Source organism: Ricinus communis, chromosome 2, assembly GCF_019578655.1.
Source record: "Ricinus communis isolate WT05 ecotype wild-type chromosome 2, ASM1957865v1, whole genome shotgun sequence".
Taxonomy (NCBI): domain Eukaryota; kingdom Viridiplantae; phylum Streptophyta; class Magnoliopsida; order Malpighiales; family Euphorbiaceae; genus Ricinus; species Ricinus communis.
Window position 1 is genome coordinate 13,568,508 of NC_063257.1, and position 72,089 is coordinate 13,640,596.

The window sequence follows — 72,089 nt, forward strand, 5'->3', positions numbered from 1 at the left end:
CATTAGAAAATATTATGAGGATTGTTAGTTAAAATAATAATTGTCAGACCATCTGTCAATAATTGTGATTTGTGATGTGTGGCGGAGTGGAGAAAAATAATGAAGTTTTCGTGACCCGACTCCCGTTAAATAAAATGTTTAGAAATTTGAAGTGTTTTCTGACAGGTCCCTGGACATGTTATATGGGGGGGATAGATGTCCGTGTTTAAGGGAGATTCTGCTAAATTTTTTATAGAATTTACCCGAGTCAAAATTCTTAGACAGTTAATTTTAGGAGTCTAGGCCTAAGGTTATTTATCAAATATTTTACTTTTTCTGATTGAATTGTTTTTGTGATTAGATAAATCTATCAGTTCAGCTCGCTCCACCCGAGGCATCAGAGCAGGGCTAGGAGGTTGTCAGAACTGTAAGTTAAAGTCATATATCTGTTTACATGTGTCATGCTAAGATTTTACGTAATAGTTCTGATTAAATGATTTAATATTTTAATTATTTATTTAATTACTATTCATATATGTATCGTTTTCTGCATCAATACTATTATGAGTGTATGTTGACTCGGGATGAGACGGCAATCGAACATGCCACCTGATGGGTTACATCAGGACCGCGTGCGCACCGGTATAAATATGAGACAGATAGTAGAAGGTAAATTAGGACTTGCCCTGGTCGAGTTTAACTCTCTGGGCTGAATAGAGTGAGTTGGTGGAGTATAGGTTCCTGGTCAAGCATTGCTCTATAGACGCTGGCTTTATTGGAAATTTAAGTGGCCAGACTAGATTTAAGGACCCTAGTCGAGCTTCGCTCTCTGGGTGCCAGTTCTGTTGGAACGAGAGAGCCGAAAGGCTAAGACTGATTAGTAATGGGGATTAGGGTTCTATTGAAGTACTCGTCCCGTAGCGTGTAAAAATTCATTTTATAAAAGGCATGGCATGACACGTGTTTTGCATGATTTAATATTTTATTTTAAATTAAACAAATGTTTTATTGAATTGTTTGTATTTATTTTGGATAATTTGATTTTAACTCACTCTCGAGACTGACAGTCTCAATTTAACTGTTTTTCAAGTGTGGTTGAATTTTCTGCAGTTCTTTTCATCTAGCAGCCTGATTCCTTCATCTTCGGATTCAAAGTAACTGATACTATTGGTATGTTTGATCTTTTAAAAATTCTAGAATCTCCGTAGTAGAAATTTCAAATTTACCATTTTGTAATTTTATGTAAGTTCAGGTCATGCCTAATCATGCTAGCAAACCGAAGTTAATATATAGCACTTGATAATTTAAGGTTAATTGTGGAAAAGTGCCAATAGACAGAGTCCGAATTACATTTGGTTTGAGTTAGAGAATGGTCAGGCTTACTACAGGATTTGGTGGCCTTACGCGCCTACCCATCCCCTAGTGCCGGTCACAGGCTCACAGATCGGGTCGTGACAAAGTTGGTATCAGAGCCCAGGTTTAGATTTCCTTCGACCTAAGTTAAGATTCTTGATACTGTGGAGCTAGGATTAAATCTGTCCTTGTTTGTTTTCATTGACTCTAGTCTCTCGGCTTTCATTGTTAGAGAGTTTATCTTTTCTCTTTCTTGTGAGCTTATCTTTAATGTTGTATTGAGAATGAGCGTTGTAAAGATAGCAAGATCAGAAGCGCGGTAGACTCGTGCCATTTCTCCAAGTGATTAGTGCAGACCAGCTTTGGATGCTTCGATTGTTGTTTCGATGATGGGCACCACAGTTTAGGATTGGTGCAGTCGTGTCATGAACTGCCTCGTTATCGTATCGGGTATCGTCTTAATGGATAAAGATGAAATTAGTACTTAAAATGCCGAGCAGAGGTTATGGTTAAGTTTTGTGGTTGTAAGAAGCATAAGAATGGTGGTTGGTGTATTCTCGGAATCTAGAGAAGCTTAAGCGAATACTATTTATTTTTCTATATAGAACAAAGTGTTTTAAAATATAATATTGCGCCCAGTCCCGCGAGAACTCATTATGGTATTTCATTGTTAGGCATACACAATTTCATAACTCATTTTTCGGGCATGCATCATAAATTGTGCATTGCAACCCTTGGTGATAGGGGGTATCATCACCCTAGTGCGCAATATTGTAGAATTTTATATAAAAAAAATGACTAGAGATTTTACGCTTTTAAAAAGGTGTTTTTCAAGATAATAATATTTTTTATCAATGATGATTATAAAGTAAATAAATAAGTAAATCTTTCAAAGTAAATTGTGTTAGCTTGGGATTCTCTCAATGACAAGTTTAGTTGCTGTGATAATGAATTTGTGGTGCAGTAGGCTCCATGTTGGACTATAGAGGAACAAAGGAGACTTTCTAGTTTCCAGCCGAGTAGATGGCATGGTTTTGTATCGGTTATCACAACCAGATGAATAATGTGATATGGATGATGTAATGTGGATGTTAAGGATATTCTGTACGTGCAAGGAACACGTCATTAAGAAAGTATTTGGCTAATTGGATTTTGGCCGGATCAAAGTTGGTTCAGATCATTCATTTAAGAGAAGATTCCTTTTACTCGCAAGTGGCTGATGACATCTTTCCGAAAGTAGAGGAATTATGCGAACTCGAAGTGGGAGCACGTGAAGATTTGATTTACGAAGGACAGTCAGTCATGATCGTGGATTCTCAAGTTCATCAACTTTGCTCTTGAGTTTTACCGATAGTCAAGGTCTTGAGGTTGAATTATTCTATCGAGGAAAGTACCTGAGAAGCCGAGCTAGAGATGAGAGGCTCTTACTCTCATTAGTTTCGGTCTTTGTGTGAGCCTCTTTTATTTTAAAATTCGAGGAATTTTCTTAAGAGGGGCGGGGGGGGAGTGTAATACTCGACATTTTCCTTTTAATAATAATAATATTAGTAATAATTAATAAAAAATTTTATTAAATTAATATTATTTTATTTTCAATTGATTTAATTGGGATGATTTAAAATAGAATTTCAATGCTAGATAAAAATAAGAAAGTTATTTTTCTATATCTAATTAGTTTCATTTTTAAAAAATTAATTAAATAAATTTCTTGGAAAATAAATTATATTTTTGGTCACTTAGTTTTCTCCCCATATGAGTATATGAATTAAATTCTATATTTGAAAGTTACGAAGGAATTGGTAAATAATATTTTTATAGAAAAGATTTGTTTAGGAATGATGAATTTTAATTAGCAAATGGTGTTGACTTTAATTGAAAAATAGTTAGTAAATTCATTAATTAAGTTAATTAAGTGTTAAGATTAAATTGATAATTAATTTTGGAATAAGGATTAAAAATATAATTATTTTAATTTGGGGCCTTAAATGAAAATTTGTATGGTTGGTACTTTTGTAATTAAATATGTCGGTAATGGCATTTTGGTAATTTTACTTTTAAAAGCAAGGGTAAATAGGTAATTCTCTATTTTCAATTATTTTAATTTGGCCCAAATTAAATAGTAGGAGCTTAATTGAAATGCTAAAGAAACGTTGGAGGGTTAAACAAAAATTTGCATGGCAAAATTGTTAGTAATTAATAAAGCCGAGGAACTAAATGGTAAAGAAGAAAAATTCAGGGACCAAATGTCGATATAGAGAAGAAAGAAAAGAAAAGGAGAAGAAAGAGATCGGGGAAGAAGAAGAGAGGAAGAAGAAGGCGTTGCGTCAATGGCGGAAGAGTGGGGGAGGCTCGGTCGAGCGTGGTAGCGACGACCGAAGGCGCAGCGGAGGCTGGCAAGTGCAGCGGCAGCGGCTCCAGCAGGCAGCGACAACGGGAGAAAGCGAGGAAGAGGTAGTGGCTTTCTTACCGCCGTTCCGGGCTTTTCCAGCTTCCAATGGCGGCGATTTTAGTCTCAAAATGACCGGTGAATAGTGGGCTTTCTTTCGGGAGCAGTAGCGATGCAAATGGTGGTCGGAGTTGGAAATTTGCGGTGGAGAGAGAAAGTAGGGGCAGCCGGGATCTTGGGCATTTTCTGGCAAATTCCGGCGAGCTTTGGTCGATCGGAAGGCATATCCGGACTTCCCTCAACTCAAGCTTTCTAATAGCACCAGTTTTGAGGCAATCAGACTCTATTTGAAAATCGACGGCTGAGATTGTACATAAATTTTTCTGGATGAGAGGGAGTCGGATCAGAGGATCGGAAGCTGGAATTGTCATCAGCGCATTGTTTAGAGTCCATAGGCGCGTTCGGATCGTCGATCGGACTCTGGCGACTGGAGACGAGTCGGCCGAGTGATCAAGCGTCTCGGTAATTCTCTAGACCATAGATTTTAGAGTTTGTTGATAAAAAAAATTATATGTTTAATTATTGTGTTAGACATTAGAAATATTGTGAGGATTGTTAGTTAAAATAATAATTGTCGGACCGTCTGTCAATAATTGTGATTTGTGATGTGTGGCAAAGTCGGGAAAAATAATGAAGTCTTGGTGACCCGACTTCTGTTAAATAAATTGTTAGAAATTTAAAGTGTTTTCTGGCAGGTCCTGGACCCATTATACGGGGGGTAGACGTCGTGTTTAGAGGAGGTTCTGCCAAATTTTCGGTAGAATTTACCTAAGTCGAAATTTTTAGACAGTTAATTCTAGGAGTCTAGGTCTAACGTTATTTATCAAATGTTTTACTTTTTCTGATTGAATTGTTCCCGTGATTAGATAAATCTGTCAATTTGACTCGCTCCATACGAGGCATCGGAGCAGGGCTAGGAGGTCGTCAGAATTGTGAGTTAAAGTCGTATATCTGTTTACATGTGTCATGCTAAGATTTTACGTAATAGTCCTGATTAAATAATTTAATATTTTAATTATTTGTTTAATTGTTATTCATATATGTATCATTTTCTGCATCAATGTTATTGTGAGTGCATGTTGACTCGGGATGAGACGGTAGTAGAACATGCCACCTGATGGATAGCATTAGGACCGCGTGCGCACCGGTATGAATCTGAGACAAATAGTAGAAGGTAAATTTAAAAAGGCAAATTAGGACTTGCCCTGGTCGAGTTTAACTCTCTGGGCTGAGTAAAGTGAGTTGTCGTAGTAAAGTTCCCTAGTCGAGCATTGCTCTCTACGCGCCGGCTTTATTAGAAATTTAAGTGGCCAGACTGGATTTAAGGACCCTGGTCGAGCTTCGCTTTCTGGGCGCCAGTTCTGTTGGAACGAGAGAGCCGAAAGGCTAAGACTGATTAGTAATGGGGATTAGGCTTCTACTGAAGTACTCTATTATGTAGCATGCAAAAATTCAAAAGAGGCATGGCATGATACGTGTTTTGCATGATTTAATATTTTATTTTAAATTTAAAAAATATTTTATTGAAGTGTTTGTATTTATTTTGGATATATGATTTTAACTCACTTTCGAGACTGAAAGTCTCAATTTAACTGTTTTTCAGGTGTGGTTAATTTTTCCGCAGTTCTTTTCGTCTAGCAGTCTGATTCCTTCATTTTCGGGTTCAAAGTAACTGATTTTATTGGTATGTTTGATCTTTTAAAAATTCTAGAATCTCCGCAGTAGAAATTTCAGATTTACTATTTTGTAATTTTATATAAATTCAGGTCATGACTAATTATGCTAGCAGACCGAAGTCAATATACAGTACCTGATAATTTAAGGTTAATTGTGGAAAAGTGCCAATGGACAGAGTCTGGATTGCATTTGGTTTGAGTTAGAGAATGGTGAGACTTACTACAGGATTTAGTGGCCTTACGCATATCCATTCCCTAGTGCTGGTCACGGACCCACAAATCGGATCGTGACAGAATCAATTTAGTCTTGATTCTGCATAAATTTATTGTTAGAAATATATGAGCGGAGAGGAAAGGGAAAGAGCGATGGTTCATATATATATTAATTAATAAACTTGAGTTTGCAAGTCACGCAGTAGTTTAGAGCTAATTAATAGATAAATTAATCACTTTTTACAAGTTGATAAGTAAAATGATCAAAAAATTAAAATATAGGTGAATTGCTTATTGACTCTAAGTTCAAGGGGTAAATTGCCCTTTAAGCCGTACTACCTTTTTTAACATTCACGTTGAACTGACATAATAAGCTTTTGGTTTCAAATATTATGAATAATAAAGGATCTATAATTGGTTATTTTGGAAATGTTCTCTCTTTATAGCACTATTTCTGTTTCTTTTCCTTCTGGAGAGCTAAATGACTGACTGCAATTTTTTCTATACTTTATTTAATGTCAGAAATATATAAAGAGAAAAAAACACAAACAATTTAATATTTTTATGTAACGAAAATTTAATATTTTAATAATATTTATTAAAAAATTATATTTCTAAGAATCAATTAGATTAATATACATAATCAAAGCATGCACTAAATAAATAAAAAACTAATTAAATAGGAGTATCAAACCTCAAAAGTTACATTGAATAAATAATTTATTTTAACAAATCTTAGTTCTATATTAGGCATCACATATTTTATTTTTGGAAAAGAAATAAAAAATAGATTGAATAGGAAAGTGAAACAAATAATGAAATCGGGTGAGAAAAAGTTAATAATTAAAAAGTGATCATAAAAAATTAAATTGAATTAAATAATAAAATGTGTAAGAGATGAGAAAATTGGAAAGGAGCCATTTTCACTCCTACTCAAGCTGCTATTCCTCGATGGTATCTTCCTATTAGAATACATCATGTCAAGCTTAATGTTGATGTTGCTTTTCTCGGGCTTCAAAGCCATAGCTGTGGTGAAGTTTTGGATAAATTATCCATTGCTACTAATTCTATGGTCCATATTTCAAATTAATACTAATATTTTAATTTGAATTTAATTGGTATCCAAACTACACGAAAGTATATCAATTTAAGATAGCTTTCCAATTTCCGGCCAATTGATGCTGATTTGACAATCTCAAAAGACATATCTTGTTTGATTCTCTATCTCAACATGAGTCATGTCATTAGGGAAAATTAAGGAGTGAGACTTGCTGGCTGATTGAACTGATTTTTATGACATCACACATGCTCAGGTGGAGAATCAAACAGAATATGTCTCTTCAGATTGCAAAATCTGCATCAATTGATCAGAAATTGAAGAGTTATCCTAAATTGATATATTATAATGTAATTTAAATATCAATTAGATTCAGATTAAAATATTAGTATCATTTTAAAATATGATCCAAAGGATTGATACCAACTGGGCAAATTTATTTGGAAACTTTGAGAGAGAAGTTCTTACTACTCCTGAACTGGCAGAAGCATGGGCTATTCACTATGGTCAGTTGGTTAATTGTGCTAATGTCATACAGTTGCTTAATGGTCAGGATTCTAGATCCCAACTGGGTATGGCGATTCAAGATATTTTAGCTGCTTTAGGTTTCTTCAAATTTGTTTCTTTTTCTTTTGTTCCTAGATTAGCTAATGTTCTAGCTCATAATAAATTATAGTAAAGTTTGTCTTTTCTTCAAACTTAGACTCTATTATTTGGATATGTTGCCTGATGATCAAAACCTAATAATTACAATCCATTACAGAAACAGAAAGAAAATGAAAATGAAAAAAGAAATAAATACTTTAAACCATGATTGCAGGATTGAAAGCCAAGAAGCCAAGGTCAACATCAACGCCATTAAAGTTAACAGTCTTATTTGCATGACCACCCTAGCAATCTTCTTTCTCATATACAACAACTTTAACGACAGCTTCTGCAAGAACATAAGCTGAAGCAAGACCAGTAATCCCACCACCAATCACTGCTACTCTCATTTTAGACATTATTATTATTTTTACTATTATTATTATTTCTGTATCAAATTCTTCACTCCTTATTCTTTTATAGCTCATTCTGCTATTAATTTCCCATTGATCCATTTTCAATTTTCTCATAATCTTTCCCTCTGCGTTAATGTGGTGGCCTTTACTACCGCTGCTATTGCATTCTGCCGACTTTTTGCAACATCCATAATTGCCTCTTGTATAACTAATCCTATATGAAACCACAACCTAACTCTACTGACGTCGACACCATTCCTACTGCTTCTTAGTTTATGAGTGATGCTACAGGGATCAACTTGATCCACAATAACATGGATCAAAATTGGATTTCAAAGTAAAAATTAGTAATTATATTTTTTATCCACCATAAATTATTTCTGTTACATTTGATATATATGTTAACACAAAAAAATCAATGAATTTACTAAGAAACAAATTCTTTATCACAGATAAAACAATAGAAATAAAATATTTTTTAAAATTTTCATTTCTAATTATCTTTTGTTATTTTCTTCAATAGAAAAATATTAGTAATTAAGAAATAATACTATGAATGATATTTTGAGTAGACCGAGTTAACGCTTTAAATTTTCTATAAAAAAAATGAACATAAATAAATGAGTGGAAATTACTTACCTTATGAAAATAGAATAAGTATTAATTAGAAAAAATGAAAGTTAAATTTTAATTAGAAATAAAAAGTAATTGTGTCAAATAGTAAAGAAAAAATAAAAATACTATATTATCTCTATTGATCCATATTTATTGTGATCAATTGAATCCCTTAAACATTTCGCTTAGTTTATATCTTTCCATATTCAACTACATGAGTACCTACCTTCTGGGCGGGATAACATACTATTAAAATAATATTAATAATTTATTTATATAGATATTAATAAAATATAATAAAATATTAAAATATTAGATAATTATATATTATAAATTATGAGTTACTAAGTTTTATTATAATTAGTGTTCCATGGATTATTGAAAATTTCAGTATTTGATAATTCATGCTTCAATACTATTTTTTAAAAATAAAATATTCAAAAGAAATCAAGAAAAATTTAAAAACTTAAACTTACATTGTTAAAAATGAAGGAGATAATAATATAGATAAACCGATGAAGGCTTTAATTAAATCATTAAGAGAAAAAAATAATATATTAAAAATATTCCCAAGGAATAGAAAAAGTGTTATATAAGAAAAAAAATTATATTAAAATATGTGATAAAAAACTTCAAAAAATATATCAACATGTAAAAAAATGACTTTAGAAAATAAAAAAATATTTAAAAAAGAAAAAACATCTCTTAAAATACTCTTTTTATATAGAGACTATTGATTTGAATTTAACTAACCTAGCATAGAAAAAGTAAAAAAAAAAAGATAAAGATAAATTTATCCATTCATAAAAAGTCCATGACAAAATAAGAATAATAAAAGAGTTGATTTGAAGTAGATGGCGATAGCTTGTAAATAATAAAAAATAAAATAATGGCAAAAAGAGAAAATTAATAAATGAAATATGAAAATTAAGAGTTTTTATTTTTCTTTAGAAATAGAAAAATGAGAGTTAAAAGAATAAAATCTAAAAGATATATATAAAAAATGCTAAATTTTCTCATGAGTTTCTATGTAGCAAATTTTTTATGAAGCTATGTTATTATTGTTTTCCAATGAGAAAATGACAATGGCATATTCATAAAAATATTCACTTATAAATATTTATAAAAGAATTAATGTGATTTTGAATAATGCTAATAATGAATATGGTATTTTTAATTTATTTAAATATAAGATTATTATATTCTTAAAATAATTATAACAACTATAATAATTAGTAAAGATACTCTGTATTAATAATAAATTTTGCTATCTCTCTAATAAAATATATGTTTATATTCATATGTATATATATATATATATATATATATATATAGATAAAAAATTAATAAAATAATAAAAGAATAAAAATTTACATTTGGATACAAAAATAGTTAAAAGAAATTTGTGAGATATTAAAAATTTATTAATCCAATATAATAAAAAATTAATCTCTATATATGTGATATCAAAAAAAAATAGCAAAAGTTCTGACAATCTTATTTATTAAAAATAAGTATTATATAAATATATGAGAACTTATTAGTGCAATAAAATAGATAAAGAGTTAAAATTGATAAGTATGTACATTTCTCATGTTTATTTACCTTAGCATATAAAAATAAAAAACTTTCATAAGAATGCATTATGATTTTCATAAAATACTAATATATATATATAAACAAAAGTATCATAAAATAAAATCTATTTTATATTAATATAATTATAAATGAATTATATAATATATAAAATAATTTTTATAAATATAAAATAAATAAAACAATTATACAATAATATGAGTAAAGTGTTAGTAGTTATATATAAAAGAAAAAATAATAATAAAAGAAAGAAAATTAAGAAATTTAGATGCAAGATCAATGAAAGAAAGAAACTAAAAAGTTTAGGTGAAATAAAGTCTCTTAAATACTTCATTTTCAAAGAAGAAAAAAGAAACCTAAGAGAAAAAAAAATAATTTATAAAAATAATTCATATAAATCAAGAAAAATACTATAAACAATAGAAGAAAAAAAAAAAGCCATATAGAAAATATAAAGTATATTTAAAACTTTAATTTCATATAGATTATTCTTACTGTATTGTTGCCTGTTATAAAAAAAAAAGGCATTTTTGTCAAAAATATCTAATCTCCATCGAGGAAGGAGAGCAGCTCCTTTTATCTTTATTGTTTATTCTTTCTTTTGGCAAAAACTTTACAACATAATTTAAAAGGAGGTAGAAAGCACCCCGAAATATCAAGAATTATGTTTCCAAGACCAAATAATGGGTGTATTGTTAAAAACAAAGTTAGGTGTGTGTTTTGATAAATTATAGAACTATGGCTTATTTGGTTAGACATTAATTGACACTTTATATCATTAAATGGCTAATAGACTAAAAAATAAAAATAAATTAACATTACAAAATTTAAATTTATTACAGAATAGATGAATTAACTTTTAGTATATTTTTTTATCATATTTCATCACTTAATTTTATATTATATTATTATTAAAAAATTATTATATTTTTATTTCAATTTTTATAATTTACTATATTTTATATTTCTTTTTTACTACAACAGTAAATTTATTTTTTAAGAAGATGTTAACAATTTTATAAGAGGAATACTATAATCTTAAGAGAATAGAAATTTTAATTAATATAATTAAGAGTAAACATAAGAAAAAATAATTTTACGTTCCAAAAGAATTAAAATAATTTTAACGTTTTTCTTTCCAAACATCATCATTATGATTTAAATTTATAAGATGTTTTGTATGTTCATATGTGGTAAATTGTAAATTTATCACATGTATACCCAAGGTTCATAAGTTATAGTCTAAAAAATCATAAATTAAAAAATAGATTTATATGTTAAGAACAAGTTCATCAGTAAAATTAATGAATATACACTTCATATTTAATGAATCTTATACTAATAATAGATGAATATACAATTTATAAGTAATGAATTTAAAATTTATGTTTAATAGATCTGACACTAATAATATATAAACATAAAATTTGTAAATAATGAACCTAAAATTTATGTTTAATGAACTTGATACTAATAATAAATAAATATACACTTTATAACTAATAAATAATAGATTCATATATTAAGCATAGGTTCATAAGTAAAAGTTAATAAATATACACTTTATATATAATGAACCTTATATTAATAACATATGAATATACAATTTATAAGTAATTAACATAAAATTTATGTTTAATAAATCTTACACTAATAACAAATGAATGTATACTTTATAAATGATGAATCTAATAACAAATGAATGTATACTTTATAAATGATGAATCTAAAGTTCTTGTTTAATGAATTTGACCACTAATAATAAATAAATATACACTTTATGTGCATAAAATAAATCAGTATTCATAGGTTAAAAAATAACACGTTCATTATCTATAAACTATAAGTTCATCAAATGTACACTTGAAGTTTATTTAATATAGTATACATATTAATATCTATAGAAGAGTCATTTAGTCTCAATTAGCTATTTGTTTCCTATAATTAGACTTATTAAATGCTTTCTTAATCTAAACAAAATACTAAAAAAATATTAATTAGTATGAATATAAACTTTATAAATGATGAATCTAAAGTCCATGTTTAATGAACTTGACACTAAAAATAAATGAATATATACTTTATAAGTAATTAATATACCATCTGTGCACTAAACAAATCAGTATTTATGGGTTAAAAAATAACATGTTCATTATCTATACAGTACAAGTTCATCAAATATATACTTGATGTTCATTTAATATAGTACACACAGTAATATCTATAGAAAGGTAATTTAGTCTCAACTAGCTATTTGTTCTCTATAATTAAGCTTATTAGATATTTTCTTAATCTAAATAAAATACTAAAAAAACGTTAATTAGTATGAATATACACTTTTATAAGTGATGAATCTAAAGTCCATATTTAATGAACTTGACACTAATAACAAATAAATATATACTTTATAAATAATGAATATACCATCTATACATAAAATAAATCAGTATTCATATGTTAAAAAATAACACGTTCATTATCTATAAACTACCAGTTCATCAAATGTACACTTGAAGTTCATTTAATATATAGTATAAAGGGCTGCCAGAATTGTTGAATGAATCACACTATCTTTCATTTAGACTGATAGAATATATATACAACTAGAGTGCTGCAGCAACAACTAACTAACAACTGCCAAGTTTGAACAATTCAAAATGATTTAAATGAAACTTAAAGAGTAGTTACAACAGAAATTAAAGATAAGGAATCAAGTTTGAAATATACAACAAAATCTTCATAGTCTGTATTATTTCCCCTCAAGATGGAGGTCTGTCCAAGAATCCAATCTTGTATCGTAGAAGAAGAAATCTGGTTCTTGTCAACGGTTTGGTTAGAGCATCAGCTAGTTGATAAATTATGGAGACATGCGAAACACGAAGTGTACCATTCTGAACTTGATCTCGTACAAAATGAAAGTCAATGGCCAAATGCTTCATTCTTGAATGAAAAACTGAATTAGAACATAATTGATTGGCACCTAAGTTGTCATAATATATAACTAGAGCAGAATTGATTTGCTGGCCAAGATCACGTAAAAGAGAAGTGATCCAATTGATTTCTACAGCAGTGTTTGTAATTGATCTGTACTCAGCTTCCGTGGAGGATCTTGTTACTGTACGTTGTTTCTTGGAGCTCCATGAAATAGGATTTCTGCCAAAATAAATCACATAAGCACCAGTTGAATAATAGCTATCTTTATCTCCACCCAATCTGCATCTGAGAAGGCATGTAAGGTGGCATCTGAACTCCGATGAAGTTGTAAGGATTTGTTTTGAATGCCAACAAGATAGCGCAATATTCTTTTTACAAGAAGCCAATGTTCATTTGTCGGTTTATGCATAAATTGGGACAATTTATTGACTGGGAAAGCAATATCAGGTATGGTCATTAATAGATATTGAAGACTGATAATGACAGCTCTATATTTTGAGGGATCCTGAAGAAGTTCACTTGAGTGCATCATTGATGATAATAAAGGACTCATTGGTGTCTGCACGGGCTTTGCATCTATCATTTTGGTGCGAGTTAATAAATCTCTCAAGTATTTTTGTTGAGATAGCAATAAACCTTTCTGATTTGGAACAACTTCGACACCAAGAAAATATGACAATGGTCCCAAATCTTTTATTGAGAACTTTGCAGCAAGAGTGGTTATAAATTGTTCTATGTTGTCGACATTATTACCTGTAATAATAATATCGTCAACATAGACCAAAATATAAATTAGATCACCTTTAGACTGATGTACAAAGAGAGATGTATCTGCACATGAATTTTTGAATCCCAGTTGAAGAAGAAAAATTTTCAATTCATGGTACCATGCCTTTGGGGCTTGCTTCAAGCCATAAATTACTTTCCTTAGTTTGCAAACATTTGAAGGATTTTCTGGATTAATGAAGCCCGGTGGTTGACACATGTACACTGTCTCATAAAGATGTCCTTGTAAGAATGCATTGTTTACATCTAGTTGCTGTAGCAACCAGCCTTTAGACACTGCAATGCTCAAGACAAGACGTATTGTTGTTGGTTTAATCATCAGGCTAAAGGTATCATGATAATCTATACCTGGCCTTTGATGAAATCCTTTAGTAACTAAACGAGCTTTAAACCTGTCAATAGTACCATCAGGGGAAAATTTAGTATGAAAAATCTATTTACTGCCAACCACATTCTTAGAAGGATCTGATGGAACTAATTCCCAGGTTCCATTTTCCACTAAAGCATCATACTCCTCAAACATGGCTTTACGCCATTTGGGATCCTTTAAAGCTTGACTAGTTGATGTGGGTTCAAGAGAGTTGGATTGTTGGAGTTGAGTGTTTAGGTTGAGTTTCTGAATAGGTTTATGAATGTTATTGTGTGATCTTGTTTTCATATGGTGGGGTTGGGTGGTGTTTGAAGGTTGTGGATTTGATGAGGAGAGATTTTGTTGCGATTGAGCTGATTGTTGATTCTTAGATACTAATAGAGTGTTACCTACAGTTGAAGATATGAGTGACCTTGATGATGAATCAGCAATTGGGACTTTGATAATTTGTGGAATCCAAGTAGATAATGATAGATCACGTATTTCAGATTTTGATGAGTTAAGAGTTTTAAAGGGAAAGATAGACTCAACAAACCTGACGTGTCTAGAAGTGTAAATTTTAGAGGAGGATGTATCAAAATATAAATAAGCACTTTGAGTTAAGGAATAACCCAGAAAAACACATGGCTTTGACCGAGATTCTAATTTATATGATGTATATGGTCTTAGCCAAGGGTAGCACAAGCATCCAAAAATCCGTTATTTTGAATAATTAGGTGTTGTTTGAAAAAAAATTCATATGGGAAGAGAAAATTAAGGGTTTGGGTAGGCATTCTGTTTATCAGATACACTGCAGTTGAAAAGGCATAATTCCAATAGGATAAAGGAATAGATACATGAGACAAAAGGGTTAGCCCAGTTTCAACAATATGGAGATATCTCCTTTCAGCTAGGCCATTGTGTTCAGGTGTGTGAGGAGGAGTAGTGAGATGTGTAACACCATGTTCTGCTAAAAATTGTTTAAAGCCATATATTCACCACCATTATCGGAGTATAAAATTTTGAGGTGATTTTCAATAATGGCTTTGAATCTAATAAACGCTTCCTTAACTTCAGATTTACGTTTCAAAGGATAAAACCAAATGTATTTGGTATGGTGATCAATAAAAATCATATAGTATTTAAATCCTTCAGATGATATTACCGGTGAGGTCCAGACATCAGAGAATATGATATCTAAAGGATTCTTTAACACAAGAGAAGAAAAGGAAGAAAAAGGTTGTTTGTGACTTTTATTGCACTGACAAGAATTACAAAAATCAGAAGGCATAGAAGATATTTGAAGATTATTTTTGGAGACAATATGCCTCATTATTGGAAGAGCTGGGTGTCTTAAACGACTGTGCCACTCAGAGGACGTTGCTTTTAGACTAAAGAAGGCAAGAATGGGTTGAGAAGTAGGCCACTCATAAACTCCACCTGTAGCTTTACCCTTCATCAGCATTGCACCTGTTTGGAGATCCTTCACAACAAAAGAATTTGGTAACGATTCAATGGAGGTATTATTTATAGTATAAAATTTAGAAATAGAAATTAGATTATGTTTCATGCTGGGAACACAAAGAATATTATCTAACTGAAATTTAGAATTTGGAGTGCATAGAGGTAGAGCCAGTATGAGTAATTGATAATCCAGTACCATCTCCTATCAATATATCATCAGAATCAGTATATAGAGCATGAAGAGCAAGATTATTTAAATCTGTGGTGACATGGTGTGTTGCTCCACTGTCAAGTAGCCATTGATTTTGAGAAGATTGAGCTGCAATGTTTGCTTGCGGTGGCTTGAGGTTATTTTATGGGCCTGAGTTGGTGTTTTGGGTAATGGGAATGATGCAATAATTTGGAAATTTTTTTGCTGAGTGTCCTTGAGTTCTGCAGATTTGGCAGAAGCCAAGATATGCTCGTGGTGTTTTGTTAGAGGTTCGAGGTTGATTGCGATTGATTGGAGTAGCTGATTGGTTATTATTAAAAGTGGGTGTTGTGTTTCTTTTGGCAAAATTGTTATGATGTGCAATGTTGGCTGAGGCAGGAAAGTATGACTGCAGCACTCTAGTTGTATATATATTCTATCAGTCTAAATGAAAGATAGTGTGTATCATTCAACAATTTTGGCAGCCTTTTATGGTATCAGAGCAAAATTTATTTTCCTCTAATTCACCTCTAAAACAATGACCACCACTAATGATACTCCCACCATTCAAAACACCAATGATTCACACAAAACACTAATAACCATCAATATAGCTGCTCAAACACCTTTGAAACTCACTACTTCAAACTACCTCTCCTGGAAGTTGCAATTCAATACACTCTTTGTAGGGTATATGATCTTCTGGGTTACATTGATGGTTCAAAACCATGTCCTCCTAAAACCTCAACTGATGGTTCTCTCAATTCAGATTATATAATCTGGACACGCCAAGATCAAATCATTCTCAATGCTTTAATAGGTCTCTATCTCCATCTATCATTCCTTTCATTGCAAGAGCCAAAACTTCAAAAGAAGCATGGAAAATTCTTACAAACACATATACCAAACCATCACGAGGTAGGATCAAACATATCAAAAACCATATCAAAGACCTCACCCAAGGAACCCAAACCATTACAGAATTGTTGAATGAATCACACTATCTTTCATTTAGACTGATAGAATATACAGAATGCTGCAGCAACAACTAACTAACAGCTGCCAAGTTTGAACAATTCAAAATGATTTGAATGAAACTTAAGGAGTAGTTACAACAGAAAATTAAGGATAAGGAATCAAATTTGAAATATACAACAGAATATTCACATCCTGTATTATAGTATACATTAATATCTACAGAAGAGTCATTTAGTCTCAATTAGCTATTTGTTTCCTATAATTAAGCTTATTAAATGCTTCCTTAATCTAAATAAAATACTAAAAAGAATGTCAATTAACATGAATATACACTTTATAACTGATGAATCTAAAGTTCATGTCTAATAATAAATAAATATACACTTTATAAATAATTAATATACCGTCTGTGTATAAAAAATCCAGTATTCATATGTTAAAAAATAATAGATTAGTTATCTATAAACTACAAGTTCATCAAATATACATTTGAGGTTCATTGAATATAGTATACACATTAATATCTATAAAAGAGTCATTTACTCTCAGTTAGCTATTTATTCCCTATAATTAAGCTTATTAATATTGTATTAATCTAAATAAAATACTAAAAACAATTAATATGGGATGAAGAGAGTAACTATTAATATAATTTTAAATAAAAAACAATTAATATTTAACAAAAATAAAATTATGTTTAATATTTAATACTTAATAAAATTATTAATTTACTAAATATCAAATATAAATATCATATTATGAATTTTATAATTAATTAATTTGTAATATGACTATTTTATTATCCAAAAAACTATGAAAAAAAATTATATACGATTAAAAAAATAACTAAATAAAATACTGAAAAATAAAAGTTATATACGTGTAAGATAACTTAGATTCACAAGGGTCCATGGTTGAATCCATGATATAATTTACACTGTTAGTATCTGTAGAAAAAGGAAGAGGAGGCCGATAATTTTTCAGTGATTTAGGATATATGGATTGACTGCTTCCATTATGTTGTTGCTAGCAAATACCACTATTTTTTTATTTTGAATCTTCAAAATCATTCCCGCAGGAGATCCGGACCCATTTTTTCTGATCCTTCGATAAAAAGATTCATTCTCTTCATAAAAAATAGGAGGTAGAACCAATAAAGATTTCTTTTTCGATTCATCCCTGGAGTTGAATACCTCATTTAAGAATTGGTTTTGATCCAATATGTAGGAATCAATAAAAAAGGTAAATCCCTTATGATACACCAGATCCGGCTCAGTTATTGATAGAGTGAATAGATCCGCCATTTCTTGAAATCTCTCTTCTGATTCAAAATCGGGATGTAATGTGTATATCCCTCCCCTTGTTCCGATCATGAAATAGATTAAATAAATCAAAAACTGAATTTTAGTTCAAGAAATAAATCTTATTGGAACTGTCCATATCCAGTTCATCTTTCAGAACCATATCACATCCTGGATCTAGTAAAATAGGATGAATTGAGATGGTATTTTGTAAATACGTGTTTATCTTGAATATATTAACTATTTCTTTATTTTCCGATCGCTTGGAAGGGACAAAAGAAACATCTTGTTCTTTCTTCAATAAGATCTGATCTCTAGTGAACCTCTCAGTAGGATTCGAACCCAGATGAAGTTCTGACGATCTGTCAAAGAAAAAAGAATGAATGGATCTTGTAGGATTTCCAAGAAATTCTTCGATTTCTTCCGGAAGCAAAAAAATAAAGAAAGAATTCTTAGTGATTGAAACTTTCAAACATCAACGCTTTCTTCTCCGGCTGACAATAACAATTGGCTTTGGGCTTGTCTTATGTTGGCCTTCGATTGAAGGGCAACAATAACCTCTAGTTCGACCAAAAATGATGGTCCACGTGGTAGGGAGAGACCAATTCCGGCCAACTCCAATGTGTTAAGGACAATCCAACCACACCAGTAGACTTTCCTCATCATTACCGAGTTTGCAACAATTGGGTATTGTTGAAAAATTTTGGAACTGTTTTAGTATTCTGTAATTGTTCAGTGATTTGAACAAACAATTGCACACCAAAATCATGATCTACATATGAAGATCAACCATAGAAATCTTCGGATTGTCAATCAGACTCTGACGACCGATAGCACGTTGATCGAATCTACGTGTGTCTAGATAAATTTTTAACTTGTTTAATCTTATATTGTTAATTAAAATCTCAATAGAGTAAGCATAATATTAATTGAAGATTATGATTATATATAGAGTTTTGCGTGGTAGTGTGACAATTTAGCCTAGAGAAGCGGTCCGACGAGGGCGGAAAGTGAACGCCGGGCAAAGATAAAATGCCTGGACAAGGAGCGGCTTCTGGCAGGCTTTTAGGATGGCATCACTCTAAGGTACGGGGGTACATGAATGAATCGAATTGCACATTGAAATGGGGCAGGAAATGGTTGATAACATATATGTAAAGAGTTGGAACTAATCACATGAGATGTCTCTTGGTTGTTTGGCTTTGAAGTTATAGAAACTCCAAAGTTAAACGTGCTTGGTTCATAAAAACTTCAAGATGGAGGACCTCCTGGGAAGTTGTCGAACTCGCTAAAGAGATAAAATCGTGAGGCCAATGAGGGTCAAAGCGGACAATATCTCATGTGATCGGTTCTGGGTCGTTACAGCTGGACTTTATGGTATAAGAAAAGGATAAAAAAATTAAATAGTTGGACCTAATTTGGGTAAGCCATGTATATTGATATTTAAATAAAACACAGTAAAAAAGGCCTAATTACCAATTAAATCTTGAGCTTTACACTTTTTAACAACTTTATTCAATTGTTTTAAGATTTTAAAAATAAATATTCATACTTCCGGTTTATTTTCAAAAATATTTTTTAGCAATAATTTTTGAAATTTACAATGAGAAGAACGATGTGACAAGTTAATTATGCTTACTAAAATTAGTGAGTTGGTAAAACTTTATTTGCATTTAAATGTAAGATATGTAAAAAGATGCATATGTGTAAAACTTGTAATGACCATATTATTAAGTTTAAAATAAACTATCATATCGGATTTACAATTATTAATTTTTTAATAAGCACAATCAATTTACCACACTATCTTTTTTAACAGTAAATTTTTAAAAATTGACATCAAAAAATATTTTTGAAAAAAATTCAAAATATGAGTATTTATTTTAAAATTTTAATGCAATAGGATAAAATTGTTAACAAATATAAAGTTCATGATTTAATTAGTAATTAAGTTATAAAAAAATAAATATCATTACAGTGTTCTTACTGTTTTTTCTTAATAATGATAGTGAATGAGATAGTTACAGTGGTGGTAGTGCCGAAAGCGGTGAAAGTGAGAGCGGTTTCATCAAGTATAATGGTGGTAATAATGACTTATTGCTTAATTATATTAATTGTATTAAAATTATTATATAATTTTAAATAATATTAATTTTTAAAAAAAATTATTTAAAAAATTTATTTTTAAAAGAGAGTGACTCTCACTTTCTCATTTTTATTCAAAATATAACTAATTTAAATTAAATATATAAAAATTTAGATTAAAAAATCTATAAATATAAAAAATTAATCAAATTAAATTTATATGATAAAATTAATAGCCAAATTGAAATTTATTCCACTTAAAATTTGGTGCGAAGCGTGGATGCATCTGTCCTTGTCTATTTTTAGACGCAATTAAATATGAAATTGTCAAACATCTAATTTAAGCTTCTCGCTAGACTTGTATATTAAAGGGTGTCCGTTGGTAGCTTATGTGGCAAGAAAAGTGAGTCCTTTGCCTCTTCTTCACAACTGACCATAGACAACAAATTATTGAAAAATAATATTTACATAGATATCTTTATTTTTTAATAATAATTATATTCTTACCTCAAGAAATTAGTTTACAAAAATACACTTTATTAGAAAAAAATATTTGTAAAAATACATTAAAGTCAAATATCCTAAAAATCAACTGAACATTAACTATACTAAAAATCTTTTAAAAAAAATCATACATCGACTAAAATTAATCAAAAATCAATAAAATTAACGAGTTATAAAAAATTATTAAATAAATAAAAACTAACAAATAAAATTAAAATCTAAAAATATATGAGTTAGACAATAAATAAAAAATCAACAAAACATAAACCATACCTCTTTTAATATTAACTAAATGTCAACTAAACTATAACACTCGTACCTAAGGAACCATAATAATAATAATAATATAATAATAAAAATAATAATAAAAATTTGTGATGATGATAATAATAAAACTAAACATTTTAAAAATTTCAACATGTATGATTAAAGTAAAGAATCTTTATTTTACATTGAATGATTTATAATGAAATTATTATTGAGTCCTTAATTTAAAAAAAAGATTTTAATATTAGATAAAAATAAAATGATTATTTAAACTATATTAAATTAGTCTAATTAAACAACAATTAGGTGTCGCACTTAATATTTTCTCAATTCGAATATATAGATTAAATTTTATATTGAAGGCTATAAAAATACTTTTCTTGAAGAATTTAGTTGGGGAATGATAAAAAAATTAATTAGCAAAATAATATTGGATTTAATTAAAAATAGTAAATAAATTGATTAATTGAAATAATTAAGTGCTATAATTAATTTGATATTTATTTATTGGAAAGGGGCTAAAACTAAAGTTGATTAAGTGGAAAATATAATTGTTGGTATTTTTATAAATAGTTGTGTCAATAAGGGTATTCTAGTAATTTCTTTACTAAAAGCAAGATTAAATGAGTAATTGATATTTTTAATAATTCTTATTTGGGCCAAAAGTAACAATTAGGGGTTGATTGAGACAATCATTATAAGCTTAAGGGTCTAGTGGGAATTTCAGGGGATATGGGAAGGAAAAAGAAAAAGAAGAAAAAGAAAGAAAGAGAATGAAAAAAGGAAGAGGAGCTGCTGCTATTGATAGCAGAAGGAGGAGGGTTCGATTGGGAGACGGTGAAGCTAGCATGAGGTGCAGCTGTCGACGACGAGCTCGATGGTGGCAGAGGCAGCAACTATCAACGACGGTGAGTGGCAAAAAAGGTGAAGAAGGCAGCAATTTCTTGACGCCGTTCAGGCTAATTCCGGCGACTGAGAAGGATATTGAAATCTTTAACCCAGTTGATATTTTGCAAAGAACTAGCTACAGATGAAGAAAACACAAGAATAAGAAAGAAAACACAAAGCGTAAAAATATTATAAAATTAAAATGAAAGTATTTTTGTAATTTTTTATAAAACGGGAGTATTTTATAATTACCCACATGCACTTAACTTCCCCATCACACCCACCAATATCCTTTCTCCCCTTCTCCACATGTCACGTGCCCGCCTCGCAACCAGGCAAGGAAGGCTACCGATGCGCCAAAAAACTGCCCAACGAATGCCCGTATGGACGGACACGGCCGTGTTGGTCACAACACTGCCCGTGTTGACCAACATGCCCAAGGACACGCCCGTGTTCATTTCAACCATGCCCGTGTTTACCAACACGCCCAAGGACACGCCCGTGTTGGTTGAATACAAATGCGAAAGGCCTAGAAGCTTCGGGAAACACGGCCACAGTAGGTAACACGGCTAATTACCCCAGACCGTGTTCCCAACACGGCCTTGAGCACGGCCATGTTCCCAACCGTGTTTCCAACACAGCCTGGAACACGGCCATGTTGGCGGACAGGGGGAAAAATGCTATAAATACCCCTTCCTTGTACCATTTCGAAAAAGGGAAGAGAGGGTGTGAAAAAGAGAGGAAGAAGGGAGAGAAAGAGAGCTAGAGAGTGAGTCCATAAAAGGGAACAAGGGCAGAAATAAAAGAAGAGTGTGTGGGCACAAGGTGTGCCAAAATGTAGCCATATAGAGGGAAAGAGTGTTGCTCTACATAGAGCAAAGAGAGATGCTCTATGTAGAGATAGTTGTAGGAATAGTTATGTAAATTAATACAAGGTGTGTGTGATATATGAAGGAAGAGAGTTTGTAGAGAGAGAAGGTGTGCTCATTGTAAGTAGCTTTAGTGTGAATTACTCAATACAAGTATACACTTCCACAACTCTTGCGTCTATTTGTGCCACTTTCGTGAAATTACTTCCGCTAGCGTATTTGCTATCATTCTGCCGGGTTTGGCAATCAAGGGTAGGCTGACTAGCTAACTTGACTTTCGGGGAAATCAAGCAAGCTAGGCCGCACGTGGGCAAAGTTTTGGAGATAAAACAAAACTCAAGTGACAGTTGGTATCTGAGCAGGTTCGAGACAAAGCCAAGTTCGAGACAGAGCAGAATTGGTATCACGCCACAGTTGGAAGTATAGCGCGGGTAAGTTCTTTGGGAGAATTCTTGCACGAAGTAATGGCCAAAAGTGGTGAGCAATCTGCTTCTACCGCTCCTCTAAGGGAAGGAGGAAAGGGTAGCGGAAAGGGCTGAAGGGATAAGTCCCGAGTTGGTGAGCAATCCACTTCTACCGCTCCTCTAAGGGAAGGAGGAAAGGATAGCGGAAAAGGGCCGTAGGGAGAAGTCCCGAGACGTGGTTGGCGTGATGGAGGAAAGGCTAGTCAAGGGGAGACTGCCATGTCCGATTGGGTTAGGATCGAAGACATGGACCTTCGCATCCAGAAGCCAAAGTCCAAGGGGGACGTTAGAGAGCTTCGCGAGGAGATGGAAGGTGCCTTAAATGATTCTCGCCGACAGTTTATCGAGGGACTATGAGGCTCCTAAGAAGTGGACCTTCGCATCGAGAAGCCAAAGTCCAGGGGGGACGATAGAGAGCTTCGCGGGAAGATGCAAGGTGGACCTTCGCATCCAGAAGCTAAAGTCCAAGGGGGACGACGGAGAGCTTCGCGAGGAGATGGAAGGTGCCGTAAATGTGCTCGAGGGACAATGAGGGACAAGAAGTGGACCTTTGCATCAAGAAGCTAGAGTCCAAGGGGGACGATGTAGAGCTTCGCGGGGAGATGCAAGGTGCCTGCAATGTGGCTCTTAACAAGTTACTTGGCCAATACGTGGAGAAGGTTGATAAGCTCGAGGGAGCTTAACTTGTGCAAGACCACGTTGGCAAATAGTGGGGGAGCGCAAGGAGTGACGGTTCACAGAGTCGATGCTCCTAAACCAAAGGCCTACGGTGGGGCTAGGAGTGCTAGGGAGATCGATGAATTCTTGTGACAGTTGGAAGGATATTTTGATACTTTGAGCATAGTGGACGACGCCATCAAGGTAAAGTCTGTATCTCTCTCTACTTAAGTAATATTGTTACCAAGATGGAAGTACGAAGGAAGTGACGAAGGTGGTGGAGATAGAGGGAAAATCTTCCGCCAAGGATGGTAAGGCTTCATGCAGGGATAAGGGCAAGTGGAAGAAGGAAGACAGGTGTAGTTCTTCCCCGAGAAAGCTTGCCTGCTTCATCTGCGATGGACATCATCGTGCATATGAGTGTCCAAAGCGTGGGAGGCTTGGAGCATTAGTAATCACCGAGGAAGAGAGGCAAGAAGAAGAACGAAGACTTGCTTCCCTTCGACTCCTCAATGCTATCCAAGCTAAAGTGGAGCAAAAGTCTCGTGGTCGGATGTACGTGGAGACGAATATCGGAGGCAGGAGAATTCAAGCCATGGTGGATACCGAAGCAGATACAGGTACATGGCGAAGGAGGTTGCTGACTTTATGAAGTTGCCTTATGAAAAGGAAAAGGGCTTCATTAAAGGGAGAAAATGCAGAGAGGCTACCTATCATTGGCATGGCGAGGAGGACTAACATCTGAATAGGCCAATGGCAAGGTAAGGTCGATATCACCATTGCTCTTATTAATCAACGGTTTTATCTTAGTATGGACTTCCTCGACATGGTGAAGGCATTCTTGGTTTCTTACGCCAACACCATGTGCATAATTGGGAATGGCCGACCTTGTGTTGTGCCGATAAAGAGGGAGTTAAGTCAAGAAAAGATGGTATCGGCCCTACAGCTCTCTAAACAGGATTAAAAAGGAAGGAGCCAACCTTCCCAGCAACCCTCAAGATGGAAGGAGGTCCTCTTGTTTAGGGTGCTATACTTTCAAGCCCTATCCGAGGCATACTTGACGAGTTCGAAGATGTTATACCGCCTAAGCTGCCGAAGAAGTTTCCTCCGCGACGAGAGGTGAACCACGAGATCGAGCCAGAATTGGGAGCCAAACCACCCGCCTTTGCATCCTATCGTACGGCGCCTCCGAAGTTAGGGGAACTAAGGAGGCAATTCAAGGAGCACATAGAGCTTCAAAGGCTAGGGTTGAAAGCCTTGAGGGGTAAAGAGCTCTATGTCAGAGAAAAAATGCTCATTTGCTCAACGGGAAGTGGTATTCCTAAGGCGTATTGTTGGCGATGGAAAAGATGGATGGATTAAGGGTGAAGGCCATCCAAGAATTGGGAGCTGCCGACCAAGGTGACCGAGGTGAGTTTTTTCCTTGGTTTGGTGAACCATTAGCGGGAGGTTCATCAAGGGCTATTCTTCCATTGCCACTCCGGGTGTATGAAGGAAGGGTCGAACTTGGGAGTAGGCTACGAAGTGCCAACAAGCCTATGAGAGGCTAAAAGAAGGCCATTATGGAGGAGCCTGTCTTAGCACTTTCGGACCCTACGAAGGCATGCGATACCCAAACCGATTGGGCAAACCGAGAGGATCAGTGTACTCTCGGAAGTTAGTGGAGGCACTACGTGAGGAGATTGGGCGAAGCTGCTTAATGTTGCCCAATTCCTGTACAATTTGCGAAGAAGTGAGTCTGCGGGCAAGAGTCCATTCGAGGATAGTTATGGGTCGGCAACCCTACACACCAGGTACTCTTGCCTTGATCTGGACAAGCCGCAGTCTACCCGCCTTCAAACTTGCGAAGGAATGGAAGAAGCAAGACGACGTTGCTCGAGCCTATTTTGGAGAAGGCATTCAAGCAAGTGAAGGAGCGGGCAGACAATAAGAGGAGACCAATGGAGTTCAAGGACGGGGATAAAGTGCTTGTCAAGTTATACTGGCATGGCAAAGACGACGGACTTCATTGGAGACTCAGGGGAAAGGTAGAGTAGCAAGGTAGATCTTCCACAAAGGCATCAAGATCCATCCCGAGCATGTTGAAGCTTTATAAGGAGGATCACGATGACCCAAGCCGGGGTAAGTCTATAAGAGCTCTTTGGAAGGTGCGGGCTCAGTAGGACAAAGAGGTGGACTACATCATCTCCCATCGTAAGGCGCCACAATCCAAACAACCTCCCATGACGGAGTTTCTTGAGGAAGGGACTCCCCGGAAGTGAGACAAGTTGGGAGCTGATTCGCGAATTGTGGCAACTCGAGGAGGAAACCAAGAGCTTACGAGGAGAAGGCAACGAGAGCGTTGCCAGATTGAGTGGGGGAGAATGTCACGTGCCCGCCTCGCAACCAGGCAAGGAAGGCTACCGATGCGCCAAAAAACTGCCCAACGAATGCCCGTATGGACGGACACGGCCGTGTTGGTCACAACACTGCCCGTGTTGACCAACATGCCCAAGGACACGCCCGTGTTCATTTCAACCATGCCCGTGTTTACCAACACGCCCAAGGACACGCCCGTGTTGGTTGAATACAAATGCGAAAGGCCTAGAAGCTTCGGGAAACACGGCCACAGTAGGTAACATGGCTAATTACCCCAGACCGTGTTCCCAACACGGCCTTGAGCACGGCCATGTTCCCAACCGTGTTTCCAACACGGCCTGGAACACGGCCATGTTGGCGGATATGGGGAAAAATGCTATAAATACCCCTTCCTTGTACCATTTCGAAAAAGGGAAGAGAGGGTGTGAAAAAGAGAGGAAGAAGGGAGAGAAAGAGGGCTAGAGAGTGAGTCCATAAAAGGAAACAAGGGCAGAAATAAAAGAAGAGTGTGTGGGCACAAGGTGTGCCAAAATGTAGCCATATAGAGGGAAAGAGTGTTGCTCTACATAGAGCAAAGAGAGATGCTCTATGTAGAGATAGTTGTAGGAATAGTTATGTAAATTAATACAAGGTGTGTGTGATATATGAAGGAAGAGAGTTTGTAGAGAGAGAAGGTGTGCTCATTGTAAGTAGCTTTAGTGTGAATTACTCAATACAAGTATACACTTCCACAACTCTTGCGTCTATTTGTGCCACTTTCGTGAAATTACTTCCGCTAGCGTATTTGCTATCATTCTGCCGGGTTTGGCAATCAAGGGTAGGCTGACTAGCTAACTTGACTTTCGGGGAAATCAAGCAAGCTAGGCCGCACGTGGGCAAAGTTTTGGAGATAAAACAAAACTCACGTGACACACAGGACCACAGCTCGTCACAAAGCACTCTTTTAATCCATTTCCCCTCTTATTCTCCTTCTCCTTAAATTATCCCTTCACTAGCCCTCTCTAGTTTTTATTTGCTCGAACTACATTTTTCTTTTAATTTCTATATTTAGCTTTGCTTTTGCTGTCGTTTATATGTTTGGTGGCTAGTTTTTTTGGGCATTTTAGATGCTAGGTGTCCCTTTATATTTTTCTTCATTAGTCTTGACATTCTCATACGTTACTTGATCAACGGCCATGAATGTTCCTTGGCCACCACAATGTGCTTGATCATACGATTACTTTGTCCCTAGGCCATTATCTTTATTTGTTTTCTTACTAATAAGCAAATGAAATTGAAATATTGTATTTTTTTGGTATGTGGTATTGTTGTAAATTGATTTTGGTATTGCAGAGAAAGGTGAGAAAGAATGCTCTCCATTAGTAAACTATAACAAACTATAAAGAAAATCTAGTATGATACTAAAAAGTGAGGACTATTTAGAGTAATATGGCAAATCTCAAGAAAAAAAATAGTATTTACTTCTTAATGTTTAATTTAGTTAACTGAATGGTAATTTTATCTTTTTTACTTTAATGTAAAGCAATATTAACAAGAAAATTAATAGAAGGGGAATAAATGTAATATTACAAACTACAAAGGTAATTAAGAAATAAATGTGTTTACTTCTCAAAAATGCTTTTCGAAGAATTTTAGAAAAAGAAATCTAAGAAAAATAAACAAGGGTAATTTAGTAATTTTACTTATAATAGTAGCAAAATATTTTACCAGAAGGGTTTTCTTTAGTTAATAAACTAAGATATAAAGGATGTAATGATGTATTATTGAAAACCAAAGGGTTAACTTGTGCATTCCATTAAGCTCTGAGGGGCTTTAGTAGTTTAGCTAATTAAGAATGTAAATCTTCTAATTTATTTCTAGCCTATTTAAATTTCTGAAAGTATTTAACTTAATAAAACTTTATATTATATCAGGCTTGCAAGTCTTTTATGTTATATCAGGATTGCATCATAAAAGAAAAACGATTTAATTGGTTTCAGATTAAATTATTTAACAGGTTTAGCTACAAAGCATTAAAAAAGACAAAAGTTATTATGCAAGAATATAAAACCATGACATATAACTTTTTTGTTATTTTTCTTAATTTATAGTTCAGTTCAATTTATAAAAAATATTCTCATTTAGATATTAATGATTAAAAAATAAAAAAGAATTATCTTTTTTATAATTTATAGTTTTAGATAGAGTCGGTCCTCTTATATTTATTTTTAATAAATTAATAATTCTATTAATTAATAAAATTTTGAAAAATATCTCTTCGGATAATTAATAATTCTATAAATTAATAATTAATAAAATCTGAAAATTTATTTTATTATTATTAATTATTACAGAGAATATTTAGAGTAGCAGTGATTGGTGGTGGGGTTAGTGGTCTTGTTTCAAGTTATGTTCTTGCAAAAGCTGGCATTGAAGTTGTTGTATATGAGAAAGAAGATTGCTTGGGTGGCCATGCAAATAAGACTGTTAACTTTAATGATATTGATATAGACCTTGGCTTCTTGGCTTTCAATCCTGCAAGTCATGATTTAAAGTGCTTCTTTTCTTTCATTTGCATTTTCTTTCTGTTTCTGTTTCTGTAATGGATTATAATTGCTGGGTTTTGATCATCAGGCAGTATATCCAAAAATATGGAGTTCCTTGAGAGCATTGGACTAGAAATGGAGTTATCAGATATGTCATTCTCAGTAAGTTTAGACTATGGCAACGACTATGAATGGGGTAGCAGGAAAGGCTTGTCAAGTTTGTTTGCTCAAAGAAAGAGTATTTCCAATTCTTATTTTTGGCAAATATTTAGAGATATCAATAAATTCAAGCATGATATCCTCATGTGATTTCCAACACATTATATATGTATATATAAAAACATATAATAAGCTAGTTGATTATTAAAAATATTATTTAAATTTATGACAAATTAAGTTTGAAAATAAATTTACATTCAATTTAAAACTTGATTAAAGTTAAAAGTTTGATTGTAAAACAATTTTATCTTTTCTTCTCTTTTTTCAGAAGAAAGAAAATATATTAATTAGGATGCCCAACATTGGAAGAAACCAAATCTTAGAAGGGAATACGAACCTCTTCCACAGTTCAAATTTGAAGAAAAGCCAAACTTTGCTAATTTATAAGCTAAAATATTATAGCTAATCTAGCAACAAAAGAGAAAGAAACAAATCTGAAAATACCTTAAACAACTAAAACATTTTGAATCACCATCCCAAGCTGTAATCTATAATCATGATCATTAAGCAGCTGTATGACATCAAGATCGTAAATTACTTTGTTGGTACCAAATATTTTGATTTTATATTCAATTGGTATTTATATTTTAATTTTTTTAATTTTTACATTTTTATTTCTATTTCAATTTAAGATAGCTTTAATTTGTTCAGCTTATTTTCACTGATATATAATTAAAAATAAAATATTTTTAATTGATTTATCATATTTATATAACAATTTATTAATGACTTATCTTACTAACCACACGAGGCCCATTTCTATATATGTATAGTTCGAAAAAAAATTTAAAGATGAATTTCTCATGTTTAGTAGGATAGGCTACTAGTGAATTAATATTGTTGATGTGATGAATTGAATAAGAATTTTATATTTTTAATAACTATATTAAAATAAAAATAAAAATACTGATACCAAAAAATAAAATATTAATAATTATTATATATAAAAATAAAAAATATCAAATATCTGCCTATCGAATGCTAGCTTAAAACCAAAATGAAGACCCCGTGCTTTGGCCAATTCAGCAGAGCATCAAGAACCGCTCCTTCAAGAACCCTTTTACTAGATTTCCAATTTTCTTATCTTTTACACATTTGCTTATTCAATTTACTTTGGGGTGATTTTGTTAGTACTAACTTTTTTGCACCCAATTTCAGATACTTTAGTTATTTGTTTCACTTTCCTATTCAATCTAGTAATATTTTTTATTTTTTTTCCAAAAATAAAATATGTGATGACTAAATATATTAATATAGAACTAAATTTTATCAAAATAAATTATTTTTTGAATATTTATATATAGATATTTTAAATTCTGAGATATAAATTTTTTTACATGTAATGTTATATTTTGACACATAGAATTTTAATTTTAACTTATATTTATTTTTTATGCATGAGATTTAAGTTTATGTATAATATTAATGATTTTTTCCATTAATTTATTGACTAATAAGTTATATTCCCAATTAAAAAAATTATTCTAATTCTAAAAAGTAATATTTGAATTATTTTTTAATATTATGATAATTAATAAATTAGTTCCTAATTAGATAAAGATTATATAAATCTTTAAAATAATTTTATATTATTGCAATAAAAAATCTTAGAATATTAAAAAATTGGAAAAGATATTTAAAATATTTAAATTCTTATTATTTTATAAAATATTATAAGTAATTATCATGTATTAAAAATTTAATTTATTTTTTATAAACTTAATTTTACAATATTATTTATAATAAAAATAAATAGACGGTAGTGCAATACTCGAATAAACGACTAGTTTAATTAGTTTTTAATTCAAATGCTTCATATGTGGCATGTTTTAATTATATATATATATATATATATATATATATATATATATAATTAATTAATCATTTTTGAAAATATATTTTTTGAATAAAATATTATCAAAAAAATGTTTGTTTTCTTTCTTATTTTTATATCTCTGATATGAATTAAGGTTTTAAATATTTTCTGTCGGTTATTTAGTTCTTCAGAATGTAAATAAATAGAAATAGTGCTATAAAGTGAGAACATTTCTAAAATAAATAAAAAAAATAACAATTTAAAATCTTTTATCATTCACAACGATTCATATCAAAATCTTATTACTTCAGTTCAACATGAATGTTAAAGAGGGTACCCAATACCCAAATTAAACTTCTGTTTTTTTTGGTGAAGCAGAAATTAAACATTTCTCTAGATAAAGAAAACAGAAAAGAGAAGAGAAGAATAATTTAATAAAAATTAATAAACAATACAAGAATGTGATAATAAATCAGTGACCATTCATTAGAGATTTGATTTTATTTTTTTAACGGCAGCTGTGGTGAATATAATTATGAATTATGGTTGTACTTGATTGCTAAACCTTCTTGACAACTATCAACTATGTAGAATTAAATATTTTTGCCTACTTGGGCTTCAACATGGTTTAGCACTACTCTCAGGATTATCAACACCAAGCAAATTGTATAACATAGAATTCTTAATAAATTTAGGGAATATAATAGTGATAATTTAACATGGAATCATTAATAAATTTGTTCGTTTTCATCTATACTTTTAGGATTAATTTAGAACAACTTTAGAATTTATAGATTTTTTTATTAAATTAATGAGCGTAAAGTTTTTAACTCCTGAATTATTTCCGCTGTCTTTTTCAATATGCATACTGAATCAATAGATTTTAAAAATATTTATACAACTCATAAATTCTAAATAATTCCTCATTAAAAATCCTCAAATAATTTATATTCATCAATAATTTTTACTAATCAATAATTTATATTCATCTTAATTTATATATTGCAGTTATCTTGAGCAGCTTGAGAATAACTCAGACATCGATCAAACTTAAAGATTAGGGTAGTTTATTGATTTAAGGGATTACTTAGAAATATTTCAAAATGCTTATTTTGTAAGACATTTCAGTCCATCTGTTTTTTTTTTTCAAGAAATTTTTTTAGCCTTTGAAGAGTAGATCATTTTAAGTTTTTGAATCACCTCAATTGGACCTCTGTAGCTCTACATAAGGCCTAAACATTAAGGTTGACCTAAATAGAAATGGACTGCACAACATCAGATTTCGATCCAAGTTTTCGTATCCTTAGAAATCTAATATGGATTTACATCCTCTATGAGAATTATTGATTAAAAAGTCCTCAATAAAGTTGATGAAGATCACTTTTAGGTACTAGACCTTTACGATCATGAAAAACCTCACTAAAGCTAATGCGGCTAATGCTGAAATTCGTTATTTTCTACATAAACTCCTATTCTCGATATGAACCAGTTCTCCAACCAGTCCTAATCCTTTTTAAGCACCTGAACCGGTTGTAGAACCGGTTCACAATAAAAATTTATCTTTTTTTTTCAAGGTTCAACCGGTCCTTCGATCGGTTCTAGCCCAATTGCTTTCTCTGAACCGGTTGGTGAACTAATTTAACTTAAAACTTCAATTTTTATAACTCAAGTCACTCCTCTAACATTTCACACTCTCTTAAATCGATCCAAGAGTCGACTTATATTAAGAAATGCTTCATATTTTCTCGACATTGCCAAAATACCTTGAAAATATATAAATAACAATTAAGTAACTAAATCATATTAAAACTCTATAAGCATATTGTCTAATAAACACATAATAAAACTATAATTTTATACTTATAAAATAGAGTTATCACTTGTATCATGCTTATATGGGTCACAAGAAATATATAATGGGTGCATAATAGTTATTGATGCATCAGATGCTCTAAAATTATTAAGAAAGTAAGTGAAATTTGATGAAAGGAGAATACTTTGATCTTTCCATTATAAGTATAGGTATTGGCAGTATTCATGCGTTTCTTCCTTCTTTTAAATGATTTTATAAGTATAATTGTAGGCAAATATTTCTTACTTGGAATTATAATCATTGTTTCACTTTCTATTGGTAGTGATATTGTCTTTCATCATGACAAATTATTTATGTCACAGAATCCAGCGGCTTGGTGTGCATGGGATTTCTTAGACAGTATTTATACTAAAGTATGCCTGTCTTATTGGTTGAATGTGCTTTAGGTTTGACTAAAATATACATTTGTAAGATAAAGTCAAATTTTAAATTAAATTGTATTTATGAATAATATTTAAAATTTTGCACTTACACTAGTACTTAAAATTTTGCACTTACACTAATTTAAATATTTCAATCTCTAAATTCTTGCTGAATATTGGTGAAATAAGTTTATCTCTCTTTCTTACAATAAATCTAAACTAGGAACCATGTAATACCTTGCTTAAGTGGCCAATTGGCCATCTAATTCCATCAATAGCTACATCAAAAGCTTTTTTTGAGCTTGACAATATTCAAGGCAGCAAGGGTATTTGGTTTTGTGGACCATAACAAGGTAAGCCCTTTATTTGTAAATTTGATGGAATGGTTTAATTTCTTTTAAATTTTCGTATATTTCAAATTTTGATTACCTAAACACTACATATTACATTTCTTTCAGGTTTTGGATATTATGCAGATAGACAAAAGGCATAGTTAATTGTTTTAAGTGTTCACTGAGTTGAAATGTTCTAAAACCATTATAGGAATGATTAAATATTTTATTTAATAAAAATGATTAGTTTCTTTAAAAACAAAATCAAATAGTGTATGTTGCTTTTGGGGTTTTCTTTTCATGGATCAAAATTGACGTTCTACACCTTACAATATATTCTTGGCAGTTTGGCATGGTTGCTACACATTGTTTGCTTAGAGATTGTGTTGTCATTCAAAGCAATCTGAAAGACATGCTACCTTCTTTATTAGAATTTGTAGCGCGACATTTCATTACTAGATACCTTAGACGCTTAATTTCCACAAATTCTTCAGTGTAAGTTCATTCAACAAATTCTTATTTGATTTAATAGTTGCTTCTTTGTGAGTTGTGATATGTATAAACAAAACCACATAATTCGGGTATTCTTTCATAATCATAAGATCTATATGCTTGTCCAAGACTAAAACTATCATACATTTGGTAAGTGTTAGGATTTAATGTGAGAAGATTTATTAATATTCTTTATTCAATATTTCTTGGCCCACTATTGGCCAAACCACTTGGGCACTAGGTCCAATGTGAGTAGGATCACTTAGCCATGCTTCATAATTGGAAAAACGAGCACTGTGGAAATACATGATGGCATCATAGATTATTAGAAGAGGAATGAACTATTTCTACTTTTGAAGGGGCTGGTAGAAGTTGCTCTCTAAGAACTATTATGAAAGTTCATAGTTTTCAGTTTTACTATAAGGTATATCCTTTTGTTTTCTTTTGCAAGAGTTATTTTTCTATGTTTAAATTTATAAATAAAAATCTTGAAGCTTAAGAAATATTCCTAATGTAGAAAGTTTTGAATAACACTTACAAAGACAAGGGTAGAAATAGGTCTGGCAGATGCATATATAGATAGAGATTTTTCTTTCATCAACAAAGATGAAGGTCTCCTAAAAATCTTTTCATGGTGAGATAATCGGTCTAACAAGTATTAGATACATATTTTTCTTTTACTAATAAAGATAAAGTATGATAATATTCTGTAAATTTTTTAATTGCTAATTTCAATTATAGATATTTATTGCCAATACAGATGAAAGAAATCCTGTCTCAAAATTGTGTGAGAAAAGATATATGCTTTGAATGATTATAAAATCTGATTTTACTATCAATTGCTTCGATCTTTTTGCTAAATGTTTGAATTCTATTCGTTATAGAGGTCGATAGAGACCATTTTTACTCACATCTTGTGTTCTGTCAATATTTTATTTCTTTCAACATATTTTAAGACAAAATACTCTTGTACAAGCTCGGAGAGATATCTATTATTATTACAATATGATATGAATCATGATACATTAGTCTGACAGAAAAATGAATGCAAGTCACATTAGAAAGCTTGCATCCTATTTTTTTCTTATTTGTGTTTCAAGACTAGTGAATTTTTTTCACTATTCATAGATGAAACAATGCAATACTCCTATGCAATATTTAAGGTCAAACACTCAACTTTTGATGATTTTTATTTTATAAATTTTGAGAAACCCATTATTTAGGCTATTTCATTGTTAATTTTTAATTTGTTATCTTTTATTTGTATTTGAGCCTACTTTATAGATAAAACACAAAGATTTAAAAGTAGCACAACTGTAAAAAATCTCACTTCTAATTAAAAAAAAGTAAGTCCATTCAGTAACTATTTTGTATAATTTTAAATAAAATATTTCATATTATTTATGCGTTTTATATTTTAATTGAATCAAATCAAACAAGAATTGATAAGAAACATGAAGTTCTTAAAATTGGTTGCAGTTAGGGAGGCTTTGCTATTGAAGTTGTTAAACAAACTAGATATAAATACATTGGCATCACTCTATCTTAAGAACAATTAAGATTTGCAGAATAAAAGTGAAACAAGCTGGCCTCCAAGTACAATTGGCAAGGAATATTTGTGTAAGGAATTATATAATATAATATTTTCTTTTCTTTTTCTCTTTAAAACTTGCATTCAAATTCTATGTTCCCAAATCTTTCACACTATTTAACCGTTGTGTGTATATGTGTGAGGTAACAAGTTTAAATATTTTAATTATTTAGCTATACTCTTAAATAAAATATTTATCAGGATAACATTAAGTTTCTCCTCTATGACTACTGTGAATTGCCTAAATCTTATAAATACGACAGAATCATTACTTGGCAAGTTCTATGATTTTTATTCCAATTATATCTAATGAACATTATGCCAAATAGATATGAATTAGTTATCATTTTTCAGTGAAATGATAGAACATATTGGCCATGAATATATGGAGGAATTCTTTAGTTGCTGTAAATCGGATTAGCAGATGATGGTCTCTTTGTTTTATAGGTAATGATCAAATGGAAAGATAAAAAAAATATATGGCCTAAGTGAATATTATGTTTGTTTGAATTGTATCTTTTCACTAACTGTTTGTTATTACTTTTTTAGTTCATATCAGTTTTAGATAAATGGAATTATGAGTTTAGGAAAAGCATAGGTTTTATGCTAGAATATATATTACATGGTGGATGCTTGCCTTTATTATGTATGATAATATCAACCATGAGAGCTGCGTCAAGACTATGATATAAGCAATTAATTTGAAAATTAATGTTATTGGTTGATTTAGGCCTAATAGCTCAAAAAATTTAAACATTTGCGAAAGTTTGCTATTTTGGTCAGTTCTTTAAAAAGTGTAAATTTAGCTATAATTTGGCCAATTGTATGCGATTTCGACCAAATTGAGTTGCTGGTCAAAATTAAGCAGCATGGATGGTAACCTGAATACAATTTAGGAAACAAGAATTCATGTCACTGTTCATGTTACTTAATTTTGACAAACAACTCAATTGAGCCAAAATTGCATTCAATTGGCTAAATCGTGGCTAAATAAACAATTTTTAAAGAATTGACCAAAACAGAAATTTTTTGTAAAGGTTTGAATTGTTTAGGCTATTAGGCCCTTGACCTTATTTTTCTCTATCATTATTGTAAAAAAAGTTATATTATTACCGAGTGAAGCATGTTGAAAACATAGGAAGTAATTATTACCTTACCTTGAGATGCTGGAGGAAAATTTTCTTGAAAAACAAGCGGTAAGTGCAATGCTATCCGTAGATTATATTGTAAATATTGGCAGAGCATGGATCTATTATGCAACATTTTAGATTGTGTTAAATTATAGAACCTTTTGATTTTATGGTTTTGACTGTATGTTCTTCATTTTCACGTTGTATTTTTTTAACTCTTAGAAAAATTCTTGGTATGAGATTTGATGAGAAGTTCATTAGGACATGGGAATATTATTTCAATAATTGTGCTACTGGCTTCAAATCATATACACTTTTAGATTATTAGATAACATGAATGCTTTGTCATATTTACTTGGTGAAAAATTGCTAATTTTCTCTATCATTTCATTTATTCCTTAAACTTATAAGTATATTATTTCAACACTTGCCTAATGTTGCAGATTGTATTTTCATGTTCTAGTAACATTGTGACATTATCATACTGACTCTTTTTTACAAAAAGAGTGAATAAACTTGCTGTGAGCGATGATTTCGAGCGCGCACTCAAGTATTTTTAGCGACTACAGCACTGTAAGACTTTTCAATCTAAACAGGAACATGCTAACTAATCACTGAGACTAGCGCAGAGATGGGAGTTGCCACCAAAGTAATCACCAGGAAACTTTTGCTAATGACTGAATTTTCTTAGATTCTATAAGGAAGCTTAAGCCACAGAGTCCAGAGATGGATCCGGAAGCCAACTTCCTTATTTGTGTGTATTTGTCTTTAAATTTATTATTTAACAAAATATTCCTTATAAATGCAAGTATTTTTATACACAGACATGCTAAAACATCATACAATACACTTAAATCTAGCCATTTTATTTAAGCCCAACCCATATTTAAGTTGTTAATCTAATTTTATTAACCAATTATGTATAAGGTCTACCTATTCTAGCCCAATTACCTATTATGCTCTTTTGATTCCAACCTTTAAGCCTATTGGACTACTTATTATGAGAATGCCCATTTAATGTGATCTCAGTCCTAACTAAGTTCAAACTCTAACCAAACATATCAAAATCCACTAGTCTAATTGAATTTTAGGGTTTAGGCCCGATTAAGATGGAATAGCCTATTAGACTACCAAATTCATATTGGATCAGTTTAGCCCTAAGTCTATGAAGCCTGCTTTAATTAATAAATCGTGAAATAATGTATCGGGTTAACATGCAAAAAGCAACAAAATAATGATAAAGGAAATAAAGCAAAAAATGAAACCCTAGCTACTACAACCCGCCTATAATTACGAATACAAAACCGGAAAGGCCTAAAACTGAACATGGGCCAAGAATACATTACAAACTGCCAAAAAGCAAAAAATATGTGGGCCAACATGGTTAGCCAATGAAGAGGGTTAGCCAATCAGCTGAATATAGAGCTAATTGGCTCTATACTCAGTCGATCAGCTCTGGAGTTCACGGATGCATTCCAGTTAGTTTTCCTTCGATCCTTCCTCATTTGTCAATCCAATCCCACACTCTATAGGCTATATTCACATGCATAGATGTTTAAACAAAATCAAAACAAGACAAAGTAGCTAAAATATTAACAAAATAAAAGTATAGGAGCTAAAAAAACCTAGATTGCTAAAATCCTAAAATCCTATAAACTGACAGTACGTTATTAAAACAAAGAATCATATTTTAGCTTAGACTTAATTACCAAATTATATTGACAAAAAAGAAATATTAATCTTATGATAATATTTTTAAGTAAATTTAAAACCCTAATCAGCAAAATATCATATCTAATAAAAAAATCATAATTCTTATTATCAGATTCAAAATCCAGTTAACATACATATTTTTAAAATTCTAATCTAATCATACTGACCAAAGATAGAAACCTTAATAATATTTCTAAGAGAAAATAATACTAAAACAAATAAAAAGATAAAAAAAGAACAAAAGGACCAAGTTTTTATGATTGATGTAGATATATGGTGGTAGAAACCCTCAGATTATCACCGTGTATGTTGGATCTGCATGTCTCGGGCGATGAGGAAGAAGTTGAATCAAAAACTAGGTAGGAATACAGAGCTGGATCTGATGAGAACCCATGTAGCACAAGGAGTCCTACTTCAACAAAGAAACCAAATTCCACTAAAGATCCTAATCCAACAAGGAATCCTGATGATGAGAACCTATGTAGCATAAGGAATCCTACTTCAACAAAGAATCCTAATTCCACTAAAGATCCTAATCCAGCAAGGAGTCCTGATGACATCTATTTAGGAGTTATTTATTTCCTTGTTTATTTATGAATCTTGACCATATCTTATTCCCTCTCTTTAAGGAGTTATTTGTTTCCTTGTTGATTTAGGAATCTTGGCCGTATATCCTAGTCATTCTAGGATTAGGATTATTTTATTTTAAAACTCTACAAATAGAGCTATGTAATTCAACAAAAATATATAAAAATCTTTGATTGAATAGAAAACCTTATTTTTGCTTAAAGAGTTTCTTTGAGTGTTCTTGAGATTAAAGCTTATTGTTTAGGTTTTGATTTCACTTCTACCTTAATTTAATTCTATTAACTTGTTAGTTTCTAGGATTAATTAAGTTCGTCTCATTATAGCTATTGATCTTATTTCTTTATGAATAAGGGTGATAGTTCCGTAAATAACTTTTGGCAAACCTTATAAGTATTGATCTTGGCGTGTAATATTTTCTTCCATAGAAGGTTTACATCAATGATGAGAACCCATGTAGCACAAGGAATCCTACTTCAACAAAGAATCCAAATTCCACTAATCTAGCAAGGAGTCCTGATGATGAGAACCCATGTAGCACAAGGAATCCTACTTCAACAAGGAATCCTAATTCCACTAAAGATCCTAATCCAGCAAGGAGTCCTGATGACATCTATTTAGGAGTTATTTGTTTCCTTGTTTATTTAGGAATCTTGACCATATCTTATTCCCTCTCTTTAAGGAGTTATTTGTTTCCTTGTTGATTTAGGAATCTTGGCCGCATATCTTAGTCATTCTAGGATTAGGATTATTTTATTTTAAAACTCTATAAATAGAGCTATGTAATTCAACAAAAATATATAAAAATCTTTGATTAAATAGAAAACCTTGTTTTTGCTTAAAGAGTTTCTTTGAGTGTTCTTGAGATTAAAGCTTATTGTTTAGGTTTTGGTTTCACTTCTACCTTAATTTAATTCTATTAACTTGTTAGTTTCTAGAATTAATTAAGTTCATCTCATTATAGCTATTGATCTTATTTTTTTATAAATAAAGGTGATAATTCCGCAAATAACTTTTGGCAAACCTTATAAGTATTGATCTTGGCGTTTAATCTTCTCTTCTATAGAAGGTTTACATTATTTGGTATCAGAGCTAGCTTACAAGGTTTGGTTATGTATCGTATTTGTTATCTTCGTTGTTCTTCTACTTACATACTCTTTTATTTTCAGATTTCTCTTCATCTTATTCTCTTCGTCAATTTGTTTGGTTAAAGTCTTCGGGATGTACTAGATAAATTGGTCTGTGATATCTTTATTTTGTTATTTTGTTTCTTTTAGTTTGCTTGATCAAAGTCTTCGAGACGTTTCAATCAAATTAAGCTCTATGTGTTTTGTTCTTGTTTTGTTATAAAAAAAAATATCAATCCATTAGTTTCTTCTTCTTTGTAATTCATTTTCTTGTCTAGAGTATTTTATTTTATTCAATTCGTCTTCTTTGCTATTCTTAGAGTCCAATTCATTCATTCCTTTTGCTTCTTAAGTGTTAAATACATTCTTTATTCTATGTAAATCAAATCTGTCCTTTTCGTTTAATTTGTTTATCAAAATTAGTTTGTCATTTATTCTTATTCTTATGTGTTTTATTATGTTTAGAGTTAATATTGGCCATTAAGTCTAGTTTCGTTTACCTAGTTTGTGTTCTTGTATGTTCTAAATCTGATTTGTTAGTTATTGAGTCGTTACAACTTTGGTTGTTAGGTATTTGATTATTTTAGCCTCTATAAGTGCCAAAGAGTAAAGATTGAGTGGTACAAGGCAAGTGGTGAGCTCATTACAGGGTAAAAGCCTAATTGAGTGAAATATGAGGGTAAATGTCATTACTTTGAGTGTTAAACACGTGAGATTGTGTATAAGAGATGTTTTGTCAAGAGGAGTTTGCTAGAGGACGTCGAGATCTTCTTTATCAATCTTATGATTGTGGGGACGAAAAAAATGATGATTATTATGAAAAGTGTTTGCAAAATTTTTATAATCCTAAACCTAGTCAAAGAAGATAAAAAGACAATCACGTCAAGATTGCATTGATGAACTTTCAAAGGATATAAAATCTTTAAGGAGTAACCTTAAAAATAGTTTTGAAGATTTAAAGGGATTGGAGCATCTTGAAGATAAAGCTGAGTCTAAGCCATTTTTGGAAACTAATATTGATAATATAGAAAAGGTAAATTGCTCTACTGAAGTCAACGAAGATACAAAAGGCATAATGAATGAAGATGGTGATAAAGATAAACTTTTGAGCGAAATCCAAAATGAAGAGGTCATTATTGAAGATGAAGCAAAAGTTTAGCTGGTGAAGGATGAAAATGTTTTAATTGATGCCATTGAGCTAATTGAACATGTTGATTTTATTGGCATTGAAAGTATTATTTGTTCTAAAGTTTCTCTAACAACTTTTGTGAAAGATCTGCAGGTTGCTAATGAGTTAGTATTATTCTTTGAGATTATATGTTTGCTTCTTTCACAATATTAGAGGATGAATCTTTTCAAAGAAAGGGGGAATGATGAGAACTCATGTAGCACAAGGAATCCTACTTCAACAAAGAATCCAAATTCCACTAAAGATCCTAATCCAGCAAGGAGTCCTGATGATGAGAACCCATGTAGCACAAGGAATCCTACTTCAACAAAGAATCCTAATTCCATTAAAGATCCTAATCCAGCAAGGAGTCCTGATGACATCTATTTAGGAGTTATTTATTTTCTTATTTATTTATGAATCTTGACCATATCTTATTCCCTCTCTTTAAGGAGTTATTTATTTCCTTGTTGATTTAGAAATCTTGGCCGTATATCCTAGTCATTCTAGGATTAGGATTATTTTGTTTTAAAACTCTATAAATAGAGGTATGTAATTCAACAAAAATATATAAAAATCTTTGATTGAATAGAAAACCTTGTTTTTGCTTAAAGAGTTTCTTTGAGTGTTCTTGAGATTAAAGCTTATTGTTTAGGTTTTGATTTCACTTCTACCTTAATTTAATTCTATTAACTTGTTAGTTTCTAGGATTAATTAAGTTCATCTCATTATAGCTATTGATCTTATTTCTTTATGAATAAGGGTGATAGTTCCGCAAATAACTTTTGGCAAACCTTATAAGTATTGATCTTGGCATGTAATCTTCTCTTCCATAGAAGGTTTACATCATTATCTGACTTGGAAAGATCTTCTGTCATTTGAAAAAAGAGTTTTTAAAAAGTGTTCTTTCTTAAGTGGCTAGTTTTCTAAAATCCTTCTTTCTTTAGTGGCTTGAGTCTTTGAATTCTGATTATGATCGATAGTGCAATTTCTTATGTTCTCTTTTGATTTTTTTCTCTTTTCTTTCATTCTAAGTGTTTCTTTGCTCTTAATATTGCTCTCGATCAAAAATTAATTCTTGCTTCCTCCTTGAAACCTTAAACACCTTGTACTATTTATAAAGCTAGAGTTTCCTTTAGGAAGTGATAAATTTTAGAAATATCGATAATATCTTATTTTATTTTTAAAATTTAAATAATTATCGATTAAACAATGATTATCATCAAGAAAAGCTTCTAGAATATGTATCTGGATGTGAAATTGTCCTAAAATATGATATCGGAGTGTCAAAATCTCAATTGGCACTATGTAGAGCTAATTGGCTCTATATACAGCTGATTCAGCTGTACATACAGCCGATCGGCTCTATGTATAGCCAAATTAACTCTATCTACAATTGGCTCTACATAGAAAAAGTTTATGAAAAACTTATAATTAGGTCCCTGAATTTGTAAAAATCTCCGTTTTGACCCTTAAACTTAATATTTTCTAACAATTAGGTCCAAATTGATTTCAAGAACATAATTCTAATTGGTTTAACCTCAAATTCGGCTGTCCTTCACCTTTGAAGACCCGAGAAAGCAGTAACTCTCATAATAGGATTTTCTGTTTTTTCCTTCGATATCTATATCCGGAAAAGGGATGCTCACACTTGCTATCGAATTTATTGTTCCATTTATTTTTGTTTTCTTTTGTATTGTGTAATCTATTGTAAAAGGATAGCAAGTTTTACTCATACTGGCATGCATTACTTATAAGCAATGTTTTATTGAATTGGAATAAATGCAAAAATAATATCAATTGCAATGATTATAATAAGTACAAGATCATGCCATTAGCATAAATACGTTATTAGTAGAAACTCTGAAAAGGCAAATGTCAACGCCCATTTTCCAGATTTAGATATCAAAAGAGTTATGGAAAATTCAATGATAAAAATTTATTATATTTCCTGAATCTCACAAAAGTTTGAAAAGTGAAAGTCAATTGCTGAATTAGTTTTGATTGACTCGGTCAAATTTTGATATTTGGTCAAACCCTTTTTAATAAGGCCAAAAATCTTTAAAAATTAGTCAAACCTTTTTAATTGGGCCAAAATCTTGCAAATTGTCAAAATCTGAGTCAAATCTTAGAAATATTTAAAATTTGGGTCAAAATTATAATTTTTGAAGATAATTACATATTTATCTTTAATTAATTAGGGATAATTTTGGATTAATTTTAATCAATTTATTAGTATTTATCACTTAAAATTGAGTTTTAATTATCTTTAATTGTTTTTCAATATTTATCATCTCAAAATCCTAATATTTCCTTTCTCTATAAATAAAAGAAGAAAGTCCCTACGTAGTGGGGGAGCAAGAGAAAGAAAATACAAAGTATTTTTTAATCCAAACACTTTAGAAAATTGAAGTCCTGTCTCTAAACTAAATTTTCCTCATGAAATTTGTGGATCTACACTACAATGAACACCTGAGAGTTTACAAATATTCATGTCATCTTATATTTTTTGTTATCTTTTATTTATTTATTTATTCTTAATTTTACTACTGTTGTCTTATTCTAGTTGATTGTTTCATGTGTATTATTTGTTCATGTTGCTTCTAAGAATTAATGTTTTTTTTTTTTCTAGCTGTTAAAATGCATTTTGATTACCTATGGATTATTGATTCTTTCCATTATTTTCCTTTATTTTCAATGTTATTGCCTTCTATTTTCTTTTCTATTAATTGTTGTTTTTATATTTTTTATAATTTAATAGATTTTTAATTTTGTATCATATTCATTTTATTACAGATTTATATTTTGATATATGCATCTGGTGGAGACTAACGGGATTGATTGAATCCAAATTATCTGTATAATGAAATAATGCCGATCGATACTATAGGAATGCTGAACCGCAATAGAAAATTGACGCACAATATCAGAGGCATTTCGACTTTGATTTCAAAATTGGAACAAGGGCGTGGTTGGCCAATTCTTCTTTCTTATGTCCTTTTGTTTCTTTTTTCCTTTGCCTTTGTTTTAGTTTTGTTTTTTCTTCTTTGTTATTTTAATTTTGTTAGGTGAAGAATTATTAGAATAGGTTAAAATACTTCCTAAATTAGTTAAAATCAACACATTTAGATTAAGTTAAATATTTTCTTTTTCTTGAAATTATTAGGTAATTAAAAGGGTTGGTAAATAAAAATAAATAAAAATAAAGTAAATCAAAAATATTTTTAGAATAGATTAGACTAAAGGTGTATGTTTTTTATTTTATTTCTTTAATTAATTTATTATTTTTAATTAGGTGGGTGTATGTTTCTTTTATGAGTTAACTTATTCTTATAATTAGTTGTTTTATTCATTTTAAATTAAAATTAATACATATAGACATAGGACAACAATAATTATTCCAAGAAAATTACTAGGCTAATTAGAAAAAGATGGTAAAAGTAAAATTGAATAAAATAAATTAGACTTAGATGAATTTTTTCATGTTTAATAACAATTTGATCCATCTTGACTAGGAATTAAAACAAATTTTTGGCATATGAAAGATGTAGCGTTTATATAATTAAAGGCCGGAAAACTTGGACTTAATAATAAAATCAGACTAAATTGGGTAGGGCTCTTTGCATGTAATTAAGTAGTTAATTAGATTAATCAATCAAAGAGGATTGGACCAGACTTAATAAAATGAGCTACAATTAGGTGGACCTCACATGCTTTTGTAGTGCTTGATGTGCAGAGTTATTATGTTGTATTGTAGGAAATAGCTCGTTAGACAATAAAATTGAAAATAGAGATATACAAATAAGGAAGTTTGCTTTTGGATCCATCTTTGTATGTGGCGAAACTTCTTTATGGAATCTAGAATATCACTCAATTAGTAAAAGTATCCCAGAGAATTATCTGGGTGGTGACTCCCCCATTCACCACGCTAGTCTCTGTGACTAGTTAGCGTATTCCCAATTAGATTGAAAAGTCTTGTAATATTGTAGTCGCTAGAGTCACTTGGTTGCAGGCCCGAAACTACCACCCACAGTGGCGACTCCAGTAGGAATAAGAGAAGTTGATTCCAGTGTATCTTTATTTTTAATTTTATTATTTAATGGTTTATTTTTTTTATCACTACACCATTTTCACAAATTGTGTGCTTTGGTCCCTATAAGCCCCGACGATGTAAGTTAGTAGTTTTTTGGTCCCACAACCTTCGAATTACAACACTGGCCAACTATCACTCATAAGTAATGAGCAAGTTTCCTTTGTTTCATCGACCCTTGAGTGGGGAGACGAGCAAAGGAAGGATGCTTTTTGCTTATGGGAGCCTTTTATCCTTACCTAAGACTCAACCTATGGTAATGACAGTATAAATCTTCCTTAAGTACCAAATTGCTTGCTATCTGAGATATTTTCCTTTATAAGAGTGTAACTCACATCATAGGAGGCCTTGGCCTAAAACATATGATGTCAGGCCTTAAGCCCAAAATTATGTGGGCTTTATTTTTATATTATAAAATATCCCTTTATCTGATTTAAATTGCTTTGAGAGTTATTGGCATATGTGCGTTGGTACTTATTATTCCTTGTTGATAGTAAGTCCATGCCCAAAATTCTAAGACAGAAAGACTTATCTTGAATCGTACATGGGAGTAATAAGGTTGGAAGGATAGTTGTATTATACTTTGTGTTTGCTAACTTGTGCATTTCATGTGCATCATGCATACCATGCATCTCCTCCATCACTCTAACTCCTTATTTTAAAGCCATTTTAGATTATCATCCTTAGTTTTGGATAAGACAAGAATGGATATCAAGATAGTCTATCTCACTAGCAATCAAGACAAGAGCCCAAGAAATGACATTTCAAAACTTGAAACAAAGATAGCCCACAAGCAAAAAACTGATGCTATCAATACTACAATCATGGTTGACCTAAAGATTATGATTCGAGAGGAACTCCAATAAGCTTTGATTGAGATTTTTGAGAAACAGACTATCTAGAAGACTGCTACCGCCCCTACAACTATTGCAATAACAACTTGTGATAAAGAAGCACATGGTGAGCACCTCTAGAATCTAGATGACTACATGCTATAACAAATTAAGGAAGAGTCTAATCTTACAGTAAAGGTTGTTAATAGAAGTCGAGATTATGGACAATCTAACTAAAAGGCTCAATAAGATGCAAGAAATACTGAAAGATCAAGGTTTAGATTCAATCTTTGATTTCAATAAATTGATGTTGATTAGAGAAGACGAGTTACCTCCCATATTTCACATGCTTGAAATGCAAAATTTCATGGGGTTGGAGATCCAAAGGTGTACTTGTACCAATATGCTACTATCATGAATACTACTCATTTGGCTAAGACTCAAATCATCAAGCTGTTTGTACTCTCATTAGAAAAGCTAGCTGTGAAATGGTACCATGGGGTTGGAAAGACCTATCACGTCTGATCATAAAAAGATTTATGATGCTTTTATGCAATAATATAACTATAATGCTCATCTATAAGGGATTCAAAATTGACGAAGCAAAAGCCCAATGAGTCTTTTTCTGACTTCTTGACTAGATGTGGAAATAAAGTAGGGTTAATAAAGAACAAGCCTTCTAAAAAGGATCTAGTTCGAATGGTAATTCGAAATATTCTCCCATATTGGATGGAAAAGCTATAAATGATTAACCCCAAGACCTTTACAGCCTCGTATGATGATGGTTTACAAATACAGGAAATTGAGGATGCTAAAGCCAGATGGAACATAGAAAACTATCAAGGTAGAGAGATTAAAGATCAACATCTGAAGATGATGAAGCATCACATGATTCAACTATTGATATGTTTTAAAATAATAACATGATTTTGTTTCTAGGATCGATGATATATTCTTTGGTTTTACTTGTTGTGGGCGGTGGTTTTGGGCGTGCACCTAGGTGTCTCTAGTGACTACAGCACTGCAAAGCTTTTCAACCTAATCGGGAACATACTAACTAGTCATAAAGACTATCACGAAGATGGGAGTCACCAACCGGGTAATTCACCGGGACACTTTTACTAATGAGTGACGTTTCTCGATTCCATAAGGAAGCTTATGCCATAAATCTAAAGATGGATCCGGAAGCCAATTTCCTTATTTGTGTATCTTTGTCTTTAATTTTATTATTTAACGGGCTATTCCCTATAGATGCAACATTATATTCCTATACATCAAGCACTACAACATTTGAGGTCCTAGGTCTAATTTATTAAGCTCAACTCAATTTTAATTAAACTATTTTACTAATTAATTACATACAAGACCTTCCTAATCTAGCCCAATTTATAAGTTATGCTTTAGTTCGAAATCTTTAAGCCTATATGGACTACTTATTATGCAAAGGCGCACTTATGTGATCTTAAACCTAATTATGCTCCAATTATAATAACTAAAATATGGCAATGACCACTAGGTCTACATTAATTTTAGATTTAGTCCAATTATCCTCTGATTAACCTAATGAGCTACAATTTTCATATTGAGTCCAATTTTAATCTAAAGTCTATATGTCCAGTTTTAATTAGGTAATCATATAGCAGATATTTGGCATCCATCAAACATAGAAAAAAACAGAGCACAAGAAATTAAATCTAGCTATTACAACCCTCCTACAACTAGAAAAACATCTAAAACTAAGTTACAATACTCAAAACTGGTCCAAATACACAGAAAATTCAAATTTAAGCATAAAAGGATGATGGACCGAACAACTCAATGTAAAGCCGAATCAGCTATGCACAGAGCCGGACAGCTCTAGGGCTATATTTGGCTGATTCTGTGACTTTTCTTAAAACTTTCACGCTCTGGAACTAATGTTACATGCATAGAAGGTTAAAAAACAATTAGAAACACAAAATAATGAAATAAAATTATGCAAAACAAATTAAACAAACTAGAACATATGGAAAATAATAACATAAAAATAAAGAAAATAAAACTGATAGAAGGCCAAAGCATCTTACATGGCAAATTTTAAATTTGAAACATACCGCCCTAGGATTCTCATATAACTACATAATCATTCATAAAAGTGAAAAAATCATATAATCATAATCTTTCTAATCATTAGATTCCAAATCTAGCATATGGTATATTATCAAATTGAATTCCCAACATAGATCATATTATCATATATTCAAAATCTTATAAAATCAAAACATGTTAATTCAAGAAAAAACCTAATCTAATCATGTAAATCATATGGATCATACAAAATAACTAAAGAAAACAATCCTAAACATGTTTCTAAAACATTAAATAAAAGGATTCAGTTTGTAAAGATGGGGATGCTGATGATGTTGGATTTGGGGAACCCTTAGGTTGTCACCGTTGAATGCTAAACTTTGAGTCTCTAGAGATGATGAGGTGGTGGAATCGAATATTGGTTGAGAATTCAGTACTGCTTGTTTGAGAAATCTTCTGTCATTCAAAAATAAAGTTTCAAAATCTCTAGTTCTTACTTAGTGACTTTCCCTTTTTGTTACTTAAACTCCTTCTGCTATTCTTAAACGTATATGAATTCTCCAAGGTTCATAGTCTCTACTTAATGACTGAAGCTCTAATAATTGATGTGTTTAGTTCAATGAGTGTTGCTCTAGTAATTAATGAGGTAGCCAACCATAGACCTAGGCCATATTATTCTATTTATAGCAGTAGGGTTAGGAACCCTAGTGGAAAAGATAACTATACAATTATTTTAATTAAAAAATCAATTGATTATCTTTTCTTTTATCAGATTAACATTCAATAAAATAAAATATTTTAAATTCAAATAATTATCACTAAATATATTTAAAAATTCTAATAATTATCACAAACCCTTCTAGAAACCTCCTTTTTACCATTTTTGGCATTTCAGGAAAAAAAATGCATAAAACAGTGTCGAACTTTAAAAATAGCCAATCAACATTGCGTAGAGCCGATTCGGCTGTATGCATAGCTGATTGGCTCTACGAAGCAAAAAGTTCTAAGATTTTTAATAATTTAGTCTCTAAACTTGTAAAAACTATCATTTCACCCCTCAAACTTAATTCTTTCTGTCAATTGGGTCCAAATTGATTCTAGAAAAGTAATTTGAAGTCCAATTAATCTCAACCCTTACTTGGATTCACCTGTCCTTAATCTTCCAAGACTTAAGAAAGGCTATAACTTTTATCATCGAGTTTTTTGTAATTCTCTCGATATTTGGATCCGGAAAATGGGTGCTGACACTTATATATTGTTTATCTTAATGAAACTGTGCATTATGCCAGCATATTTGACATTAATTCTATTCAAATTGGTTCATTTAATCTAGGCAAAAATGATAATCCTAGGTACATTTCTGTCACACATAGTGTAACTCTTGAAGAGAGAAAAAAATTGAGAGAATGAGAAAAAAAGGAATAATATTTGATATAAAATGATTGAATTCAAGGTAGAAAAACTATTCACAAGACTAGGAGCAAGGTAAGAAGGCTGAGTTCATCCCTCATCACATTATAACCTTAAGAACAACAATGACCTCCAAAGATAGAAATGATTAAAGATTGGCGCTTTAAACCTGAAATATGCAAGACCGATTACATCTGAGTCCAAAAGGAATTATAGATCAAGCTGGAAACTTCGATTTCAAAGAAAGAAAAGATCAAGCCTAAGATGCTGAAAGGAGTTCAAATCTCGGGGGCAATGATTTCACAAGTCAATATGTACCGTTTTAGATACTATCATTGAGAAAAAAAGAAGAAAAAGAAAGATAAGTCTGGCTGATTATATAAATAAGTCATGTACAGGCTAATCAGGTTAAGGAAATAAAAGCTGAAAGAAAAATATTCGACTAGAAAATATGAATGGACTAGTTGATAACAAGAGTAGTATTATGTGAAATAGAAAATATATCTATTTGTGCACTTATTAAATGAACAAAAAAATTGATTAGAATTATTGTCAAATTTGCACATCAATTTTCATTGCTTGCACGCTACCAGAAAGAAAAATAAAATGAGAAGCAGAATCTATGAGATCTAAATAGAAGCAGGATAATTTTTTGTTTCAAATTTTTTTCTTGTGTTTCTCACAGGAAAACTTAAGAAGTTATGACACTTAAGTCTCCATCAATCTTGATATCATGATCAATTAAACACTAGAGGTAGAGTCTTTCAATCTTGTCTCGAAGGAAGTCCTGAAAATTAGTAGAATGATCTGTAAGCTTGACAAAAGGGATTGTGAGTGCTTCAGTTCACACTTCTCAAGCAATCGAATCTTCAAAAAACAAAAATAAAAAGAAAAGCTTGCTAAGTCAAAAACCTGAAAGAGCGGCTTAGGCAAAAGTTACGGCATAAAAGTAAAAAAAGAAAATGCTAAGTTGAAAATCCAAAAGGACGGCTTAGGCAAAGATAGAGTCTGATAAATTGAAAATCCGAAAGGGCAGCTTAGACAAAAGTTAAAGCATAAAATTAAGAAAAGAAAATAGCAAATTTCACTCTAGTTTTCAAACAATTCCCCGGCAACGGCGCCAAAAACTTGATGGGTGCTACTCGTGTTAGCTACAATCTAAGGCAGTGTACCTATCGATGCAGTCTAGCACTAATGGCGAGTATCAAGGTCGTATTCCTCGGGAAAGCGAAAGCCCAGAGTTACTCCTTTGTTCTTTGTTATATTAACCTAAAATGGATGATGAATTAATTCTAAACTAACTATTAACTACAAGCTAAGTCCTAAGGGAGATGCAGGAGTAATTGATAAGTGAAATAATCAAGACAAGAAGACAAACCCAAAGGGAATTTAAACTAGTTGGCAATTAAACAAAAGATGAAGGATCGGTGAGTCTAATTATGCTACCCGTGGACGAATTCTTAACCGAATTCGGTTTCTCTCTCGAGATAACCGAATTCCTAAACCTAATAACCTAAAGTTGGAATCTCTTCCTAACGATTGATTCTTAAATTAGCATTAAACTTTAATCTGCCTCTATTAAGCTTTGTTAATTCTTAATCCGACTAGTTAATTATCCTTATCTCTAAGTGATTATTAACCAGTTCTTGTTATTCAAAATTCCAATTGCCAAACGGATTTCTCAATCTCATAAAGCAATCTAAACATCACAATTCACAACGTCTCATGAATAATGCATAATCTTATTAATACTGAAAACAAGAAGAATACAAAACCAACTCAAACAATCCAACAATAGAATATCAAGCCAACATAGTAAAGAAATCCCGATGGATTAAATCAGTCTAGCTAAACATGTTCATGTTTAAAACAATCTAGGAAATCAATTACAATGAAAGAATAATGAAAATAAAACATGTACACCCTTTTCTCTCGAATTGGATGAACAGCTCCAAATATGGATCTACACTTTGATTAATCTCCCAAACTGCCTCTTGAATTGCTCCACTACTGTTTTGCACTCGGAATCTTACGATTCTGTGATTCTTACTCACTGCAACTCTCTCTCGCACTCAGTATTATGCAGAAACCGAACCAGCCACTAGGGCTCAATGTCACTTCTTTCCCTTTCCCCTCTTCTAAGAAAAATTCATTTTTCTTATATATTTAACTCAGGGAATGGATCTCACCAAGTAGGGTTTCACCACGGTCGTGTTTCTCCCCGTGTTATCCACCACGGGCCGTGCTGAAGGCCATGGTGGCTACGAAAACCGTGCCCAAAGTGCCAATTTCAAGAATCAAAGCCAATGGTTGAGCACGGCCAGAGTCCAGGCCGTGCTCAATGTATGCATTGCGGGCTCTTGTCCGATCTTGATGAATTCTCATCTGTTTCCACACATATTGATCTATAATTGCTTAAACACCGATGATGGTCCTATAAATGTTCCTGAAATGCAAAAGAACATAAAACACGGGTGATATGGGAATAAAAGCACAATAATTGCTAAGAACATACGCAATAATATGCAAGCAAATATGTGTAAAACTATGCTTATCAAATTACCCCACACTTAAGCTATTGCTTGTCCTCAAGCAATTAACAACTCACCACATAAAACTACAGTTAGCAATTCCTTTCAGTTTATGCCCCTAGTCCACAGCAGAGAGTATTCAACACATCTCAAAGGATACTCAATCATAAATCAAATTACAAATCATTAACAAAGAATGGAAATAATATTAATGCATGAGTAACTTAAATGACAACTCAACACAAACATCATGAACCAATGCCTCACAGGGATCACTCAAGTTGCTCAAAGTGTATATTAGGTGAATAACAAATCCCTCGAAGCAAATGCACAAGACCCGCTCACCATAAGCTTGCTCATAAATCATATCTTCAAGCATCGTGAATAAGTAAATACCAGAATCAAAGGGTCTTTACCAAGGTTGTAATGGGGCTAGGGCAAAGGTACGGAGATTTGGATAGAAGTATGAAAATGTTGGAATTCGTGCGATAAACAATAGTATATGCTCAAAGGATTAAATGCCTAAGATCACAAAAAGAATCATTCACTAAAATCCCTACTTCATAGAATAACGCTCGCAAATGCTCTAAATCCAATAAAAAGATAAATAATTAAAGAGATTTGTTTATTATATATATTCTTTTCTTCTTCTTCTTCCTTTTTTTTTTCAAAAGAAATGAACTAGCAGCTGATTAGCGACCGCTGCATACAACTCGAATAAACATAAAGAATATCAAATACAAATTGGATCAAAGGGAGCATTTAAAATATCAAAAAGATTTAGTGAATTTACCAACATAGCAACTAGCATTTTAATCCCACATAAAGTTGAACATATCACATAAAGAAATTCCAGCATAAGGGTAAAGGAAAGATAAATGTAAAGAATGGTATATTTGAAGTGTATAGGTGTAGATTATGAAGAAAAGGTTAAGGCTCAAAAACTGGCTAACTAATGGAAACATAAGGTGATAGGCTTTTGGTCAAATGTGGTGAATCCTAAATCGCCCAAATCATCTCATGGTATTCACAATATTCATGTAACTTCAACACGCATTACAAAGCAAGTTCTAGAAGCAAAGTTAAGTACAATGCACACTCAAACAAGAAATATAAAGAGCATAAGTATAATGAATGCTCAACTGGCTCAAAATCTCACTTTCAGGTGTGGTATTAGGTGCAGTTGGTTCGCAACATCATTCATTGAATCATTACTTAAGAAACACATGCATATGATATTATCAACATTCTAAGTTACAATTCGACAATTCGAAAAAATAATTAAATAACACCGGTTTAACCCGGCAGGGTTGATGTGTAAAACACCATAAATTGTTTTCTAAGGACAATGAACAACAAAGAAAAGTAACTACAATTCTATAAATCAAGTCATCAATCAGCTCAAAAATAGCATACTCAAGTGCATAAAAACACAGTGTCCTAACATCCCCTAAAAATATACAACACCTAGCCATAGCAATTTCAGATATATTAAAAATCCATATGAGAGATTAAGGTTTATCCATAAGCACCCCACACTTGAAGAACACACTGTCCTCAGTGTAAAATGTTATGGATACCCCGCATGGAATGCTCAACTCAGAGAATAAAGGCAATACAATCCAAGTGCATGACATGTATGAAAAATAAAGTAAATAAATGCAGAAAAATAAAAAGATCTAGGGGACTGCCCCGATCATCCATCGAGGCTGATGTTGTGGAAATTCAGTGCCTCCTCGGTAGAATCTGAAAATAATAAAATAAAGAAATAAAATTAAAATTGAAAATATGAAAACTAAAACTAATAAAATGTTTCAAAACAAAAGGTTAAAATATTAAAGATTAAAGATAAAGTTTGGGGTGCCTCCCAAAAGCGCTTCTTTTTCATGTGATGAGTCTTCTTAGCTGGACTCATGGTGAAAGGCAAATGGTTGGGTAATCTCTTCAGGAGTGTCGATGGTTTTCTTCAGTCCTTGGCTTGGTTCACTTGCTAGGAGAAACTCGAGCTCCTCCAAGACTTCTTCATTGGACAACTCGTGCTCATCTTCCATCATCGAAGGGACTTGTGGAAAATCTACCAACAATTCCTCTAACTGCAACTCAGCATCATCAACTGTACATTCCAGTTGGTAGTCTTTCAGAGGGATCATGTTTGCCTCTTCCTTTTCTGGTTCTATCTCCATGTTCAAAGAGTCGTCCTGCATATAAGCATCATCGTCAAACATAATAGATAAACCAGAAAAATTCTCACCTGAACGCAAAGTGATGGCGCTTAAATGTTCCTCGGATTCAGTAGCGTTTGATGGAGTTCTCAATTGCTCTTCCGCTAGTAACTTGAAGATTAAGCCTACTTGATGCTCTATGTTGTTAATCGAGGCTTGTTGATCTTCAAGTATCCTCTCTGTTTGTTGGAATCTTTCCTCAAGACTTGTTATGAACCTCATCATCGGCTCTCCGACACTAACTCTTCATCTTGAGTTGAAGGTGCAGATTAGGGTCATTTTTGATGTAGTTGCTGAATTCCTAGTGGTTCTTGGCCATCTAAGCTCCATCCAAAAGGTGAATGAGTGCTCCACTCTTGATTGTAGGTGCTTCCATACGAGTCATTTGGCCAACTTCCGTATAATTCACATTCACGTTATAAGAACAATGAGCAACATCACTATACAATGGACAATCATTACACACATGTAAACCACAACAAAATTCACAAAAGACTTGAGATGAAAGGATAGGAGAAGAGAGTTGATCGGTAGCCCTGCAAAACGATTCCACCCGAGCATTTAAAGATGCACAGGCATCCCAATTTTTAGCACTCTCTTGGTTCCTATTCTCTTTTTCCAATGCATCATACAAAGATTTTGAGTTTAGCATTGAACCTCCTTATCATTCACTATCTGAATCATAAACTTAAGCTAAATAAATATGTACAAATAAAATAAAATAAATAAACAAATAAAAATAAAAATTATAAAATAATAAGAAAGAAAAAAAATGGCTAAATTAACAAATAGCAAATTTCACTCTAGTTTTCAAACAATTCCCCGGCAACGGCGCCAAAAACTTGATGGGTGCTACTCGTGTTAGCTACAATCTAAGGCAGTGTACCTATCGATGCAGTCTAGCACTAATGGCGAGTATCAAGGTCGTATTCCTCGGGAAAGCGAAAGCCCAGAGTTACTCCTTTGTTCTTTGTTATATTAACCTAAAATGGATGATGAATTAATTCTAAACTAACTATTAACTACAAGCTAAGTCCTAAGGGAGATGCAGGAGTAATTGATAAGTGAAATAATCAAGACAAGAAGACAAACCCAAAGGGAATCTAAACTAGTTGGCAATCAAACAAAAGATGAAAGATCGGTGAGTCTAATTATGCTACCCGTGAATTCTTAATCAGTTTCTCTCTCGAGATAACCGAATTCTTAAACCTAATAACCTAAAGTTGGAATCTCTTCCTAACGATTGATTCTTAAATTAGCATTAAACTTTAATCCGCCTCTATTAAGCTTTATTAATTCTTAATCCGGCTAGTTAATTATCCTTATCTCTAAGTGATTATTAACCAGTTCTTGTTATTCAAAATTCCAATTGCCAAACGGATTTCTCAATCTCATAAAGCAATCTAAACATCACAATTCACAACGTCTCATGAATAATGCATAATCTTATTAATACTGAAAACAAGAAGAATACAAAACCAACTCAAACAATCCAACAATATAATATCAAGCCAACATAGTAAAGAAATCCCAATGGATTAAATCAGTCTAGCTAAATATGTTCATGTTTAAAACAATCTAGGAAATCAATTACAATGAAAGAATAATGAAAATAAAACATGTACACCCTTTTCTCTCGAATTGGATGAACAGCTCCAAATATGGATCTACACTTTGATTAATCTCCCAAACTGCCTCTTGAATTGCTCCACTACTGTTTTGCACTCGGAATCTTACGATTCCGGGATTCTTACTCACTGCAACTCTCTCTCGCACTCAGTATTGTGCAGAAACCGAACCAGCCACTAGGGCTCAATGTCACTTCTTTCCCTCTCCCCTCTTCTAAGAACAATTTATTTTTCTTATATATTTAACTCAGCACGGCCGTGTTCAAGGCCATGCTGGTCAGCACGACCGAAGTCCAGGCCGTGCTGGAACTGTGGATCTCACCAAGTAGGGTTTCACCACGGTCGTGTTTCTCCCCGTGTTGGCTACCACGGGCCGTGTTTCTCCCCGTATTATCCACCACGGGCCGTGCTGAAGGCCGTGGTGGCTACGGAAACCGTGCCCAAAGTGCCAATTTTAAGAATCAAAGCCAATGGTTGAGCACGGCTAGAGTCCAAGCTGTGCTCAATGTATGCATTGCGGGCTCTTGTCCGATCTTGATGAATTCTCGTCCGTTTCTACACGTATTGATATATAATTGCTTAAACACCGATGATGGTCCTATAAATGTTCCTGAAATGCAAAAGAACACAAAACACGGGTGATCTGGGAATAAAAGCACAATAATTGCTAAGAACATACGCAATAATATGCAAGCAAATATGTGTAAAACTATGCTTATCAGGCAGCTTAGACAAAAGTTAAAGCATAAAATTAAGAAAAGAAAATAGATTTGGTTGCCATCTACATGAGATTATGGCAAAGCCAACTATCATCGCAAAAATATCAATACAGCCTTCAAGCAAAATTTTTTAGTCCTTCCATGCTTGAGTTATCTCTAGATTTGAACTTCTTATCGTCAATATGACTTTCAAATCTTTGATATGGATCAATTATGACATTGACCATTAGGCCCCATGCCATGTGCCAAAGAGTAGATGATTGAATTCCCAAAATGTTGATTTTGATGGGCACTAGAATGCTTCTATCTAAACTGAAGGATGATTTTTAGAAATGCATTGTATATCATATATAACATGCATATCATGCATCCTATATTATTTTTTTGCTTAAATATCTATACACTTGTATATGTACCACTAATTTATGACAGAAAAATAAAGAAAAGTTTGATAAGAATCTAGCTGCAACAAGTGTTACTCTACACTTAGTTTACTTTCTGAAGCGGAAGCTTGCAAATTCCGCTCTTGAATCTTAATTGCCTGTAGATTTTCATCAGGAAATTCTAGATCCCAATGGTCATCTCCCTTGATTGCATTATAAGCCCTAGAATTCCGCTATAACTCTATACTTGACTACCTTTTTGGTGACCTACTCAATGTCAAATTTTGTTAGGAGCAGTAACCATCTAGCTAGTTTCCCTGTAAGAGACACAGCTTCTAATAGATACTTTAGTTGGTCTATTTTTGAAATTGCCTGCACGCTATAAGATTAGAAATAGGGCATCAACTTCTTACTGAGATAATAGACCATATGCTCCACATAATTAGACCCAAGGTAAGGGTTTGATCGGGGGATTTTTCTCCTATTCATATATCAAGAATGGTAGGGGTATTTTCATTCCTTGTCCATTCTTTACACTATTTTCTGTACCGCAGAAATTACTGTAAAGAATCTATATCAAAGAGATATCTAATTGTTTATATTGGAATAAAGGTATCTATACCAAAAGGCTAATCTCCAAGGCCCAAACTTGAAAATTAAGAGTCAGTAGCTAACATGAAAATATAAGAAAGTAGAAATGGAGAAATTACAGCGGATAGAACTTACATGCATCACGTGTCAGAATCAAAGTGAGTTCCCTAAGTCACTAAATAATGTAGTCTGAAAGAGGTACAGAAGGAATGCTCAAGCCATCTGATCTACCTCTTAAGCACTCCGAGGCACGAAGTCCCTGTAATAGAGGGGAATGGTTTGGTAGGCCAAGCACAACGTGTTCTTACACGCTGGTAAGAACCCAAGCAAGTCAGTAATGTAATGCTCCCAGAATTTAAAGCGCTAGTCGTGGATGGCATAGTTAAAAGGTACGGGCGTAATTGTAAAGTCAATCCCGATGATGGTAGCAAAAGATAACAAAGACAAATTTAGCTCATCAATTGGTGTATAAAACATGTGGATGGTGTCCATCCACTTCTCTATCAGATGGCAATGTAGCAAAAAACCGATGAAACTTGGTGTCGCCGATCCTAGCTTGCACGAAGCTTGGTAACTCATCTGACCACTTGTGTGTGCTGTAAATTTTTTGACAAATCAGATCGATACAACATCACTTTGAAAAATGCAAAAACAAGCTTAAAAACACAATACACACCCATTGAGAGGTAAAACGACAGTTTTTGCAAGTTTAGGAATTAAATTATAAAAAAAAATTAAACTCTTCACTCTTTAAAGCTGATCGACTTAGTATAGAGCTGAATCGGCTCTACACAAAGCTGATCAGCTTAGCATATAGCTGAATAGGCTTTGTCTAGAGCCGATCTGTGGCAGTCTGGCTTAGAGAAGTGGTCTGAAAAGGGCGGTAAGTGGACGCTAGGGCAAAAATAGGATGCCTGGACAAGGAGCAGCTTTTAGCAGACTTCTAGGATGGCAGCACTCTGAGGTACGGGGGTACATGAATGAATCGAATTGAATATCCAAATGAGGCAGGGAATGGTTGATAACATATATGTAAAGAGTTGGAACTAATCACATGAGGTGCCTTTTAGTTGTTTAACTGTGGAGTTGTAGGAACTCTAAAGTTAAACGTGCTTAGTTCTGAGAAATTCCAGGATGGGGGTCCTCTTGGGAAGTTCTGGAACCCGCCAAAGAGAGAAAATCGTGAGGCTAGTGGGGGCCAAAGTGGACAATATCTCATGTGATGTGGTTCCGGCTCGTTACATCAGAGCATGATCCGTCTAGCAGATGTGTGTTTCGAGGATGAATAGGCAGAAGCTGGTGGGCATGTGACAGCTTGGCCTGGAGAAGTGATCCGACGAGGGCGGGAAGTGGACGCCAGGGTAAAAATAGGATGCCTGGATAAGGATTGGTTCTGGCAGGCTTCTAGGATGGCAGCACTCTAAGGTACGGGGATACATGAATGAATCGAGCTGCAAATTGAAATGAGGCGGGAGTGGTTGATAACATATATGTAAAGAGTTAGAACTAATCACATAAGGTTCTTTTTAGTTGTTTGGCTTTGGAGTTGTAGGAACTCCAAAATTTAATGTGCTTGGTTCAGAGAAATTCCAAAATAGGGATCTCTTGGGAAGTTCTTTAACCCGCCAAAGGGACAAAATCGTGAGGCCAGTGAGGGCCAAAGCGGACAATATCTCATATGATATGGTTCCGGGCCATTACATGATCAGCTCTACATAGTCCTGATTGGCTAATTTGTTAAATCTGACGTTGTTTTAAGCAAATTTTGACTTAAAATGCAAAAATAATAAAAGAAGATTCTAGAAATTTTATTTTTGTGATAATTATTAGATTTTTTAAAAGATTATTAATGACCAATTAAGAAATTATTTTTCTTTAAAATTCAAAACTAATATGAACTTATCTATTACCTTGGGGTTACTTTAAGGTTGGCAAATATTAGCAAGTCTTAAGTCTTAGTAATTATTAGTAATTGGTATTAAAGAAAACCCTATGTTCTTAAACAGAAAGCTTCTTTTAGGAAACAAAAAGAAAAAGTCACCAAGAAAGAACCCTAAATTAGGAAATTTTTTAGAACGACATAAGTTTTTTTCTAAATCCTAGACAATGCTGGATTCCTAACCAATCTCTCATTCAACCGCCTTATCGTCTCGAGAGACTCGCATAACAACAATCCACTGTGACAACCTGAGAGTTCCTCCATATTCAAAACATCAATAGCTCTTTGCCTTTTACTAGTTCTTTAGTTGTTATGATTCTAGAAACATGATTAGGGTTTCTTTTATTGTTTTATATGATTTACATGGTTAGATAGGGTTTTCTATGAATTAACATGTTTCTAATATGCTGGGTTTTAAATATAATAATATGACCATGTAAGGTTTCAAATTTGATAAAATGTCTTTCATTGAACTTCAATTCGATTAGTTAAATGGTTAGGGTAACATGATTTATTTTTGTTTTCCTTATAATTATGTAGTTGAATTAGATTTTTTTAGGGTCATATGATTGAAACCTAAAATTTGCCATAAAGTGTCTTATTTTCTTACTATCTGTTTTTATTTCTAAGGTTTATATTATTTTTAGGCTTTCTGGCTTAATTTGGTGTTTTTTATGACTTTTACTTCATTTGTTCACGTTTTAATTGATTTTTTTATCTTCTGTACATGTGAAATCAGTTCCTAGGTGTGAGAACTTGAAGGAAGAGCGTAAAACTGACCAATCGAAGCATTAGAGCCGATCGACTATACACCATTTTGCCATAATTATTCGAATCTTATTGGATTTCGGTGATATTTTATATATTGTAACTTACTTTTAGGTATTTTCCTTTTTTATTTTTAATTATATGATGGTTGTAATAATTAGATTTAATTTTCTATACTTTATTTTTTTGTTTTATGTTTGATGGATGCTAGATATTTGTAATATGATTGCTGAATTTAAACTGTACATGTAGACTTCAGGTCAAAATTGGATTTTATCATGAAAAAGTAGTCCATTAGGTTAAAGGCTGGTAAATGGACCTTAATCTAAAATCCATATAGCTTTAGTAGGCTTTGTCATACTTTAATTGAATTAATTGGGCCACATTAGATCTAAAATCACTCAATTAGGCCTCAGCATAAGGTAGCCCATTTAGGCTTAAAGGCTGGAATAAAATGAATAACTTGTAATTGTTAAACTAAGTGAGCCTTATGCATAATTAACTAGTTAAATAGGCTAATAAATCAAATATGAGATAGGCTTAATAAAATTAGGTAGACTTAGGCAGACCTCAAATGTTGTAATGGATGCTTGTAATATATAAAATTTCATATTTATAGGAAATAACTTGTTAAATAATAATATTAAAGACTATGTTACAAAAATAAGGAAATTGGGTTCCGGATCCATCTTTAGATGTGGCGAAGCTTCCTTATGGAATCGAAAAACACCACTAAATTAGAAAAATTATCCTGGATAATTACCCAAGCAGTGACTCCCATTTCAGCACTAGTCTCCATGATTAGTTAGCGTGTTCCTATTAGGTTGAAAAACCTTATAGTGTTGTAGTTGCTAGAGACACTTGGGTGCATGATCGAAACCGCCACCACACTAACCCTGGCTTGTCGTCATAAGACTAAGCAAATACTAATTTTTTTTTTCAAGTTCTCTCCTCTCTTCAGGAGTTATATCATAGGATATCAAAATGTGCCTTGGATTTTCATCTGTGCCTAGATTAAATGAATCAACTCGAATGGAAATTAGTGTCAAACATGCACATATCATGATTATTAAAATTACACACTACCATCAAGTAAAATATCATACAAGTATGCAAAATTAGAGTTTATATCAATGATCGTTGAAGCAAAAGAAACATCATCCTCATAAAGATCGAATGTTATTACTTCATCATAAATACATCAATGATATTCTCCTCTATTAGAGCAACTAGCTCCTGTTGACTCAGTATTTTTGGCAGGTAGATGAACTCTTTCAGCTTCAGCTCTTCTACCTTAGTGATGACCTTCTCACAAACCTCCTCGACGCTCAGCTTAACCATCCGGCCAATTGTCAGATTCTTAAAGATCTCGAATCCCGTCACCTTAGTCCCAACTACTATAAGAGGTTTGAGCTCTCCAGAGTAGGGCTGGTTCTTTTAGATAAAAACTCCTTTTAGAGTCTTACCTTTGATTTTCCAACATCTTCCTTTTCGAGGTAACCCAGCCAATATCAGGTCTTCTATCCCTTGAAGTCCGTAGCTCTGTAATATCCTACTGATTCTTTTCTAGCCCCATTCCAAGCATGAACTCCATTTTTTTGAACATGCTGACTACTTTAGAATCCCTATAATCCTCATAGAGAATAGCAACATGGAATCTAGTAGGGGCTTCTAGGTCCTTGACATCTTCTTGAATGGCTGAGACGACCTTACCACCTTCAATATTGATGGTTACTATCTCACCTTCATTAGGGAACTTGACCTTCTGGTGTACAATGGAAGGGACTCCTCTCAGGACATGAAACCATGGCCTGCCCAATAACAAAGCGAAGGCTATTGGGATGTCAATCTCTGTTGCAATGTAGAGAGCCTTATTGTGATCTCTTTCCTATAGTGGTAAGTCTTCAACTGAGAAAGTGATAATCCTGGTAGTTTTGTCAGTTATTGTTTTGATTATTTCCTCAAGGGTAGCCATTGTGCTTATAGTGATGCCAAATAAGGCTTGAATTAAAGCCTTCCTATGATCCAATGAGTGCATCAGTAACTCCCAGATGTCGGTCATCTTCTTATCTTTCTTTAACTGCTCTAACAACCCTTTGTCCCCTTCTTCGGATGGTTTCTCAGCTTGCATCAGTTTTTGGACCCCCATGTCTTCACCCACTTGCTCAACTTCTTTGTTGAAGTCGTTATCCGCCTTGATATCTTTTGCCATGCTATCTTGAACCTCACATTCATCCCTAGAGCTGTACTAGATGTCAATAGCTATTACTAGCTTCTTCTCACTTTGCCTATGTACCTTTAAAAGACAAGATTCATCAGCTGCTTGATCATCGCCATTTGATTCCTAAACAATCGGCACAATATCCTCAATTCGAATGTCAGCTGAAGGAGGCCTCAAGTAACTAACTTTGAAATCAAATTTGCTTGAAGGTTGTCGTAACAAGTCTTCACATTCATACTGAGGATGTTGCTCAACTCGCCATTCCCCACAGTCTATTAAGTCCTAAATTTCATGCTTGAGACGATTACACTGATCTGTCACATGCCCAAAACCTGTTGATACTCACAATATTTGTCATTGTGAGGGTTGGGACCATTTCTCGGTGATTAGAGCCTGAGTTTCCTACTCCTTTTTAAATGTTGGAACCCCACAGATAATGTTGCCCCCAGTTCGGTGAAGGTTTGTTAGCTCTAGCTTTGGCTTGGGTTGGAATATGTCTTGAAATGAGTTCATGGCCTCCTCTTCACTGAAATTAGGTGTGATAATGGACACTTGGTACGGGATGGTGTATTGTTGTAGTTTGGTAGGGGGTTTCTTCTAATGTTGGGTTGGTCTGGGTCGATCAGTTTTTCAGTGTCAATACGTTCTTGAATTTCATGCTTCAGTCAGATGTAGTTGTTTGTGTGATACCCGGAAGCTTGATGGAATTAGGTGTTGGGTTTTTAACCGGGTGCATTGGAGTTAGGTGAGTTCTTGAGGGTGGTTGGTTGGAGCATGACAATTTGTACTAACCTCTCAAAGATATTTGAGGGAGGTTTCTTGAATTTGGAGAACTTCCTCGGTTGTTGTACAACATTCACAACTAGGTTTTGACTCCCTCAAGCCTGATAATTCGGCCTTCTGCAGTTCACACAATCTTTCTTTTATCGTTCTTTATCTCTTTGACCTGAAGCCTATCATCATATAGGTGTATGAAAGTCTTTGGGTTCATTATTTGGAGCCTTTCAATCCATCATGGAAGAAATTTTAGACCACCATACTTGGTCCTTTTCCAAGGACTTATTCTTCATCAACCTAGCCTTATTTCTCCACCTGGTCAAGAAATCAGAGAATGACTCATTTGGTTTCTGCTTGGTCGACTCGAGGTCCTTTGACACTTCCAAATGAGTGTTATAGTCATATTTCTTGATAGAAGAGTTACATAAATCATGCCATTTAGCTTTGGTAAATTTTCTAGTCTATGATACTAGTTTATAGCGGGCCCCTCTAGAGACAATACAAATAGCTTGACAATGTAGGTCCTACTCAGCTGAGTAGTTCTCATGATGGTAACATAATGTTTTAGATGAACTTTTGGATCACCAGTCATATTGAACTTGTTCATCTCAAGCATCCTGAACTTCGCAGGCAGCTTGTCTTCACTCATCAAAACCAGCTCTTCAAAATCATAGGTCAGATCCAACCATTTTAATTTTCAGCATGCCTTGCATCTTATCAAGTCTAGAGCTCAAGCCACTCAAAGCTTTATTAGTGGCAATGGCAGTCTCCCTTTTAGCCTGATCCAGCATGAATCCATCAAAATCCCAAAAGTTTCGGGGCACTCCTCTCCTAGCAAGGTCTTTAGCATTAGCATTAGCAGCGACTCCAATAGCGGCAGTAGTCTCAATAGCTATTACAGTCGGGTCGATAACAACTGGAAGATTAGCTACCACAGGAGCTACCAAGGCAATTAGGGCAACAGGTGGGGCTTGATTTGCAGCCATTCTAGCTAAAAGTTACTAGAGCTCTTCTTGGATCACACCCCTCAAATCATCTATGACAAAATTCTTGAGGATCTCAATATTCTGCTCATTAGTTCTTTCGTTGGCCATTTCAAATATACCTTCGATCTCGGTTGTAGATGCTTGTTGCCTTGGTCTTTTGAGGAGCTCTAGCACAGTTCGGATTCTTGGTGAGATGGGTACTTTTCTCCAGCCTTCCACTATCTTGTCTCTTCTAACCCGAAGGAGAGTCTATATGGCTAAAAGACAAGATGTTAGTATGACGCATGCAATGCATGATATGCATGATGCACGTGAAATGAACAAAGACAAGGAAAAGAAAAGGTTAGCAAATATAGGATATTTTACACGTTATTATACAAAGCATCTTTCTGACCTTATTACACCTGTGCATGATTCACGGTGAGTCTTTCTCTCTTAGGACTTTAGGTATGGGTTTTCTATCAATAGGGGATAGTAGGCCCGGCGTACATGCTATAAGCTCTCAAAGTATATTAAATACATAAGGTTGATATTTTCTAATATAAGGGTAAAGCCTCCATATCTTCAAACCTAAGGCCTAATTCCATGCATTTTCGGCTAGGGCCTTTCGATATATTTGCTAAAAATACTTATATAAGAAAATATCTCATATAGCAAGAAATAAGGTTCTTATAGGGTAGTAATTTCTTACTAAGATAATAGACCACATGCTCCATGTTATTAGGCCCACACTGCATTACCGTTGCCCCTATGGCTTAATCTTCTAAGGCCAAGTACAAAATCAGCGGCTTACCATCCTTCGATGGCTTCAATACCGAAGGCTTTACTAGGTACTCTTTAATTCTATTAAAGGCTTATTGATAGTGCTCATCCTACACAATGGTTTGGTATTTCCTCAAAAGCTTGAAGATGAGATCACAAACCATCATGAGCTTGGAAATGTATCGACTGATGTACTGCAGACGTCCTAGAAATCCTCTAACCTCTTTCTCTATCTTTGGCGACGACATCTCCTAAATAGCCTTTACCTTGTGTGGATCAATTTTTATTAGTTGTTGACTTACTATATGCCCTAGAAGCTTTCCTGATGTTACTCGGAATATGCTCTTCTTGAGATTAAGCTTTACGTTATACCTTTTCACTCGTCCTAAAAACTTATTCAGAGCTTGAAAGTGCCCTTCCCTTGTTTTAAACTTTACCATCATGTCATCTACATATGCTCTTCTTGAGATTAAGCCTTACGTTATACCTTTTCACTCGTCCTAAAAACTTATTCAGAGCTTGAAAGTGCCCTTCCCTTGTTTTAAACTTTACCATCATGTCATCTACATACACCTCCACCTATTTGTGCATCATGTCGTGAAACAAGGTGGTGACTGCTCTTTAATAAGTTGCCTTCACATTCTTTAGTCCAAAAGGCATAACTTTATAGCAATACTTACCGTATTTGATGATGAATATCATCTTCCACTTGTCTACCACTACCATATGATCTGATTATATCTGGAGAACCCGTCAATGAAGGAGTACATCGCACTTGAAGCGACACTGTCGATTATCATATCTATGTGAGGAAGGGGAAAATCATCCTTAGGGCACGCCTTGTACATGTCTCGATAATCCACACACATTCTATCTTTTCCATCTTTCTTTGGGACCATAACGATATTCGCCAACCATTCAGGATAATCGACTACATTGAGGAAACTAGCCTTTACCTACTTCGCAACTTCCTCTCGAATCTTCTCTGCCTATTCTAGCCTTAATCGTCTCATTCTCTACTTGATTGGCTTGATGTGCGGATAAGTTGGAATGTAGTGCTCTGCTATTTTCCTGTCTAATCCTGGCATGGTGTCATAGGACCAATAAAATACTTATTTTCTTTCTTTTATTATTCTTTCTAATTCTCTCATCTCCTCATGAGTTATAGCATGAACTATCAAAATGTTCCTTAGATTTGCATCTCTGTCTAATTTAAATGAATCAATTTGGATGGAATTAATGCCAAATATACATATGTCATGATTACTAAAATGCACACTACCATCGGGGAAAATATCACACAAGTAAGCAAAATCAAAGTTTATATCATTCATCTTAGAAATAAAAGAAACATCATCCTTATAAAGATCGAACGTTATTACATCATCATAAACTACATCAATGATGTGCTCCTCTATCATAGCAACTAGCTCTTGTTGACTCAACTATTCAAGTAGGGAGATGAACTCTTCCAGCTTCAGCTCTTCTACCTTGGTGGTAACCTTCTCACAGACCTTTTTAATGCTTAGCTCTTCTACCTTAGTCCCAGCTACTATAACAAGTTCAGGTTCCCTAGAGTAAGGCTTATACTTTTAGACAAATACGTCTTTTAGGTTTTACCCTTTGGTTTTCTCTCATCTTCATATTCACGGTAACCCAACCCATGTCGAGTTTTCTTACTTTGAAGTTCAGTAGCTATTCAATACCCTGTTGATTCTTTCTCCGCCCCATTCTAGGCATGACGTCCATTTTCTTGTACATGTGACTACTTTAGGATCCATGTAGTCCTCTTAGAGAACAACAACTTAGAATCCATTGGGGCTTCTAGCTCTTTAACAGCTTCTTGAATGGCTGAGATAACCTTACCACCTTTGGCATTGATGGTCACTATATTACCTTCATAGGGGAACTTGACTTTCTAGTGCATAATGGAAGGTACTCCTCCTAGGGCATGAAACCATGGCCTATCCAATAACAACGCAAATGTTACTGGGATGTCCAAGACAGTAAATTCCACCCAAGATTCGATGAGACCCATTTTTTCCAGTGCTTGAAATGTTCCCTCCACATTTCTCTTCGTCTCATTATAGGCTCTTATAACCATATCCGATGGTTTCAGATCTTTTGCAGTCATCCCCAGCTTAAGGAGTAAGCTAGAGGGACACACATTGATGGCTGATCCATTGTCCACCATCACTTATGGGGTTCTTTTCCCTTTAACCTTTACTGTAATGTAAAGAGCCTTGTTGTGGTCTCTTCCCTCTAATAGTAGGTCCTCATCTGAGAAATCGATCATCCCGGTGGTTTTATTAGTCACCATTGTGATTGTTTCCTCAAGGGTGACTGTTGTGCTGATAGTTATACCGAACAAGGCGTGGATTAGAGTCTTCTGTGATCCAATGAGTGCATCAGCAACTTCCAGATGTTGGTCATCTTTTTATCCTTTTTCAGCTACTATAACAACCCTTTGTCACCTTCTTCAGGCATTTTCTCGACTTGCTTTAGCTCTTGTACCCCGCGTGTCTTCACTTTAACCCACTAGCTCTGCGTCTTTGTCGAAATTTTTGTCTATTAAGATATCCTTTGCCCCATTGTCTTGGACTTCACACTCATCCTTGGAGTTGTACAAGATGTCAATGGCCATAACTGATTTCTCCTCACCCTCCTTCCATACCTCTAGAAGGCAAGAATTAGCAGTCGCTTGATCATCATCATCCAATCCTAAACCATTTGGCATGATTTTTTCAATCCAAATGTCAGCCAAAGGAGGCCTCAAATAATGGACTTTGAAGTCAAATTTTCCCTAGGGCTGCCTTAGAAGGTCTTCACATTCATACCGAGGAAGTTGCTCAACTTGCCATCTCCCGTAGTCTATTAAGTCCTAAATTTCATGTTTAAAAGGATTACACTAATCCATTACATGACTAAAAACCTAGTGATACTCACAATATTAGTTATTATGAGGGTTAGGACTGTTTCTTGATGATTAGGGCTTGAGTTTCCTACTACTTGTTAGATGTTGGATCACCACAGATAATTATGCCCCTAGCTCATTGAAGGTTCTTTGTGGGCTTTTTAGCTCTGGTTGGAGTTGGAGTATGTCTTAGAAGGAGTTTATGACCTCCTTGCTGAAATCAGGGGTGGTCATGGACACTTGGTTCCAGGGCAGAGGGTTTTTTCTAGTACTTGGCTGGTTTAGGTTGGTCAATTTTCTATTGTCAGTGAGGTTTTAAATTTCATGTTTAAGCCAGATACAATTGTCTATATAGTGGCCAAGTACTTGGTAGAATTTGTAGTAGGTGTTAGGTTTATAACTGGGTGCATTAGGGTTAGGATGGTTCTTGAGGGTGGTTGGTTGGAGCATGCCATTTTGCACTAACCTCTCAAAGATCTTTGAGAGATGTTGCTTAAAGTTGGAGAACTTCCTCAGTTGCTGGATAGCATTCACACTCAAGGTCCTGCTCCTTCTAGCTTGGTAATTCGGCTGTCAACACCCCTTTTCTGGATACAGATATTGAAGGAAAAATGGAAAATCCTATGATGAGAGTTGCTGCTTTCTCGGGTCTTGGTAGGCAAAGGACAGGCGAATATGAGGCTAGGTCAAGGTTAATCCCATTGGAATTAGCTTTTTGAAATCAATTTGGACCTAATTATGAGAAAAAATTAAGTTTGAGGGTCAAAATGGCAATATTTACAAAATCAAGGAATATATTGCAGAATTTTGACTCATCGACATCATTTTTTCTGACGATTTTACATCCAGATATAGTTTCTAGAAGGTTTCCTTGATGATAATCGTTGTTTTATTGATAATTACTTTAATTTTAAATAAATAAATAGGATATTTATCGATATTTTCCTAGGATTTATCTCTTTCTCTAGGGTTTCCTTTGAAACTCTACCTTTGTAAATAGAAATAGGAGTTTAGGGTTTCAAGGATGAGGCAAGAATTGAGATTCGATCGTAAGTGAAATTAAGAAAGAAGAAACACTGATAAAGAAGAAAAATAGAGAAAATTAAAAGAAAACAGAAAGAATTGCACTGTCGATCGTAGTAGTCATTAGAAGATCCAAGCCACTGAAGAAAGAACCATTTTAGGAAACAAACCACTGAAGAAAAATCATTTTTGGAAACTTTCTTTTATCAATAGTAGGTTTCTCTAAGCCAAATTCAGCTCTGGATTACTACCCATTTTTTGAATCAACTTCTTCCTCATCACTTGAGACTCGCAGATCCAACATACACGGTGACAACCTGAGAGTTTCTTCCACCATACATTTGTATTCATCATAAAATTGGTTCTTTCATTCCTTTTTTGTCTTTTTTCTTATATTTTTTATTCTTAAAAACATGATTAGGGTTTTTATCTTGATAAAAATGATTATATTAGGTTTTCATAAATATGCATATTAATAGGGTTTTGAATCTGATAATAAGAATTAGGATTTTTTTATCTGATATTTTGCTAATTAGGGTTTTAGATTTAATTAAAACATGTTATGGGATTAATATTGAGGTCTTTTGTTAATATGATTTAGTAATTAAGCCTAAATAAAAATTGATTCTTTGCTTTGATAATCTTTTATTAGTTTGTGGGATTTTGAGGTTTTTAGTGATTTAATTTCTTTAGCTTTTGTAACTTTATTTTATTATTTCTTATCTATATTATCTCATTCTAATTAATTTTTAACATCTGTGCATGTGGAAATCGGCTCTGGAGTGTAAGATTGAACTGATGAATAAAGGAAGCCGACAAGAATCTACCTTTGGACTCCAGAGCCGATCGACTCTTCATGCATAGTTGATCGACTCTTCATGCTGGACAATTTATTTATTTCTTTTTTAGCGTATTTCAATGTATTCTTGGCCTCTGCATAGTTTTAGGTCTTTTTGTTTTGCAATCATAGTTGTAGGCCAGTTGTAATAGCTAAGGTTTTCTTTTCTACTTTACTTTTTGTATTATTTTTGTTGTTGTTTATTACATGTTAACCCAATACATGATTACATGATTGATAATTTAAAATGGGCTACATAGACTTGGGGCTAAAGAAAACTAACCTAACGTGAATTTTGTAGTCTAATAGGTTAATCAACCTTAATCAGGCCTAAAACCCTAAAATTCAATTAGACTAGCAGACTTTGACATGTTTATTTAGGGTTTGAATTTAGTTAGGATTGAGATCACAATGAACAGGCCTTCTCATAACAAGTAGTCCAATAGGCTTAAAGGCTGGAACCAAAGAATATAACATGTAATTGGGTTAGAATAGGTGGGTCTTATATATAATTGGTTAGTAAAATTAGATTAACAACTTAAATACGGGCTGGGTGTCACGACCCACTTTGGGGGCCCGTGACCGGCACTAGGGAATGGGTAGGCTTAAGGCCACTGAAACCCGTAGTAAGCCTGACACTCACTGATTTAAACAAATCTCAACTCAAATTTATATTATTAAAACCTCAATTTATCTTAATAGTTACACTTTACAAAATTACGTCGGTCTACCAGAAAAAAACTAGGCGAGACCCGAAGCTCAGAAAAATTTACAACTGATACATTTACTATTACTACTGCGGAGAATCTAAGATTTACCAATTTACATACCAAATCAAATACATCATCCGATGATGAAGGAGTCGGGTTACTGAATAAAAGTAGCGAGAGGACTAACAGTCACGAATCTGAAAAACAGTAAAAATGAGACAGTCAGTCTCGAGAGTGAGTTAAAATCAAATAATCTAGGGACTATTGCTTCTTCTCAGAAAACATAGATTATTCAAATCAGTATATCAAACCATACTATAATCATACCCTAATATTTCCTTCACATAAAATATTAATCATTCGAATCAAAATATCAACCATGCACGTAAATACAATCCATATTATAATCATACCATAATAAATAAATAAATGAATAAATAAAAATATATTTTTACTTTTACGGGACGAGTGGCTCAATAGAACCCTAACCCCAAATTCTAATAGCCTTTCGGCTCTCTTAATCCAACAGTCTGGCGCCCGGAGAGCAAGCTCGATCAGGTCCTTACCTCCGGCTGAACACTTGAATTCCAAATAAGCCAGAGAGCATCGCTCGATCGGGGACCTTAACTCCTAATCAATCGAACTCGACTGCAGAGCAATGCTCGATCGGGGCAAACAAATCCATAATAACCTTATATCCATGATCATTACCGGTATAAGACGCTGTCCCGATGTAACCCATCAAAGATGTTCTACAAGCCACATTTCCCAATTCGCAATCATCACATATAATAAATATCATTATCCGATGAACTCAACCAACACATATCGGAAATAAAGATTAAAGATTTAAGGTAAAACAACGTGCAATTTGTGAGGGAAAAATAATAACGTTTGTCTTATTATAACATACTAATAATAATATTTATATTATTTCAATTATTAATAATCAAGTGAAATCATTTATTTTGCGATACTAATAATCATATTAAGCACAAATTCTAAATAGCATATTAAAATCGGACTAGCAATAGTGCAAAGATTAAATGACTTTAACTCACAGGGATTGGGCGACCTCCTAGCTCGCCTCGGTTGGAGCCGAACAAACAGATCATCTAATCACAGAAAACAATTTATCAAAACCGAAACAATCGTTCATTGATCCTAGGTCTAGACTCCTGGTGACTGTCTAAGAATCTCGACTCGGAGAATTCTCACCGAAAATCCCTGCAGAACCTCCCTACAACACGAACATTACCCCCCGTAAAAACGGGTCCAGGACTGCCAAGAACACTCCAAATAACCAACAATTTAAACAACGGAGTCGGGTCCCCAAACTTCACTATTTCCGACCTCGCCACACAAAGACAAAATACGAGGCGTAAACCGATGACAATTATTTATGACTCACAAAATCATCAAATACTCAATACCATCCAATAGACACAATTAAACCAAGAATTTCTAAAATTAACGGGCTAAAGAAAATTACCGAGACGCTAGATCGCTCGATCAACTCGCCTCCGGCCGCCGGAGTCCGATCGACGATCCGAACACACCATCGAACTCACAACGACGCGCTGATGACGATCCCCATTTTCGATTTTCCAATCTGACACTCGATCGTCTGGAGAGATTTGCGGACGATCTCGACCGTCGATTCGCAAACGAAGCCCGATCGTCACGAAACCGGTGCCATCGCGAAGCTTGAGCT

The 72,089-nt window shown here is 33.1% G+C and overlaps 1 protein-coding gene, 1 long non-coding RNA gene and 1 pseudogene across 2 annotated transcripts; all 3 read left to right on the forward strand.

The window, feature by feature from the left end:
- Window positions 1-3,561: 3,561 nt before the first annotated feature.
- Window positions 3,562-5,659, forward strand: LOC107262259. The gene is made up of 3 exons (XR_003080686.2): window positions 3,562-4,240; window positions 4,645-4,710; window positions 5,382-5,659. It is a non-coding gene; the product is annotated as an uncharacterized LOC107262259 (long non-coding RNA).
- Window positions 5,660-25,012: 19,353 nt separating this feature from the next.
- LOC125368600 lies at window positions 25,013-31,876 on the forward strand. The gene is made up of 6 exons (XM_048371276.1): window positions 25,013-25,082; window positions 25,497-25,699; window positions 27,363-27,368; window positions 28,364-28,550; window positions 28,644-28,860; window positions 31,599-31,876. Exons 1-6 carry the CDS (start codon window positions 25,013-25,015, stop codon window positions 31,642-31,644), a joined length of 729 nt encoding a protein of 242 aa, XP_048227233.1. The 3' UTR covers window positions 31,645-31,876.
- Window positions 31,877-31,996: 120 nt separating this feature from the next.
- On the forward strand, window positions 31,997-58,660 carry LOC8279163 (annotated as a pseudogene).
- The last annotated feature ends 13,429 nt before the right edge of the window (window positions 58,661-72,089 follow it).

Excerpts from the sequence above, each read along its gene's own strand:
- LOC125368600 (XM_048371276.1), top strand. The coding sequence starts at position 25,013 with ATGGAAAAGATGGATGGATTAAGGGTGAAGGCCATCCAAGAATTGGGA. Across the intron at positions 28,551-28,643 it reads CTTGGCTTTCAATCCTGCAA|GCAGTATATCCAAAAATATG; the intron begins GTCATGATTTAA and ends TTTGATCATCAG. Across the intron at positions 28,861-31,598 it reads TTCAAGCATGATATCCTCAT|TTATCTTGAGCAGCTTGAGA; the intron begins GTGATTTCCAAC and ends TATATATTGCAG.